The 72,089-nt window shown below is 36.9% G+C and overlaps 1 protein-coding gene, 1 long non-coding RNA gene and 1 pseudogene across 2 annotated transcripts in view; 1 reads left to right on the top strand and 2 right to left on the bottom strand.

Annotated features, from left to right (window-relative positions):
- Positions 1-368, top strand: part of LOC132612160 (probable inactive patatin-3-Kuras 1) — a 15,131-nt pseudogene extending 14,763 nt beyond the window's left edge.
- A 33,664-nt stretch (positions 369-34,032) lies between these two features.
- On the bottom strand, positions 34,033-38,305 carry LOC132609405 (patatin-17-like). Its single transcript, XM_060323380.1, has 7 exons — positions 38,058-38,305; positions 37,534-37,715; positions 37,154-37,316; positions 36,387-36,548; positions 35,570-35,875; positions 34,677-34,819; positions 34,033-34,315 (listed from the first exon to the last, which is right to left on the bottom strand). The coding sequence occupies exons 1-7, from the start codon at positions 38,217-38,219 to the stop codon at positions 34,258-34,260; spliced, it is 1,176 nt and encodes a 391-aa protein (XP_060179363.1). The 5' UTR covers positions 38,220-38,305; the 3' UTR covers positions 34,033-34,257.
- A 32,088-nt stretch (positions 38,306-70,393) lies between these two features.
- LOC132611439 (uncharacterized) overlaps positions 70,394-72,089 on the bottom strand; it is a 2,461-nt gene continuing 765 nt past the window's right edge. Inside the window, exons 1-2 of the long non-coding RNA XR_009571648.1 lie at positions 71,814-72,089; positions 70,394-70,680 (exon numbers count right to left, since the gene is read on the bottom strand). The exon at positions 71,814-72,089 is cut by the window's right edge and continues 765 nt beyond it. This is a non-coding gene — a long non-coding RNA (uncharacterized LOC132611439). The remainder of the gene's footprint in view (positions 70,681-71,813) is intronic.

Here is a 72,089-nt window from a genome sequence, read left to right as displayed (position 1 = left end):
ACATGTAGTTTAAAACGACAAGATTCAAAATACAGTAATTCTTTACATTATGAAACTTTGTAATTTTTCAAATTAAGACATATAATAAATTTGACTGTCAAAATCAAAGTGAATTGCTAAACATTGGGAAGATGTAGAATTTAGGTTTTTAAGTTTTTTCGTAAATCTATTTATTTCTAATTATAATAATTTATTCTTTGTAGGTTTGCAAAATTGCTCTCAGAAAGGAAGAAACACCGAGCAAACAAAGCCTCTCCATAATTCAAGTTCTCGGGTTTCATGTGTTGTGCTATTTTAGAATTATTTAAGTTTAATTTTTCAACCTCAAAAATAAAGAGGAGAGGCATAAATTTATAGAAATATTCTTCTATGTAATATGGTTGGACTATGTAACCCTTTGGTTGTGTTAAATAAATAAATTATCCTTCTAAACAAGAGAAGAAATATTCGTGATTTTGTGAGATGGAATTTGAATCTTCTTTTCTAAGCAAAAAAATGGTCATTAATAAAATCAAACCAAAACCCAATTGGATCGGTTTTGTCATTATTAAAACTAAAACCAAACTAAATAAAATAAATATTTGTCAGTTTGGTTATTATGTCTGGCTCGATTTGATTCGATTTTTAACCATACATAAATGGGTATCCTTTTCTACCATATCAGAAAAGTAGCATACCAAAATTAACGTGTTTCTAAGATGAAGCAAAAGAAATTTCAATAGCAGTTAGGTAAATATTTAAGTAATTGATCCAAGTTCCATCATTAGGTACATTCATCAAATACATAAAGGTGTTAACCGGTTTGAACCGGGCCGGACCGGTAACCGGTTAACAAACCGGCCGGTTTCCGGTTAAAAAATCGGTTCCGGCCACCGGTTAAAAACCCGAAATCAGAACCGGTCCGGTTCAAACACGTCCAAAACCTCTTTTTTGTTGTTTTTTGTATAGTGTGTGTGTGTATATATATATATATATATATATATATATATATATTATGGTATTTTTTAGTATATTGTAGGTATATTCACATATGTTATATAAGTTTATAAGTAAAGTTTATATATTTACTGACTAACAGGCTAACAGCAAGTCAGCAATACAGCATATACGTGTATATATAAATATGCTTAGGTTATATAACTTATACATATATATATGTTTAAGTTATATGTATACTTTATATATATATGTGTATATATATATATATATATACACTTATAACTTAAGTTATTTATAGCTTAATTTTTTTCTAAGTTTATAAATTCGTATATACGTATATATATATATATATACTAAGATATATACTTATATATATATTCTTACTATATATATATAAGTATATGCTTAGTATATTTTAGTTATTTTTCAAGTATATAACTTTCTAGTTTTTAATTTAAGTAGATGTATATTATAAGTATATTCTTAGTATATTTTAGGTATATTCTTAACTTAATATAAGTAAAAATATGAACACAAGTAAATAAAAGAAAGCTTAATGAGCCATATATTTTATTCATTCTTGGATAACATTTATTTGCAAGTTGTAGTTTTTTTTAACTTGCAAATAATACATGAGTTGCAAAGAAATAATAGAATAATAAAATCACCAATTCTCAATCATTTGGTTAATTTCCCCCATATCATATTCGGCCATAGAGCTATCTTCAAAGTCTTCCATTTGGTCCGGTCCACTTGCTATCAAATCTTCAATCTCTTCCTCTTCGCTTTCCTCCGCTTCTAAGTTTTGGTTGCTTTAGTATAAGACACTTTTAAACAAGGATTTAAAAGAGAACCCAATATAAATAAAGTTGGGATGGGAAAAAAATACTTCTTAAATTTTGTTGTCATATAAAAAAAAAAACCGCTTGATAACCGGGTTTATATTTATACTCTTGAAAAACTCTAGCTATTTCCGCTAAGTAAGCTAAAATTTCGGTTACCGTGAGATAGAATTGTTTAGAAAAAGCAAGAGTTGCATTATAAAAAATTTCTAAGAGTTCAACACATTCCTTAACATCTTCCCAATGCGTAAAATTTAACCAATCATCATTATTAATATTATATTTGTTGTGAACTTGTTGTATGAGAATCCTATACTCATATGCTTGTTGTAGCATAATGTAAGTGTAGTTCCACCTAGTCTCAATTTCTACTTGAATTTTTCTAGGTCTAAGGTTATTTTCCACACAACAATACTTAAAATCTCTAAGTCTTCCCCTATTAGCATTACAAAAAAGAAACGCAACCGTCTCTCTAACTTTTTGAATAAAATCGTCAAAACGCACAAGACCATCTTTAACAATTAAGTTTAAAATGTGACAACTACATCTTACATGAAAAATATTTTTTAGCGGAGGGTTTAATTCTCTTTTTAAAAGACCAATCACCTTTGTATTATTAGAAGCATTATCTAAAGTAATACAAAGTGTTTTTCTGTAAATGTTAAAAAATCTCATAATAGTAGACATTGAATCCGCTAAATATTTTCCATCGTGACGACCGTTTCCTTCATCATATAAAAAAGATATATTTCTTTTTTGCATAACCCAATTGTCATCAACCCAATGACATGTAATAGCAAAAAAATCTAACTTGTTAAGACTAAGATCCAAATCAGCGGTAAGAGAAACATTACAATTTAAAGAATTAAATACATGGCGCAAATAAAATCTATATGTTTTATACAAATCTATAACATTCGCTCTACAAGTACTTCTAGGAATACCCTCAAATAACGGATTATAACAACGTTGAATGTAAGTAACAAACCCCAAACCCGAAGGAAAGGAAAATGGTAAACAATCATAAGCTACTATTTTAGCTATTTCTACAAGCTCTTTTTTCTTGTCATACTTAAAATTTTTACCGGTTCGTGGGTCTATCGTCATTTGAATACCCCCCACATTTGAACCCATTTGCTCTCCCCAAACATCCATATGTTTCTTTCTCATATGAGCATTTAGTGTACTCGTTCCACCATCCTTACTAGTTTTTTGCCTAAAAGCAAATACTTGTCCACATAGGGTACATTTAGCTATTTGGCTTTCCCTATCCTTAGTCATAAATTTTTAAATTTTAGTGGTTGGCTTACGAGTTCTAGGCGGTTTGTCTTGTGTATATGATTGTGCAGGACATGTATCTCCTATGGGATTTTCGGAGGCTTGTGTTTCATTATCATCATCATGATCATCAATTTCATTAACAGTGTCGATATAATGTTGTTGCATTACGTCATGACCTAAAAGTGGATTATTTCCACCAACATCAATACCTAAAATAGGTGTTTCTTCCACAAATGTTTTCTCATTAGCCCACTCCTAACAATACCACTACTACCGGCACCACGTCTAAATCTCTTCGCCATTATTAAATAAAATTAATTTAAATCACACTCAAATAAATCACAAGAAAATAAATTGCAACAAAATAAATAGCTAGAATTAAATTGCGTAAATTAAATTGCGAAAAATAAAGATAGAGTTGGAACGAAGGTACCAAATTGTCGGACTAATTTTCAACAAAGTGAAGGCGGCTAGAATTGCAAATCCAATAAATCTACTTCGTATTGTTGCAAAATCACCAACTCCACCAACAATATTATAATTGCAAAATTAATAATTGAAACTATAATAAGACTTTATAATATTTATGTCACGACCCAACCCGAGGGCAGCGACGGGCACCCGGTGCTATCCCACCCGGGCACCTTTTATCATACTTTCACATTTACATCTAGGTGAGCCACATAGCTAAATCATACTTTCTATCCATCAATCATACTAATCCCATTGGATAACAATACATTTATATCATCATTTGCACCTATGCCCATATCATTGTACATAAGCCGACGAGGCTAACAAAATGACATCCAAAATATAGGCCGACAAGGCCAAATACATCTAACCATATACACATGTTTACGAGCCTCTAAGGAGAGTATGTCATATCATATAGGCGGGACAGGACCCCGCTATGCCCATAAATATGTACACAAAAGAATAAATACCAAAAGCTGTAGCTCCGAATGAAATGGAGCTCCGCTATGTAATCCCTGAGTAATAAGGCTATGGATCAAGTCTGTCTCCCTGGCCACCTGCGGGCATAACGCAGTGTCCACAAACAAAAGGACGTCAGTACGAAGAATGTACTGAGTATGTAAAGCATGATCAATATGATTATGAAAGATAATAGACAACATAAGAGATAGCATAGGATGGGAAATAGTAGTATCATCATCATAAGCACTTACTTGCTTCTCATAAGGACTTTCCATTTCTAATGCGTAATTGTGTACACACATCCATATCCGCATCCATATTCATATTCATACTCATTTACATATCGTATCCATAGTCATATTCATATACATATTCATATTTATATTCATACCCATATTCATATACATATGATTTACATAGCATACCCGACCACAAAGGTTCGGTGTTTCGCGTACCCAACCATGACTAGGCTCGGTGATCATACATACCTGGCCCGACCTAGGCTCAGGGTTACACATACCTAGCCCTACCAAGGCTCAGGGTTATTCGTACCCAAATGCAGCGGTGCACGCGCATTATATATATATATATATATATATATATATATATATATATATATTCTACCCGGCCATATAAGCTGGCGGATTCATAATAGACATACATAGGCATATATACATAAAAGCTCATAAGCATCTTTAGCATCATTACTATCATCGTTCATTACATCTATCCTTATAGGATTACTCATCATATGAGGAATTTAGTGCAATCGTAACATATCGAGAATCATGAGCTTAGTAGCTTTTGAAGATAACATCATTTGGAGGACATCATAGGCTTATAGAAGATTAGATATTTGGCCAAAGAACCATGCCTTATGAAAGAAGGGTTAGCCTTACATACCTTTCTGTTCAACTGTTCTATCACTTGCACGTTCTTCTTCAATGCTCACGTTTCTACCTTCATTAGAGTATATACTAACATTAGAACATCGATGGCTTTGCATACTAAACTAAATCTAAAGAAAATTGGACAGCATCTCCTTTGTTTATACGACTTCCTCCATATCATATATCAACTCCCAAACATCAATAACAACATTCACAATATCATAACAATACTCTTTATTCACATACATTATCCTCACTTCCAATTATCCATATCCATGGTCATAGCACACTATTGCCTTCGCTCATATACAATGTTTGTCCCATGTTCTCAATATCATTTATAACTTGAGTATATTCATAACATATCAAGAATCATTACTCAACCTAACTGTTACTTAAAAATGACAATATTACCACATTCATGATCCATTTTCTATCTCCTACAATCCAAGTGTTTCAACCTCTCAATACATTAAATAACATGAAAAGATCATAAAAATTACCTTAGATGTTGTAGGAATAAGCTTTGGGTGGAAATACTTCACTTGAACCAAACCCTAATTCATCTCCAATGGAATCTTTTGTAGTCCTCTAACCCTTGGAAGCTTTCTAACACATAAACATTTCCCGATCAAACACTTGATTCTAGTCTTTGATCTTTGTGTTCTCTTGAACTTGAGTGGAATATTCTTAGAGAAGGGTTTTGAGATCTCAACACTTGTAGAAGATGAAAAATGAAGTAAAAGAACCCAAGGCATCTATTTATACAAACACTAAAAATCAGCCCATCGAGACTTCCACGGACAATTATACGGTCCGTATAACATTGTACGGCCCGTATAAGTGGTCGTGGTTCACCAACCAGAAAACCATCTCCCTGCTGGGAGCTATACAGACCCCTTATACGGACCGTATAAAGTTATACGGACCGTATAAGTGGTCGTATAACTCCACTTCTCTGAAATGGTTTCCGTCATTTCATTCAATCTCCAATCCTTATGGAACATTCTTGACACTTGTTTAGCACTTCCTTAACAATCTAAGGGACGTTATAACTCTTCTCCAAAATATCATTAAGTCATCATTAACTTGGTACTCGTAAATCCTTTTCGATACGTAACATATACCTTGCCTTTCCTCCGCAGCTTTCTTCCCTTATTTCGAATGTCTTTGAAATCTTAATTAGGGCATCAAATGTCATTTCTCACTTATCGAAATACCGTATACTTCGTGCTCTTCATTAGTTTATTCACTGTGCATCAACGGAAATTTTTTCGAGGTGTAACATTCTTCCCCCCTTAAGTACATTCGAATGTTAAGTCGTTGGGGATTCTATAAAACTTTTGCCAGAGTTTCCCCTGTAATATGGCACTACCATCCTGTCACAACAGCCCATAATAACAATGTCTCACAGGGCGACAACATAATAGCAATAGAGTTTGGCCACACGCGACCTAAATGCATAAAAAGAAAACATACATACCTTATGATCTTGATGTCTCATCTTGGATTTCTTCTAGTGGCTGAAATAGGTGCGGTTACTTGAATTTCATATTTTCTTCCGCTTCCCATATCATTTCTTCTCGGTTATTGTTTCTCCATAAAACCTTAACTGGGGCCACTTCTTTGTGTCTAAGCCTCTGTACTTGCCTATCTAATATGGCAATGGGTACCTCTTCATAAGTCAACTTTTCTGTCACTTGAACATCATTTACTGGCACGATCCTAGTAGGATCTCCGATACATTTACGAAGAATCGAGACATGGAAAACTAGGTGAACTGACTCCAAATCAGGAGGTAGATCTAATTCATAGGCCACTTTGCCTACTTTGCGCACAATCTCATAAGGCCCAATGTACCGGGGACTAAGCTTCCCCTTTTTGCCAAATCTCATTACACCCTTCATTGGTGACACTTTTAAGAATACCCAATCTTTTACTTGGAACTCTAAGTCCCTTCGACGATTATCCGCATATGACTTTTGACGACTTTGGGCTGCTAATAACCGATCTTGTATGAGCTTAACTTTCTCTATGGCTTGCTGGACCAAGCCTGGACCTATCAATTTAGTCACTCCTAGCTCGAACCACCCAATTGGGGATCTACACTTTCGCCCATATAAAGGCTCATATGGTGCCATTTGAATGCTAGAATGATAATTATTATTATACGCAAATTCAATGAGGGGTAAGTGATCATCCCAATTACCTCTAAAATCCATCATACATGCCCGTAACATATCCTCAAGAGTCTGAATGGTACGTTCAGCTTGTCCATCAGTCTGCGGATGGAATGCCGTGCTAAGGCTCACTTGAGTCCCCAAACCCTCTTGGAAGGACTTTCAAAAATTAGCTGTAAACTGAGTTCCTCTATATGAGATAATAGATGCTGAGATACCATGGAGTTGCACTATCTCTTTAACATAAAACTTTGTATAATCTTCTGCCACATATGTCATTCTGACTGGTAAGAAATGAGCTGACTTCGTGAGTCTATCCACAATCACCCATATAGAATCATATTTACGTCAAGAACGGGGCAAGCCTGTAATGAAGTCCATGTTAATTACTTCCCACTTGCAAGTTGGAATTTCTATAGCTTGCAACAATCCACCCTGCTTTTGGTGCTCGATTCTCACCTGTTGACAGTTGGGACATTGAGCTACGAATCCCGCTACATCTTTCTTCATCCCATTCCACCAATATATATACTTAAGATCATGATACATTTTCGTTGCTCCGGGGTGGACAGAATAGCAGGAGCAATGAGCTTCTCTCAGTATTTGGTGGCGTAAACCTGCCACATCAGGAACACATAATCTACCTTGGCATCAGAGAACTTCGTTTCCTGCAATCTCAAATGATGACTTCTCCTTCTGAGGGAGTGTATCTCTGTAATGCATTAGCATGGGATCTTCGTATTGTCGCTCTTTCACTTTCACTACTAGTGACAAGACTGCTGAATTCTGAATGGTAGTTCCCCTGCTACCTAAGTCCACTACTCGAACTCCTAGCCTAGCTAACTGCTGGAGCTCACGAGCCATTTCTCTTTTCTCTAGTCGTACATCACACAAACTTCCCATGGGTCTACAGTTAAGAGCATCAGCCACAACATTTGCCTTTCCAAGGTGATATAGGATATTAACATCATAATCTTTTGGTAATTCCAACCATCGTCATTGCCACAAATTCAGCTCTTTTTGCTTGAAGATATACTGAAGGCTCTTACGATCTCTATAAATGTCCACATGGACACAATATAAATAATGTCTCCACATCTTTAATGCATGAATCACTGCAGCCAATTCTAGATCATGGGTTGGATAATTTTTCTCATGTTTTCATAATTGTCTTGAAGCATACGCAATCACCTTACCATACTGCATCAACACACGGCCTAGCCCAATGCCTGAAGCATCGCAATAAACAACATAACCTTCCAATCCCTCTGGAAGTGTCAAGACTGGGGCAGAAGTCAATCTATCTTTTAGCTCTTGGAAAATACGTTCACAAGCATCTGTCCATTGAAACTTTGCTGATTTCTGGGTCAGCTTTGTTAGTGGCGCAGAAATGGAAGAAAATCCTTCTAAAAATCTATTGTAATAACCTGCTAAGCCCAGAAAGCTACGAACCCCCGTAGGAGTTGTGGGCCTTGGCCAAGTCTTTACGGCCTCAATCTTTTGGCTATCTACCCGAATACCATCGAGTGCAACAATGTGCCCCAGAAATGTCATTGAGTTAAACCAAAACTCACACTTAGAAAATTTTGCAAACAACTCCCGAGTTTGAAGAACTCTAAGGATAGTACGCAAATGATCCGCATGTTCTACCTCGAATCTAGAATACACCAAGATGTCATCGATGAATACAATCACAAATAGATCTAGGAAGGGTCTGAACACATTGTTCATCAAATCCATAAATACTGTCGGTGCATTAGTTAGTCCAAATGACATCACCCGGAATTCAAAATGGCCATATCTTGTTCTGAAGGCTGTCTTAGGGATATCTTTCTCTCTAACTCTCACTTGATGATACCCGGACCTCAAATCTATCATTGAAAACTATTTGGCACCTTGTAATTGGTCAAATAAGTCATCAATCCTCGGAAGAGGATATTTATTCTTAATCATCACCTTATTCAGCTGCCAATAGTCAATTCACATTCTCAAGAAACCATCTTTCTTTCGGACAAAGAATGTGGGTGCTCCCCACGGGGATGAACTAGGCCTAATAAAGCCTTTCTCAAGCAAGTCTTTCAATTGTTCCTTCAACTCTTTCAATTCTGCTAGAGCCATTCTATAAGGAGGAATAGATATAGGCTTGGTGTCTGGCAACACATCAACAACAAAATCAATCTCCCGCTCAGGAAGGAGGCCTGGAAGCTCTTCCGGGAACACATCCGAAAACTCATTCACTACGAAAATTGACTGAAGAGTCGGAGGTTCAGCTTCTACATCTTGATCCCGCACTAGATGATAAATGCAACCTTTTGTGATCATTTTCCTTGCCTTTAGATAGGAAATAAACCTACCTTTTGGTGATGCAGTATTCTCTTTCCATTCTAAAACTGGTTCTCCCGAAAATTAGAAGCGAACCATTTTCATTCTACAATCAACATTGGCATAACAAGAAGCCAACCAATCCATGCTCATAATAACATCAAAATCCACCATTTTTAACTAATGTAAGTCAACCATAGTACGAAGGTCACAAATCACAACTATCCAGTTTATATATACTCGGCTAGCTATTACCGATTCACCAACGGGTGTAGACACCTCAAAAGGTTTGATCGACTCTGGTTTAACTCTAAACTGACCCGCAATATATGGAGTAACATATGACAATGTGGAGCCTAGATCTATCAAAGCATATACATCATGAGAAAATACCGATAATATACGTGTGACTACATCAGAAGAAGACTCAAGATCTTGGCGTCCAGCCAAAGCATAAATACGGTGTTGAGGACCATTAGAACTGGGGATTCTCCCTCTGCCTTTACCATGGCCGACTGGCGCATGTGAACCTGGCCCCATAGGGCGTATAGATGACGAAGATACGATGACTGACCCTGAAGGCTGGGTCCTACCTCTACCACCAACTCAGGGGCATCACGCATAATATGGCCTGGTCGACCACATGAATAGCAAACCTCTGAACCTAATCGGCACTGACCCCAATGTAACTTCCCACACTAGGAACATCGTGACATGGGTGGCCTCGCCTGACCCGAATCACCTCTGAACTGCGAATCGAAAAAACTCTGACTCGGCTCGAAATGAGTAGATCTATCAAATCTCTGGCCTGAAAACCATGGAGGCGCACTACTCATAGAATGGTCTGAATGCCTAGAAAACTGTTATCTGTGTCCGCCTCTAAACTCACTCATCGGACCCAAAGATCTAGCCCTTTTGCTATGTCCCCTATCATGCTCACGCTCACTTCTTTGTTGTTGTAGGCTTTTTTCTAAATTTTATGCATAGGCCTGAATGCGTGAAATATCCATATTGTCCTGAAGGGACACAATCAAGCACCTATCCATCAAATGTGGCCCTAGGACTTTCGTAAATCGATACACTCGGTCATCCATGTCCGCCACCATGGCCGAAGCATACCTGGCCAAAGAATTAAAGCGGAGACTATACTCTAAAACAGTCATGCTTCCTTTCCTCAAATTCAAGAACTTATCGGCTCTAGCTCGCCGAACCTCTGGACGCAAATAATGTCGGAGGAAGGAATCTACAAATTATCGCCATACCGCGGGAGGCGCATTGGCTCCTCGTGAAGCCATCCAAACCGTGTACCAATGGATCGTGACATCCCTCAAACTATAGGATGCTAACTCCACCAATTCAGTGTCCGAAGCATGTATCAACCGAAGCGTCCTCAACATTCCATTAATAAAATTCTGAAAGTCCTCATCCGGCTTTGATCTAAAGAATTCCGGAGGGTTCAAGGTAATGAAATCATGGGCTCTTGAACAAACAACCTTATCACCTTGCCCTGTACTTTGCGCTGAGTCTGGGCAACAACCAATTGAGTAAGCAAATGAATGGCCTCTTTCATATCTTGGTCTGAAGCATCCGGTGGAGAAGCTGGAGGTGCTGGAGCTGGGGTTGAGGCTCCCTCACGCTCCTTAGAAACAGGCACTGACTGGGAGGACTGAGATTGACCCACATTCTGGGACTCACTTTCCTCTACAACTGTTGGCGGTGCTCTTTTAGCCCGTTTTTCTGCCACCGTCTTGCCTTTTTGGGCTGTCATATTCTTTCTCTTTACAGGCATCTCTGAAATGCATAACACATGGTTAAGGAAAAAGAAGTTCTTATGTCATAGCTCTATCGCACGATCTTATGAAGAAAGAAGGTCATTCACTCCTAAAATTTCTGCAGCCTCTTGCTTATAAGTATGGCGTGCAACACACCCATAACCAAGACTCTACTGGACACAACTTGTAGACACACCCTAGGACAGAACCTGGCTCTGATACCACTTTTTTCACGACCCAACCGGAGGGCTGCGACGGGCACCCGGTGCTATCCCACCTGGGCACCTCTTATTATACTTTCACATTTACATTTAGGTGAGCCACATAGCTAAATCATACTTTCTATCAATCAATCATACTAACTCCATTGGACAACAATACATTTATATCATCATTTGCACCTATGCCCATATCGTTGTACATAAGCCGACGAGGCTAACAAAATGACATCAAAAATATAGGCCGATAGGGCCAAATACATCTAACCATATACACATGTCTACAAGCCTTTAAGGAGAGTATGTCATATCATATAGACGGGATAGGACCCCCTATGCCCATAAATATGTACACAAAAGAATAAATAACAAAAGCTGTAGCTTCGAATGAAATGGAGCTCCGCTATGTAATCCCTGAGTAATAAAGCTATGGATCAAGTCTGTCTCCCTGGCCACCTGCGGGCATAACGCAGCGTCCACAAATAAAAGAACATCAGTATGAAGAATGTACTGAGTATGTAAATCATGATCAATATCATTATGAAAGCATAATAGACAACATGAGAGATAGCATAGGATGGGAGATAGTAGTATCATCGTCATAAGCACTTACTTGTTTCTCATAGGGAATTTCCATTTCTAACGCGTGATTGTGTACATACATCCATATCCGTATCCGTATTCATATTCGTACTCATTTACATATCGTATCCATAGTCATATTCATATACATATTCATATTTATATTCATACCTATATTCATATACATATCATTTACATAGCATACCCGACCACGAAGGTTCGGTTTTTCGCGTACCCGACCATGACTAGGCTCGGTGATCATACATACCTGGCCCGACCAAGGATCAGGGTTACTCATACCTGGCCCTATCAAGGCTCAGGGTTATCCGTACCCAAATGCAGTGGTGTGCGCGCATTATATATATACATACATATATATATATATATATATATATATATATATATGTGTGTGTGTGTGTGTGTGTGTGTATGTATATATATATATATATATATATATATATATATTCTACTCGGCCATATAAGCTCGGGGTTTCATAATAGCCATACATAGGCACATATACATAAAAGCTCATAAGCATCTTTAGCATCATTACTATCGTCGTTCATTACATCTATCCTTATAGGATTACTCATGGTATGAGGAATTTAGTACAATCGTAACATATCGAGAATCATGAGCTTAGTAGCTTTTGAAGATAGCATCATTTGGAGGACATTATAGGCTTATAGAAGATTAGATATTTGGCCAAAGAACCTGTCACGACCCATAGGGGCCATGACGGGTACCCGGGGGCTAACCACCAAGCACCACTCGTTCTATTACTCGTCATACTCATTAAGCGTACATTCATTAATTCTATACCCAAATCATAGAAGAACCATTTTTCATTTCAAAACATAATTACCTTTATATACATAAGCCCTTCGGCTTTCAAAATAATAATAATATATATGCGATAGCAAACTCGTGAGACCATACTACCCACATCTACGTATCTACGAGCCTCTACTGGAATGCTAGACATATGAACGGGACAGGACCCCCGTCATTCCCAAAACATACATATACATATATACCCAAAAGAACAATCATAAGCATCTCCGGACAATGGACTGTTCTCACATTAGCTGCTAGCTCCTATGAGTCTGGATCAGGATAACCTCCCCGTCTACCTGTGGGCATAAACACAGCGTCTAAGGAAAACGGACGTCAGTACGAGTAATGTACCGAATATGTATGGCACGAACGATAATACAATAGGGGATACAAGTATGGATAATAATAGAATAGAAATATCGAGCATATCGTAGTGTAAAAGAGTAACCTGTACATATGAGTGCCTCTTAGGGCGGATGCCATGCATGCTTCGCTTTCCTTTGAAAAATAATTCTTTGTTATATATAGAAAATAGAGCAAATCATTTTGCCGAGGCGTCGACTCCGATCCATTTAACCACATATGTCCCGCGTCCAAGATGATATTAACCGATGTGGGATTCGCCTAAACCAATGTGGGATTCTCCTAAGGCAAGCCTTACACTCACCTCCCTTTGGGACTCAGCGTCCTTGCTGAGGTTTGCCCCACCACTGGGATTGCCCCACCACCGGCTTGATACCAACTGATCAGGTGGCTATGCGTCTATAGCGCCTCACCCTTCCCCATATCCCCTATATACATATACGTATCATATACATATATAATATATGTAGCATGAATGAGAGCCTAAATGAAAGTGCGCTTTATCGGATTGACGTAAGGCCGATAACCTCCGATTATATTATGGAATAATCATCGTCGTTTTGTCTCACCTTGAAGGAACAATTATTATAAGGTGAGACTATCAATGAAGAATAGCAGTAAGAGAAAGCATAGAATAAGATCATAAATCTCATATGGCATCAATTCATATACTTTTGGAATCTAAAAGAAATTAGTCATCATCCATGAATAAAATTGAGGCATCAAGAAATAGTTCAACATTCTTATATCGTCATTGAGGTCATAAACTTAGAACCTTTAAACATGAAATCATTCTCATCATAGAAATATTCTCACCTTTGACATCATTGTTGTTATTGTAAAACATATCCATCGTAGTCGTCATAAAAGCTTACGGAGTCATAAACCTCTAGTTTAGGAAATATGAACATTTTTGGAAAACATTCACGAATTATTAGGAAAGGGGTTATGCCTTGGAATCATGAACATCTAACTTTTGGGAATAAGGAGGCTATGGAAATATTTAGGGAATTACAATTATAGGAATCATGCCTTTGAAAGAAAGGGACGAGCCTTAACATACCTTCGTCGTTTAAGTCTTCTATCGCCTGCTCGTTCCTTTTTTTTTAATACACGCGTTTCTACCTTCAAGAGAGGATTCACATTAACGTTAGTTAATCGACTATAAGAACGCGCTACTATTTCTAGGGAAATTTGGGCAGCATTTCCTTGGTTTCCACTATTTTTCCCATGTTCTATTTCAACTCCCAAACACTCACAATATTGTAATCAACGATCATCATTTATATACATCGAGCAAAATCCACCATTTCTCTCTAATTCCTTCACAATTATAGTTACGACTCGTTATCGCGTTTTATCATATATAACACTTATTTTATGGTCTAAACATCATTTACAACATATTCATAATCATAACATATCAACATTCATGATTCCATTCAACTACCATTCAATTATGACATATTCACTCATTAATGACCCACTTTCTATGTCTTTCTACAATTCAAGCATCTTAGCTTTCCAATACCTTAAAAAATGTGGTATAGTCATGAAACTTACCTTAGATAATGGTTGAACAATCCTTGAATGAAATTACTCCTCTAGCACCAAAACCCTACTTCACTTCTTTTGGGTTTTCTTGAGAGAGATGAACTTTTGCTAGGGTTCATACACTTTGATTCATGGATTTGGTGATGTTAATAATTTATTTCCTTGATTTTCTTGTTGATGGATATTGGAGAATATTCTAGAGTGTTCTTGTCTTGTGGAGTGGAGGATGGAATGAAAATGAAATGAAAAGGGTCCCTTATATTAATCACAAAAAAATCTGATTTTTTTTATAAACAGTAGTCGACGTGCACAGTGGCCGTAAACCCAGTTTACGGGCCATATTCTGGTTTACGGTCCGTATTTCACGATCGTATTTAAGCTTAACAGAGCCAGAAAGGTATGTTGGAGTCATGGTGGTTTACAGTTGCAGTTTACGGGCCGTATTTCAATTTACGATCCGTATTCTGAGTCGTATTTAACCATTTAGACATTTGGCAGAAAGTTGAAGTTTTGGAAGTTTGGAGGACGATAGCAGTTTACGATCCGTAAACCACTTTACGAGCCGTATTCTATTTTATGACCAACTGGGCCAAAGTGCAAATCTGCAACTTTCGCATTTCCAAAACTCATAAATGGTCACTCCCTTCTTAGTAAAACATCGTGCACTCATATTCTCCATTAGTCTATTCATTGTACGTTCACGAGGAATTTTTCAAGGTGTAATTACTTGCGAGTTATATAATGGTTCTTGCATGATTCGTGCACATACACATCTATACATATATATGTATCTATACCTACATCTGTATTCATAATCGTACTCATTTACATATCGTATCCATGGTCATATTCCTATACATATCGTTTCCCATAATCTATAGCTACAATAATTCATGTGTGAAGTATTAGCATACTCACCTTGCAGTCTTGTAACCAAATAATACAACCGATATAGCAATCCGAACAAGAATGTATTTTACTTAGCTCATCTGGTAGTTATGAATCAATATCGAAATCTGCTCTAATTAACAACTTTTGTCCCATAGGGATGCTCACAATAGCGGTATGCCTAGCTATCTATACCATCCATGCAATGTCACTTGCCCTCTTCTTTGGTGCGTAAAATTCACTTTTAACGTCATCTTTGTTTTCCAGGGCCTAAGTCTCATATGCGACTAATACCCCTTATGTCTCATACTCTTTTACCCTTGTGTTGCACTCATCATTGATTTCAAAACCAATCGTAATCATATTGTATTTGTTGTTGATGATTGCTTTGCTCTATCGCTTTATCATCGCATGGTAAACTCATAACGCATGGCCACCTTTTTCTCTTCAACTCATTACTTCATATACTTTACTCGTTCTAACTTGGTATAGAATATTCGTAGGGGGTGCATATTCCTTTAATCATAGCACGACTACTTCTTAACTACGCGAACTTTGCGGCGTATTTCCTTCTCTTTCTATTCCCATTCTTACTCCCTTACATTCTTTCCTCCTCAATTTATCTTATTACCTCCCGTTCTACAATCAACCCTTTATTTCTCGCATAAGGAATCCTATTCTTAACTCAGCACTTCTTTGTTCTTTAGAATATATTACCTCTTTATAATCTGTTCTTCGCTCCCAAAACTCATTCTGTTCATTCTGACCATCCTCTCTCCTAACAATCGTTCCATTTCATTATTCATCTTTCTGTAGTCTGGGTCTTTTACCTCCGGCTAGAGATATCACTTACACTCTTGATTATACCAACCACAAACTACTACTACTTTGCATATCACAATTCTCTGATTTATTTTTTTCAAGTTTGCTTGCTATCATTTCTATCATTGAGGAACCCCTATGCTGGACTTTCCCCTAACAAAGTCTTATGAGCTCTCTCATCTACTTCCCCACGGCTCGCGTGTGAGTTTCGCACTTGCACTCACTCTTTATTCATATAGATCATGTCACATCCTTAATCGTTTCCGTACAATACTTTTACTTACAGTTCTTGTTACGTTCTCATTATATCCTGATCACAATCGACTCTATAGAGTGCCACTTCTTGATCTCATTCGCAAGCCTACTTATAAAATAGAATAAACCTCGTGAAGTAAGCATACTTATCCTATTACTCTTTCTGGTCAACCCTATTACACTTTACCATGTTGACACCCAATTTTTGCCCCTCCTTTTTTCCAATTAATAAATCAATATCTTATTTTCACCCTTACTTTATTATAATTTCTACTACTATATTAATATTGTTAAGAATTAATATGTCGTACATCGCTACTTACTTATTATGTATGAATCATAAGATATAACTTAGGTAATATTTTACTTTATTATTACTTTGCTTATATTTTATGTACTAATGATAAGATTATCATATTAACGCTAAATTATGAAATTTATTATTGTTATTGTTATTATTATTATTATTATTATTATTATTATTATTATTATTATTATTATTATTATTATTATTATTATTATTACTACTACTACTACATAATATATTTGATCTAATTTAGAAGCCAAAGAAAAATGTGAGAAGAATGGATTTTCAAAATTAAAACAAGTGTCAAGTCCTCACGTATATACACCTATATACACTAATACATACGGGTATACATGTATATCAGGTATATATACTTGTATATAGGCCCCATTATTTTCATCCAATCTGGACCGAGCCCAATCCATTTAAGGATTTGACCCGGCCCAGTTCAGCAAAGCACAAAAGGCTCTAAGCCTTCAGCCGAGCAGCCCAAAGGGCCATCTCCTTTACTCTCTCTTTACTAGGGTTGAAACCCTCACGCCGCCGCCCTCTCTCTCCCTTTACCTTCTCTCCTCTCCCTTCCATTTTTCGACCACTGCTACGCCCCCTTTCAACCATGGCAGAGTCAAACAATACCATTTTCGTGCAATACACAGTCCCTCTCTCTACTCTCTCTCACGCCTTTCTCCATTTTTAGCAAAAATCTCAGCCCCTTTAACCTTAAACAGACTTTGCCCCACCATTTTGGTGAAAGTTTCAGATGCTACACGAAGATATTTTGTTTTCTTCCACGGATCCTTTGAATCCAAATCAAATTCATGACCAGAGATTCATCACGGGTTATTATCTCTGTTGACTCGAATCAGTCCTTTTCTCTTCTCTCTTCCGTCATGATTTTGACCTCTCACAACGACTACATTTTAGAGTTGAAAACCCCGCTCGTTTGAACCCAGCGAACCCTAAAATCGCCCTATAAATACATCCTTGAATCATAGCCGAAAAGGGGGAAATTATCGATGAGACACGAATATTTTCTCTCACAACAGTCTTGAGTTTTCCTTTTTTTTAATCTGGTTTTGAACTTCAAAAATCATAAAAAACATTTTTTTTGTTGAAATACGAAAATTGTGACGAAAGATTAAATTCTTGACAATGATTAACTTTCGTCGCTGTTCGGCAAAAGCATTTCAATTACGACAGAAGCACTTTAATTTTGACTCGAGTGTCGAATATGTCAATATGAGAGTAGATTCAAGGCTTTGACGTCCCACTTCACTGCACCACGAACATGTACAATCTGATGCTATTTGGGTTTATCGTCTTGTGAAATTTTGTTAGTTGAAGTTCTGTTAGTTGAAATCCTATTCTTATTGGATATTTGTTGTTTCATTAGTTATTAGGTATGACTTATCATGAATCTTGTTTAGTTGTGGGTCTGTTAGGTTAACCTAGACTAATCAACACATTTCATGCTCTGATTATGCTATTTTGATTGCTGTTTGGCTAAGTGTAAGATAATTTGGTCTGAATCTCATTTGCGATACACTTGATGATTCATAAGTATGATTAAAGGATGTTATGTTTGATTATGTCTGCGCTTATGAGTGTGATAACATGAACAATGGGACTGTCAATTTGTTTTACAAATCAGTAGGTGTTTACTTGTGGATTTTGAGATAAATATGGGTCTGATTTAGGTTATAGCATCTGTTGCGCTATGTGTTTGAGGAACATGAGCCTGTCCAGACCGTTCGAGTTTATTAAAAGCTGGTTTTAGATGATTTCAACCAAGTATAGTCACAATGTGGTTATCTACACTTGTTCATTTCACATTTCACCCATACGATGCTTCCCACGCGTCTTTAGTATTTCCTGTGTTCTTTAAAAGATCTGGTTCAAACGAAAGGCTTGTATCATAGTCGGGATTAGTAAGTACCAGATTTGGGAATTTAAAAAGAGGCTAAATTCTGTTGTTATTTCATCATAAGGGCTGTTTCTTATTGAGTTTTGTTGTTCACTTATTTGATTACTCATTCCCTCCACCCTTCGTTAAAATTGTGCTATTGTTCCTCTGGTTCGATTGTTCTCTACATTTGGTCATGTCTAATTATGCAGTGGTAGATTTGTTTGATTTAGCTATGACTATCATGTGACTATCTTGAAAGATTGTTGTTGTGTGTGTATTAGTGATCTAGTCCAGCATACATTTTGTACATGTATATTTTCAAATCCCTTTTACTTGTAGTGTTCTTTATATTTGCCATAAGAATCAGATTTCCTCCATTCTCACTATCGCTTTCTTTGTTTTGCATGAACACCAGAGCCAGAGAGTTTTCACCTCGAAACTCAACGATACCGCTTACGGAGTGCACACCCTTCCATCGCCTATACTCTTATTTCGCTTGACTGAATTTGGCAGAATACCGCTGCCCTTTACGAAGGCCAAAATGGCTTCATTTTTTATCATTCTATGTTCCTTTGATTTGCCCATTAGCGTGTTTAAAACTCCTTATATGACTAACCTCGTTATTTCCATTTTTATGTCATTGATTGGTTAACGTGAGGCACTATATAGTTATAGCCAAATTTTACTTAAGGTCCACTTTAGTTAGTAATAGACAGTAGGCGTTTATTTAGAATAGAACATTTAGAATAGAGAGGGAATTGAGCAAGCCATTAGCTATCTTCATTCAACCCACTTTAGCTTCCGCCCAACATTTGAAATATATTTGTGGAAACATCCTTTACATAGTTTATATTGAAACTTTTTCTATAACATAGTTTATATTGAACTAATACTTTTTCTATAAAACCCTTTAAAAAGTTTATTAATATTAATCTTACAAACGACTGTTCTAATTTATTAATCGGCATAATTTATTTTCTCCAAATATATATAAACGTTACACATCCCGTTTCTTCAGTTTATTTATAACTGAACCTTTTTATGCAAATTATTATTTTCTACCCGTCTTATTTTAAATAGCATTTTTATACATCTATCCATAACTTTAGCAATACTTATAAAGATATTTTCTGAAATATGTAAAATATTACATCTATATTCTTAGCCTAATTAAATTTGAGTTCGGTCAATTAACCGTCTTTTAACGGATCTTAAAGGGTGCTTAATACCTTCCCTTTAGATTAATAGAACCCTTACCTAGAATTTTGGTTTCGTAGACTTTACAATAAAATAAACTTTAGATAACTACTTTAATAAACTTTAGGTGCCCTAATTCACTGTAAATAATTAGGTGGCGACTCCCTTACTTTATTTAATCCCGGAATTACCGGAATGTTATAAACTATTTTGATCCCGGTTAAAATAGGGTATAACATACCACATAAGTTATCTTCCCAATATATTCACATTCGTTATAACCCTTCATATTCGTACCTCTGTCTCTGTGATGCTGTTACTTTAGTTTGCTAATAGACCTATCGTATTTTTCTTGTACTTATCCATCTGATCAATACTTTAGTATCGCACTCTAGTGGAGTTACCCTTTCTCTTCTATGTCATGCTTTAGCACGACCAATCTTCCTAATTTACCCTAGTAGTTCTCTTTACCATATCCTTGTTGATCTTATAATTACCGTTACTCATCTCTTGTAGTTGTTAATGATACTCCTAACTTAATCTCGTCCTGCCATTACCTCGTTGCACATCATCATTTCTCGTCAGGACATATCACAAGCTTATACCTTATCTCCTTTTGATTCTAGGAAAATTTCGGCGGAGTTTCTTTTATAAGCATAACAATCCCAAACCTGCACATAGCCCAGAAACACGTCTGATGTCTCAATAGGACATATATAAGAACACACACAATTCGCAACTGCACAACACAAGATCACTTACCATTAAAGGATAAAAATAGTAGAGCTTGTCTCATAAGTTGTGCCTGCACACTCGGTATAGAATTCCAATATCTATATACATACACATATTATTTATATTCACTCACTATCGATCAACTTACTCGTAAGTCACGATTCTGGCTATCACTAGGTTACTAACTATTAGAATCATCTCAAATTGTAGGATTGGCTCATATTTTTCATCTCAACACAATCATCACAATAGGGTAGGACATGACAACATAGGATCTGAATCAATCAACGCGCACATGTCATAAGAGGATACTAACAATATACCTGGAACAATATCAGGGGAAGACTCAGGATCCGGTCGCTCAGCTAACGCATGGATATGACGCTGGAATCCACATAGACGGGGCGTTCCTTTTTGGTCTCCATCACCACTTATTAGCATCTGTGACCTTGGCCTTGGGGGGCGTACTGACGACGAAGAGCCAACTATCACTCCCGTAGCCCGAACCTTGCCTTTACCACGCCTCCATGGGCAGTCGCGCATAAGATGGCCTGGTCGAGCATAAGTATAACAAACATCCGAGCCCAAGCGGCAAGGTCCCCAATGTAACTTGCGACAATGAGTGCATCGTGGTACCGGGGATCTCGTCTGACTAGAACCACTCCGAATCCGAGAACTGGAAACTCTGAGACTCTGGGGTGACTTAGAATAAGTAGATCCATCAAATCTGGGTCTAGGAAACTGCGGAGGAACACCACTTATTGAACGAACTGAGTACCTAAAGAATTGTTGCATCAGAGCATCCCTAAACTCATGATCAAACCCTGAAGAATTTACTCCCTTGCTCCAACCCTTGTTATCGTAGCCCACATCCTGCCGTTGAGCTTGAGCGGCTACCAATTGGGTCAGTAGAAGAATGACTTGTCTTATCTCTTGGCCCGAGGCATCTGGTGGAGGAACGGGGGGTGCTGGAGCTAAAGTTGAGGCTCCCCTCTGATCCTCAAAAATGGGCGAAATGTCGGAAAATCGAGGTGGAGCCTTATTCTGGGGTTCGCCCTCCTCCACATCTATAGACGGCTCTCGTTCAAGCCTTCTTCAACCACCATCTTGCCCTTCTGGGCTTCCGTAGCCTTTCCTTTCATCAGCTTTGCTGAAATTATTACGCACAATTAGGGAGGGGATAATCTTATAATACAGCTCTATCGCACGATCTCTTAAGATGAAAAAAATGGCCATTTTTCCTAAATGCCCGGTAGCCTCTTGTTTATTAGCGTGGCGCGTAACACACCATAAACAAGACTCTACAAGACACGGCTCGTAGACACTTCCTACGACAAACTGCTCTGATACCACTTTTGTCACGACCCAACTAGGGGCCATGACGGGTACCCGGGGGCTAACCACCGAGCACCACTCGTTCTATTACTCGTCATACTCATTAAGCGGACATTCATTAATTCTATACCCAAATCATAGAAGAACCATTTTTCATTTCGAAACATAATTACCTTTATATACATAAGCCCTTCGGCTTTTAAAATAATAATAATATATATGCGATAGCAAACTCATGAGACCATACTACCCACATCTACGTATCTACGAGCCTCTACTGGAATGCTAGACATATGAACGGGACAGGACCCCTGTCATGCCCAAAACATACATATACATATATACCTAAAAGAACAATCATAAGCATCTCCGGACAATGGAGTGCTCTCACATCAGCTGCTAGATCCTATGAGTCTGGATCAGGATCACCTCCCAATCTACCTGTGGGTATGAACACAGCGTCCAAGGAAAACGGACGTCAGTACGAGTAATGTACCGAATATGTAAGGCACAAACGATAATACAATAGGGGATACAAGTATGGATAATAACAGAATGGAAATATCGAGCATATCGTAGGGTAAAAGAGTAACCTGTATATATGAGTGCCTCTTAGGGCGGATGCCATGCATGCTTCGCTTTCCTTTGAAAAACAATTCTTTGTCATATATAGAAAATAGAACAAATCATTTTGCCGAGGCGTCGACTCTGATCCATTTAACCACATATGTCCCGTGTCCGGGATGATATTAACCGATGTGGGCTTCGCCTAAACCAATGTGGGATTCGCCTAAGGCAAGCCTTACACTCACCTCCCTTTGGGACTCAGCGTCTTTGCTAAAGTTTGCCCCACCACCGGCTTGATACCAACTGATCAGGTGGCTATCCGTCTATAGCACCTCACCCTTCCCCATATCCCCTATATACATATACGTATCATATACATATTTAATATACGTGGCATGAATGAGAGCCTAAATGAAAGTGCGCTTTATCGGAGTGACGTAAGGTCGGTAACCTCCGATTATATTATTGAATAATCATCGTCACTTTGTCTCACCTTGAAGGAACAATTATTATAAGGTGAGACTATCAATGAAGAATAGCAGTAAGAGAAAGCATAGAATAAGATCATAAATCTCATAAATTCATATACTTTTGGAATCTAAAAGAAATTAGTCATCATCCATGAATAAAATTGAGGCATCAAGAAATAGTTCAACATTCTTATATCGTCATTGAGGTCATAAACTTGGAACCTTTAAACATGAAATCATTCTCATCATAGTCATCATAGAAATATTCTTACCTTTGACATCATCGTTGTTATTGTAAAACATATCCACCGTAGTCGTCATAAAAGCTTACGGAGTCATAAACCTCTGGTTTAGGAAATATGAATATTTTTGGAAAACATTGATGAATTATTAGGAAAGGGGTTATGCCTTGGAATCATGAACATCTAACTTTTGGGAATAAGGAGGCTATGGAAACATTTAGGGAATTACAATCATAGGAATCATGCCTTTGAAAGAAAGGGACGAGCCTTAACATACATTCGTCGTTTAAGTCTTCTATCGCCTGCTCATTCCTTTTTTTTAATACACGCGTTTCTACCTTCAAGAGAGGATTCACATTAACGTTAGTTAATCGACTATAAGAACGCGCTACTATTTCTAGGGAAATTTGGGCAGCATTTCCTTGGTTTCCACTATTTTTCCCATGTTCTATTTCAACTCCCAAACACTCACAACCACACTCACAATATTGTAATCAACGATCATCATTTATATACATTGAGCAAAATCCACCATTTCTCTCCAATTCCTTCACAATTATGGTTACGACTCGTTATCACGTTTTATCATATATAACACTTATTTCATGGTCTAAACATCATTTACAACATATTCATAATCATAACATATCAACATTCATGATTCCATTCAACTACCATTCAATTATGACATATTCACTCATTAATGACCCACATTATATGTCTTTCTACAATTCAAGCATCTTAGCTTTCCAATACCTTAAAAAACGTGGTATTGTCATGAAACTTACCTTAGATAATGGTTGAACAATCCTTGAATGAAATTACTCCTCTAGCACCAAAACCCTACTTCACTTCTTTTGGGTTTTCTTGAGAGAGATGAACTTTTGCTAGGGTTCATACACTTTGATTCATGGATTTGGTACTGTTACTAATTGATTTCCTTGATTTTCATTTGGATGGATATTGGAGAATATTCTAGAATGTTATTGTCTTGTGGAGTGGAGAATGGAATGAAAAGGGTCCCTTATATTAATCACAAAAAAATCTGATTTTTTTTATAAACAGTAGTCGACGTGCACAGTGGCCGTAAACCCAGTTTACGGGCCGTATTCTGGTTTACGGTCCATATTTCACGACCGTATTTAAGCTTAACAGAACCAGAAAGGTATGCTGGAGTCATGGTGGTTTACGGTTGCAGTTTACGGGCCGTATTTCGATTTACGATCTGTATTCTGAGTCGTATGTAACCATTTAGACATTTGGCAGAAAGTTGAAGTTTTGGAAGTTTGGAGGACGATAGCAGTTTACGGTTCGTAAACCACTTTACGGGCCGTATTCTATTTTACGACCAACTGGGCCGAAGTGCAAATCTGCAACTTTCGCATTTCCAAAACTCATAAATGGTCACTCCCTTCTTAGTAAAAAATCGTGCACTCATATTCTCCGTTAGTCTATTCATTGTACGTTCACGGGGAATTTTCCAAGGTGTAACAGAACCATGCCTTATGAAAGAAGGGTTAGCATTACATACCTTTCCGTTCAACTGTTCTATCACTTGCACGTTCTCCGTCCATGCTCACGTTTCTACCTTCATTAGAGTATATACTAACATTAGAACATCGATGGCTTTGCATACTAAACTAAAGCTAGTGAAAATTGGACAGCATCTCCTTTGTTTATACGACTTCCTCCATATCATATATCAACTCCCAAATATCAATAACAACATTCACAACATCATAACAATACTCTTTATTCACATATATTATCCTCACTTCTCAATTCACTTCCAATCATCCATATCCATGGTCATAGCACACTATTGCCTTTGCTCATGTACGATGTTTGTCCCATGTTCTCAATATCATTTATAACATGAGTATATTCATAACATATCAAGAGTCATTACTCAACACAACTGTTACTAAAACATGACACTATTACCACATTCATGATCCATTTTCTATCTCCTTCTACAATCCAAGTGTTTCAACCTCTCAATACCTTAAATAACATGAAAAGATCATAAAACTTACCTTAGATGTTGTAGGAATAAGCTTTGGGTGGAAATACTTCACTTGAACCAAACCCTAATTCATCTCCGATGGAATCTTTTGTAGTCCTCTAATCCTTGGAATCTTTCTAACACATAAACACTTGATTCTAGTCTTTGATCTTTGTTTTCTCTTGAGCTTGAGTGGAATATGCTTAGAGAAGGGTTTTGAGCTCTCAACACTTGTAGAAGATGAAAAATGAAGTAAAAGAACCCAAGGCATCTATTTATACAAACACTAAAAATCAGCCCGTCAGGACTTTCACGGACACTTATACGGTCTGTATAACATTGTATGGCCCTTATAAGTGGTCGTGGTTCACCAACCAAAAAACCATCTCCCTGCTGAGAGTTATACAGACCGTATAAGTGGTCGTATAACTCCACTTCTCTGAAATAGTTTCCGTCGTTTCGTTCGATCTCCAATCTTTATGGAACCTTCTGACACTTGTTTAGCACTTCCTTAACAATCTAAGGGATGTTATAACTCTTCTCTAAAACATCATTAAGTCATCATTAACTTGGTACTCGTAAATCCTTTTCGATACATAATATATACCTTGCCTTTCCACGGCAGCTTTCTTCCCTTATCTCGAATGTCTTTGAAATCTTAATTAGGGGCATCAAATGTCATTTGTCACTTATCGAAATACCATATACTTCGTGCTCTTTGTTAGTCTATTCACTATGTATCAACGAAAAAAAATTTGAGGTGTAACAATTTATTTGAGAGAAATTTAAAGTGACTAATTGTTGCAAAGTAACTATAATTGAGATTTGGGAGAAAGAGAAGAGTGAATTGGTGTGGATTAAAATAAAAATGGAGATGGGTTTATATAGGGGTGGAGGATGGGTTAAAGTGTTAAAAAAAAGTTTGGGGGTTGGGGGGGAATGGGTTTGGGACCATTTGGAAACAACCATTTTTGCAAATGGACCGTTGCCCAACGGTCCATTGGGCTGCTTCAACGGTTCTATTTAAAAAAAAAAAAAATTCCAAAAAACCGACGGACTGCATCGGTTTTCCGGAAAATTTCCTGCATGCAATTCATGCATTTTCTGCAGCCACACCTGCACAGAAACCAGTACCAAAAGTTGCTCAAAACTAGCATTAAAATGCTCCAAATCAATTCTAAAAGAGCTACAACACATAAAATCACCCTAAGTAACAATCAAACACATCAAACACTATCTAAACACATTAAATACGATCTAAATAGACCTTCAAAGTTCAAAAATATTTAAATTTCCAACCAAAAGTACCATTAACTAGTTCCATAAAGCATAAAACATAAGTCCATTATGAAATCCAAACTAAAACATAAGCCCCACGACTATATAAATGAACCCTAACTGCTTCCGGTTTCAAATACTTCTTACACCGGCAACGAGAACAAGCACACCTAATTACCCCTTCATTTTGAAAAAGGTGAAGTAACATTGCATGTGTGTAAACTTGTCAACAAATTCATCGTGTACACCCACACGATCACTATTATTTATATTATACATCCACATACGATCCATCTACAAAAATATACCCACAAATTATTGAGGTTATAGAAATATATTTTAACTTAAGAATTCTAACTTAAAATATAACTTAAGAAAACACAATCCCAACCAATTCTAACTTTGAAATCTCAATAACAATTCTAACTTTAATAACTTATGGATTCTAACTTTAATATAACTTTTAAAAACACAATCCCAACCAATTCTAACTTTGAATTCTCAATAACAAATATAACTTTAATAACTTATGGATTCTAACTTTAATATAACTTTTAAAAGCACAATCCCAACCAATTCTAACTTTCAATTCTCAATAACAATTCTAACTTTAATAACTTATGGATTCTAACTTTAACAACTTATGGATTATAACTTCAATATAGCTTTGAAAAGCACAATCCCAACCAATTCTAAAAATTGAAAAGTAAATCTAGCCAAATAAAGTCTACATTTTAGTTTTGAGGTTATAGAAATATCATAACTTAACATTCTAACTTTGAAAAGCACAGTCACAGCCAATTCTAACTTTGAATTCTCAATAACAATTCTAACTTTAATAACTTATGGATTCTAACTTTAATATAACTTGGAAAAGCACAATACCAACCAACTCTAACTAAGTTAACACAAATACATTGACAATGAACATAAAAATTAGCACAATCTCAAGCATATACATACGAAAAGTAAACTAGTCAAATAAAATTTATATTTTTTCACAAATTTAACAATAATTTAAGAAAGCACAACACCAACCAATTCTAACTTTCAATATACGAAAAGTAAACTAGTCAAATAAAGTTTACATTTTTTCACAAATTTAACAATAATTTAAGAAAGCACAACACCAACCAATTCTAACTTTCAATTCTCAATAACAATTCTAACTTTAATAACTTATGGATTCTAACTTTAACAAATTATGGATTATAACTTCAATATAACTTTGAAAAGCACAATCCCAACCAATTCTAAAAATTGAAAAGTAAATCTAGCCAAATAAAGTCTACATTTTAGTTTTGAGGTTATAGAAATATTATAACTTAACATTCCAACCTTGAAAAGCACAATCCTAACCAATTCTAACTTTAAATTCTCAATAACAATTCTAACTTTAATAACTTATGGATTCTAACTTTAATATAACTTTGAAAAGCACAATCCCAACCAATTCCAAAAATTGAAAAGTAAATCTAGTCAAATAATGTTTACACTTTAGTTTTGAGGTTATAGAAGTACTATAAGTTAATAATTCTACTATGAAAAGCACAATCTCAATCAATTCTAATTTTGAATGCTCAATAAAAATTCTACTAACTTATGGATTCTAAAAAAAAGCACAATCCCAAAAAAAAACTAGTCAAATAAAGTATACATTTTTGCACGAATTCAACATCAATAATATTACAAACAATGATAACTAAGCTAACACAAATACATTGACAATGAACATAAAATATAGCACAATCTCAAGCAAAAAAAAAAAAAAAAAAAAGAAAAAAAAAGAAAAATAAACTAGTCAAATAAAGTTTACATTTTTTCACAAATTCAACATTAATAACATTACAAATGATGTTTAACAAAGCTAAATTGACTAACATTAGGCCTAAAATATACAAATAAAACTAAAATTGAAAGAATTTTAAAAGCCCTAATTTAAAAGAAACTACCTCAAATTACAAGTTAAAAACGAGGTTGGGGTAGGTGGGATTGGGCTGCGCAGGTAGCGACGGGTGGGCAGCGGGTACCAGTAGGTGGCGGGTTAGGGTTTTTTATTTTAGAAAGAAGTGGGTTTTTTTTTGGGAAGATAGCAAATGATATGCCAAACCCGTTTCTATCATATTGTTAAAAAAATAAAACCGACGGAAAAACCGACACGGTCCGTCGGTTTTTTTAAAATGTTGACCAGTCTTTGACCAAAAAATAAATAAATTAAAAACTGACGTAGTCTGTTGGTTTCTTTAAAAAAATATTCGTTTATTAATATTTTACAAAACAAAATGAATTATAAATTATTTAATATATTTTTAAAAAAATTGGCGGAAACATAATTTCAAAATTTTGCAGAAAAAACCGACGTTGTCCGTCGGTTTTTTTAAATTAAAAAAATTAAAAAAAAAAAATAGAAATACACAAAACCGACGCACTGAGTCCGTTTTTCAAAGCGACGCAGTCCATCGATTTTTTGTCCGTCGAATTTTGTCAGTTTTTTAGTAGTGGTCAAAGCTTAGGTTAAAGGTATGGGGTGTTACACCCCACCTACTACCCCTCAACACCACCCAATCCCAACCCCACAACCACTCACCCCCACCCTACCACTAATTACCCCCACTCTCATCCCACAACCACCCACGTCACACCACCCCCACCCACTACCTACTTATTTTTTAAAATTCCTATTTTATTCTTTAAAATATATATATATATATTAATTTCTAATTAAGAGTTAAGAGTATTTTAGTAAACTTACAAGTTTATATAATATCATACAGCCAAACCAAAAAATACAAATGTTATTAAACCACAACAAACGATACAGTCTATCCAAACATTGTGTTCATTAATACTGTATAATACAATACAACACCATACTATACCATATCATACTATACATTAATGAACCACGGGAAATAACCATCCAAACAGAGGGTTATGAGAAAGGGAGCTCAAATATATCTACAAAAGAGGAAAAATGATAAGTAGTAGGAAAGGCATAAAATGGTGGTAATTTTATGATGGTAGAAAAGTTATAATGATAATTAATTATGTGTAATTAAACGTGAAGCCCCAATTAAAAAATGACACGTATAAGTGAATCAAATTTTAATATTTTTCACCTCTCACATGCCTCCAAGAGAGTGAGCACACTCTCTGTGCCACTTCAACACCTAAGGGCGTGTTTATTCCATTTTTAAAAGTTTCGAGGGGCAATATAGGACCCCCCCCCCCCCCCTTATTGATAAAGTGTATAGTTAGTAATCTGGTCATACGTTGGGGTATTTGTCCATTTTCTCTAATAAGAAATGGAGTGGGGCTCCATCCGAGATTGTTACCATTCAAAACCATGACATTTAAGGAGTTTCATAACCTCCTAACTCATAAGGCATAGAAGGAGTTCATGTTCCCATCACACAAACAATGAGGGACTCAACATTTCCCGCACGTTCAATACTGACATCTGAAGCGTGAACAATGTTATAAGATTGGGGGGAGGGGGTCACACAATCTACGTGGGATTCAACAGTATGGCATATTTTTTTCGGATTCTTTCCATTTGTTCATGCTTATTTCAGAACTTTATCTTAGGTTCATTACCTCATCAATAACGTTGTTATCATCCTTGTGGGGCCTGTATGGATTATGTTAATTAGGTTTCCATATTAGCAAGGATATCTCTTCTATATATAGTAGTGCCCATATATAAGGGTGTCAAATGAGCGAGTTGGGCTGAATTTGAGAAGGTTAAAATGGACTGAGTTAATAATTAGGTGGGTTCATAATCCGTTCAAACATTACCTGGGCTGAAATGGGCTAACAACTGGGTCATAACCTAACCCGCCCAACTCTTATTAAGTTTTAAGTCTTTGTTTATTTTCTTATAATTTGTTTAAGTACTTAATTAAACCTTATTTTCTTCATATTATGGCTATATATAACATATCAAATAAAATAAAAATTCTCATTGATCTATTGGGTTGCATATTAGCCTAGTTTTTAAATGGGCCGAATTAAACGGATCAAAACAGAATGAGCTAACAAAATAAGCGGGTCATGAACCCGCTCAAACCTAGGCGGGTTAGGTGGCCAGGTGGGTCATAATTTTATGGGTTGATTCCACCCCTCCTCATATATAGATGAAAGACATCTCTTAGGAATAGTTTGGCTGAGATCTGGTCCTATTCATTCATTTCTTTTAGTGAACTTTAGCTTGACTGTAATGTTTTATCATTAGTGAAATTTTCATATATATATATATATATATATATATATATATGCTGTTGGAAAATGTATACCAAGAACATGAAAAATATATGACGAAGAAAGATGAAGGCTTGAAAATATGATCAATGAATACAGGATTGGAGGCCTGAAACACGTGCGAAACACTTTCCTAAAAAAGATATTTCTATGTCACAAGCCTAAGAATTTCTGAACTAAGCAAATAATGAAGAAATTCTATTGGAAAGCAAGACCTTAGAACTTGATCTTTTTTAAATTGGAGAAGAAAGAGTACCTTAGTACAATGTCACAAGATGAATTCGAAATCTCATGTAGCATAATAGCTTTGAACAAGTTATTCCTTGTGATGACATCTGTGACATTATACACATAAACATTCCATTCCTGTTTTTCACTCAAACATGCTTAATCAGCACTTTTATGGCCATCTGCTATCCAAAATTCATGAATATTTATAAGAGCAACTCCATCTCTCAATCGAAACGGCGTCACTTCTATGTTCACATAGGTGAAGTTCTTTCAGTGTCATTGTCATATTTGAGACACTTGTTCCTTGAACTGAACCTCATAAAAAGTATAAGAACTCAACCTTCTAATATATGACAACCAACACTAGTATATCTCTTAGAGACATCCACGTATCAATAACCTTTTGTTACCCTTTGAACACAAAACTATTTATTTCATAATGTTGGGTAGGGTTGCCATTATTGGTGGAACTAATTAAGCAGTTTTAATTTAATTTACTCGAGGTTGATTTTCACCAACTTCCTTATAAGAGTTTTAGTAATTGGATCCTCTTGAATTAACTTCCTCACAATCATGTCTAAGATTTATGTATCTAACTTCTCATGATATATTTATATGCTTGAGTTTAAGTGGCTTGACTATCACAAAATTGAGCTCACACTTTGTAAAATCAATGAATTCTCTTAAAAATCCCTCGACACTGAACTCCTTTGCTTGCAAATTAATGCAAGTTTATTTCTTAGATTTTCAAGTAATTGCACCTCTTACCGAGGTAAACATTCAACCTTTTGTGAATTTGTTTCTCTCAAACAAGATAACAACTTGTGTTGGTATATCCTTATAAAATATCAGGAAATTTTTTGAGTAACAAATGCTCAAACCATTTAATTAGTTTTCTCAAAATACTAAAAATCTGGCCACTGGCCTTCCAGCAGCGCTTGAATACACAAGATAAGTCATAACTTTTTCATTCTTAGTTAACTCAATATTGAATCAGACGGGTATTGACCTTTTATGTTTAAGTGACTAAATTTATTTAGCACTTTTTTCTCAATGTAACTAGATTAACTCTATACATTATTTGTTTAATTTTGATACCCAACATAGATCAATTTGCCCAAGATCCTTTCTTTTGAATGTGAAAGATAGAAACCTCTTTGTCTCTATTATGTTATTGTTTACAATTAACATATCATCAACATATATACAAACTAGCACAAAATAATTACTCTAATATATGTCAATATCCACCAAATGATATCTACATTCTCCCAATTATATTAGGTTATTACTCATTCTAATATTGTCTTTTAATCACACGACAAACACCCCTACAGTTTGAACATATCAAGTGTCTTTTCATATCACATATAGAGAAAATTAAATTCACTAACTCCTATCCTATCTCAAATTCTTGTAATTCAAGTATCTATGAAAGGATACATTTTTTTTTTTAAATGCCACCTTTCATGAAAGAATTAGGAATAAAATTTTAATGTGTGTGATTTGTTATGCTTGCATAAATTCACATGGAGTCAATTACTTTCACATTAAAAGATGATATGAAGAATTTTATTGGGAATAATCATATCAACACTTGAAAGTTGATTTATCATTATGAGATCATGAGAATATATGGTACTCTTAACATTTATAAAATCAGATTTCACAAAAACACAAAGAATAGATATAAAGCTATTACTAAAAAGTAGGGTTAAAAAAATAGAATCCGATTTTCATCATTTCTTGGTTCATTGCTTTGATGTTGTCCCTTTGGTCATCGATGTCTTAAATTTGTTCATATAAACTTTCGAAAATCTGGCCTCACTTTCATAATTCTAATTCTTCCGGTAAAATGAAGTAAATCCTTCTGTCTTGTTAATCTTCCGCCAGCAATCTAATGCACTTCTGTACATTGGCTTTTCTAAGCCAGATTGCTTCAGAATTTTCAGCCATTCTGTCTTTAATTTTATGGTGTCACCCCCAAAGCACATCATATTTTAAGCCTAAGTCTGATGCCTTGAATAGGCACTTCAGTCCAAAAAATATGTATTTCTCTCTTTTCTTTAGTGATTCAATTTCTTCAATATTGTCTTCACTGATTCTGCGAATTGGGGTCCGGCTTAGGTAAAACGACCCTCAAAAGCGTAGTTAGGACTTCTCGTAGAGGTAATACATTTAATTTTTGATAATTGAACATCAGTATCTTCTTCACATTACAAATATCATTTTTAGACTGTTGGAAAAAATATACCAAGAACACAAAAAATATATGACGAAGAACACAAAGACGAAGGCTTGAAATTATGAACATTAATGATCACAGGGACTTGAAACACGTGCGAAACACTTCCCTAAAAATGATATTTGTTCTCTATCCTCGGCGAGATTGCTATGGGATTGTATGCAAATAGTTTTAGCGGATATGACAAATCTATGAATTTCTGTACTTAGCAAATAGTGAAGAAATTATATTGGAAAGCAAGAACTTAGAACTTGATCTTTTTGGAATTAGAAAAGAAAGAGTATTTTGCAGACAGGAAAATTCTAAAAGATTAAAAAGTTGCGTTGGAATATTAAGAAGTTGGTTTTAATTAAAATTGGTGGTGACCAAAACATGAAAGAAAGAACACACCCTTTAATTTAAAAGACGCCTTATTACTTAATACTTATTTGTATTTAAACAAAATTCCTAACATATGCTTGAGTTACGTACTCGTTGTATGTTTTATGAGTTATGAGGTTATGAAACTCTTTAAATCTATTACGCGAAGAAAAAGAACATCCAAATGCATACCACACAAATCACAAAACTTTTTACTTTTGCATGGAAGGATAATTTATTTGTCTATTTAACAAAACGAGAAGGACATAGAGGGACATTTCTATCGAAATTTATCCCTCTCCTTTTTGAGGTTGAAAAACTTAAATAATTCTAAAAAAACACAAGATCTGAGGGGCTAATGCATGCGCATAATACAAACTTTGCAAGCGCTTATTCTTAGCACAGTAAGTACTAATAAAACCTGAGACCTTGCATTATTGAGACGCTTTGCTTACTTGGTGTTTCTTCCTTTCTGAGAGCAACCTCGCAAACCTACAAAGAAAAACTATTATAATTAGCAATAAAATAGATTTATGAGAAAGTAAAAAACCTAAAGGAGCAACGCGATATATCAAGCACAAAATAAAAGTATGTTTATTTTATTATGTATCTTAATTTGACTAAGCACAAAATTTTAAAATATATATATTTTTTTTGGGGTGGGTGGGGGGGGGGGGGGAGGCGGAGTCTTATGATCTTAAAATAAATTTATCTATAACATATCAAAAGTTCCCTTTGAATCTATAGAATATATTCATTTTCTGAGGTTGATATCTAACTAATTGATTACAACTAAAAAAAATTGATAAGTCGAATAGAACAGACTCTAAATATGTGCGTGTGTGTGGTTTACCTCTTTAGAGCTTCTTCAACGGTTTCAGAATTCTCTTTGGAGACTGGTTTCTTCAACAAGTTTTCACCAACTTGTACCAGTAATTTCATATTAGCCTCTGACGCATCATCCATTACGGTAGTTGAGCCTGTTAGCGCTTTTTCCTGATATTACATATAAAGAAAGCGACGATTCATTATAATAACCAATTAATTATTTATGGTTAATTCTCGAACTAGGATAAGTAAGAGGAAGGAGCAAAACGATAAAAATGAGGGCAAATGGTAAAGGAAATTTTCATAGGAAACAAGAGAGGAAAAGATGTTCTCCATTTTTCTTTTGTTTTTCACAGGCTCAAGTTTAGTTGGGCAAAATTTATGCCATGCCAAAATTGTCAATTTCTGACGGAACCAAGAATAAGGAGTGACCGTTGTAATAAATCTACTACAAGAGTAATTGGTTATAATAATAACCGAAAAGTTGTGGTGAAATGGACGATATTTCTTCGCCCTAATTCAAAGATCTTGAGTTCAATTGAGAATATACTTGTAAATAAATAAAAATGTGCTCACATGAACAACTCAGCTTAAATATTTAGATAAGATAGCCACACAATTTAACATGATATCAGAGAAGGTACAAGTTCTCAGATTGAACAAATAAAAAAACTCCACGTGCTTGACCCATAAATAAAATTAGCTCCACACATGTTAGGGCATGGTGAGAATATAATTGCAAGTAAATAAAAGTGTGCTCTTTTTAACAGTTTAAACTTTTAGATACGATAATCACACAAATCAACTTGAGAGTATAATTGTAATTAGTAGTAAACAAAACTGTGCTGTCTCTAAAAATTTAACAAGTTCGAGCCTTAGGAATTAATCAACTTCAAATAATCATAAATTTAGGCTTACCTGAATCCTGAGGTAATTCTTTTGAGCACCAAGAGCGTGAAACATAGTAGCAATGTAATAATCATTCATGTACGAACTTGCTGCAGATGTACTTTGTAGTAAAGGGTTGGAATTATTATGAGTTAGCCAATCAACAGCACCCCATCTAGCTGCCTCTTGTGCAGTGAATGTCTTACGAAAATCATCAGTATTGCCAGTGCCTAATGAGAGCAACAAAATATGTTTGTAGTTCATTGCCTTGATAGAGGCGTATTTTGCATCCGCTTCTGTTGCACGTTTGGTTGCTGTGCTAAGGGCAATTAAGGCCTGTCAACCATATAATTACATTTTTGGACCACTCAAAAGAATAATAATCAGTAATTACATTAACTACCCACACTTCAATTTATTCAAATTAGAACTTTAAATAACCATTAAGAAGGATAATTTAGTAAAACACACCCTTAATCAAGAATTTGTTATGAGGTGTACCAAGTCAATTGAGACCTAGTAAAGGTTTATTGGCTAGCTAGAAACATTGATTACCGGAAATGTTAATTGAAAAAGTGACTTTTTAAATGATAAAATAATCAACAGGAACCTATATTTTTTGGATTATTATTTCAAATTCTTTATTACATAGGGGAAGGGGAAATGAGCGAGGGGATTACAACGTGAGAATTTGAACTCTCACCGACAAAGTGAATATTTAGGTAGCTAACCATTGATGAGCTACTAGATCCCTACTATTTTTTGGAATATATAACTAGTAAAAGAAGGTTTAAAAATTTAGATGATCATGATCATTTGATTTATATGAGGGAATTAGTGAATGTACCGGATTACCAGCAGCGATAGCACCATCAACAAGATTGAACTCATACTGATTTCCTTGACCATCATCAGTCACAAAGTAATGTGGAGGCAAATAAGTTGGAGCTGCTGCCGTGCCGTAGGCTATGTCAGACATCTTAGCATCCAAATAAGGAGAATTTGCCAACTGTATTTGTTTCAAAATAAGGAATAGTTACACGTGTAAAAAGACACTTATTATTACAAAAAAAAAGATAATGGTAAAAATCACACTCAAGTATCATATTTTTGTGAGTTTCTTATCTGAACTATTAGGTGTTTGTGTTTCCTACATGAACTATCACCAACTACTTATCAAAATACACCTGAATTATTGAGTGTTTATGTTTTCTATATGAACTATTTCCAAATATTTATCAAAACACACTTCACTAGTGTTGTAAGCTCACAAACTGTGATATTTTTTACCATTATTTATTATTTTATTTTTTAAAAAATTCAATTAATTCCTTTAATTATCCGCATGGAGTGCCATTTGGCACCATTTTTGAACCAAAAAAAAAAAAAAAAAAAAGAATGTACACCACGCACCATCACATTAATGTCAAGATGTGTTTTGATAAATAACTGGTGATAATTTAGGTAGAAACTGCAAACACCTGATAGTTCAGGTAGACAAATTAAAAAAGTGATACTTGAGATGTGTTTTTTCACCGTTATCTCGAAAAGAAAAAAAATAGTCAATAACTTAAATGGCATTATTTGCACTTATATAATGTATGGAAGACTTACCTTTGACTTTGAGAATATTATTGGCTGAAACTTCTTGATGTCAAAAGTTGGAATGACAACATCTGTTAAAGCCTGATGCAAACGAGTCTCTCCCAACTTATCTTGCAGAACTTTGTGGAAATATTTTCCATCATATTTGGGGCCAAGAATTGGAGGATAGGCACTGCAATGAAAACATAAATATAATATTTAGACTATCAATGTAATTTTGTATATTATCATCGATACAATATTTTGCTTGTCATAGTAGGTTACTTTACTTATCTTTCTAAATATAAATTATATTTACCTAGTGTTTAAATAACAATTTTATTTTAAGTGATCTTAGTATAAAAGTCAAACTTAGAATAAAATTATTAAAAATATAAACCTATATTTACCCAGGTGGGAAAATCTTTGGGCCATGCTCCAAGTAAAAGGATACAATATCTTTGGCAGCAGAGAAGGGCCGATGATTTTCATTTGGTGCAGTTATCATAGTGGCCAATATGCCACCGGTACTTGTTCCCGCAACCATATCAAAGTAATCTGCAAGTCTTGCATTTTTATCGTTGTCCAATTCCTGACTCAAAATAGTCCTTCATTGATCAGATACGTTTATACATTGAACAATAAGCATTGAAATAATACAAATTCAATTGTAAAAGAAAATAGTGATGCCTCATGTGCGTTATATATATATATATATACACACACACATATATATACACACAGTTAGACCTCTATATATTAGTCATCCTGTATAACAAGATTTTATTATAACAGTCAAATTTTTCGTGGAACCAATTTTTCATGTTAAGTTATGTTACATGCATATTCTCTATAACAGTATTTTGCTATAGAAGCAAAAAATTGTTGAGACAAACAATACTATCATAGAGAGGTTTGATTGTATTTACGATACCTGGAGCTGGCCTTCAAGAAAAGCAAGAACAGTAGCAGGAATGATTCCTCTAATGCCACCTCCATCAATGCTAAGAACTGTCACCATTTGTCCCACCTCAGGGGATGCTGTAGTTGTTAATACCAAAAAAAGTAAAACGAAAAAAGATCTGGCAGTTGCCATTTTTACAGTATCTTTTTTGGATTACAAAAGTAGCAACTAATAGCTCAAGTGTAAAGATTTTCTTGGTGCCTTGAGCATCATGTAACAAGGAGGTTTATATAACCACGTAAACAGTGTAAGTTATATGAATCACGTTTATTTTGTGCTTCACGCTATCAACAAAAGTTGTGTGAGGCACTCTTCTCCTTGGACAAGTGGCTCTTCGTAGGTCCACCTCATAATTCAAAGCTGCAAGTGGCTCTCACTCTCCTTTTCACTGCAATAACTATTCCTAATTTAATTTCCTATCACTTCAGAAAACATACTTCTCATGGAAAAACCGGGTGGTGTAAAGTTAGGAATTACTGCCTTGCTTTAGATTGCTAATAAGGAAGTTACTTTCAAGATGAGTGTTTGGGAAAGATAGAGAGGGAGAGAGAACAAAATTGTGCGAACATCAAATGAGGAAGATTAGAGTCTAACCGCTTATTCTGTGTACAATTTTGTGAATATAGTTATGTTAGGTAATTAAATGGGAACCTCCCTAATAGCGGTAATTAGATTTATAATTTTACATATATAGGTTAAATTTCCTAAAAGGATATATATACTCGATACTTATTAGCCAGGAATATGTTTTAGTAACTTAGGGGTAGTTTGGTAGTTGGTTAAGATTATGCAGGTATTAATTATGCAAGTATTAGTAATGCAGGTATTAATAATACAAGTATTAGTTATGCATAAATTAGTTCTTTTGATGTTGGTTTGTTATATTAAATTAATAATATTATATACTTCTTAAAATTAGAATATTTATTTACAATTAAAATTAAAATATTATTTATTTCAAAAACATTAAGATATTACAGTAAAATATTATATTAAAAAATTAATTTAAAATTATTGTTTAGAAAAGGACAGTATGTAAATGGGAAATGATAAGGTTAATATTGTCATTTCAACTTTTTATTCACGTATTAGTTATCCATGTATTAACTATTCCATCTTCTATCCCGCATAAAATAATACATAGATTCCCTCGTAACTTACACATGTATTAGTTATGTGGGTTTCTAAATTGCAAACCAAACATCGTACTAATTTTATACATGAATAACTGACTTCCTAACTGGCTACCAAACGTGGTATAAGTATGCAAAAATTAATACATGAATAAGATGTCTCTTTACTAGCTACCAAATATGGTATAACTTAATGCAAAATTTAATGCATGAATAACATGTCTCTTATCTAACTACCAAACGACCCCTTAGTACGTTGTACGGTAGGTTAGGCTATTAAAGCCCAACATATCCCCAATTGTGAGTATTAAGAGTTACTAACGCAAAGTTGGATATGCAGTCATACAAGATTATTAGATAAGATAAAAAATGACCACATTCCCCAAAAAGTGCAAGTAGATCGCGTTGAGAATAAAATACGAGAAGGTTGGGTGAGACAATTTGAGCATGCATGTCTTGCGTCAACCTACAAATGCACCGGTCCATATGTGTGAAACTATGGTTAATGAAGGTATTAAAAGGGGACAGGGTAGACCTAAAATTATATGAAATATATATATATATATATATATATATATATATATATATATATATATATATATATATATATATATATATATATATATATATATATATAATTCGAATTCTATTACAAACTTGCTCTCATTTCGAGTCAAGAACAAAAAGGCTCGAATGATACGATCCCTCTGTCACCCCAGAATGAAAGAGGTGATCTTGTAGTTCTTGATTTGTCACTACAAAAAAATGGGTGAGTTGCAGAGGTTGAAAGTTGCAATTCGCGGAGGTTTTAGCCCCCACTAGTTGCTAGAAGAGGCTAAAACCTCCGTGAATTGCAACTTTCAACCTCCACAAATTACCCCTTTTTTTGTATTGGTGTGAAGATGCATTGTTAGGTGCTGCACTTTATTTTCTATTGAGACTGAACCTAAACATGTGCCTAGGGATAGCTTTCCATACACTACTGATAAGGAATGTATAAATTCTCGATAAGAGAGGAGTCGTGGTGGTCTCCCCCTCCCCCCACCCCCCCACCCCCCACCCCTCCCCTCACACACACAGAGATTGCCGAATATATACATAAACTTTTATTTTATCTAGTCTTTTGATGATATGAAATGAGTTTAGATGGAAAAGTGGAATCCATACAACGAGTAGTGTTTTAAAAGGCGTGGGGCGTGAGGCGGGGCGTTTTACTTACCATGGGGTGTGGGGAAAGGTAGATGAATCTTTAAAATTTTAATTTATAATTTACTAAAGTAAATATAATAATAACACAAAAATTATTTTAAAAAATACATTAATAGTTTTTAAAAATTAAAAACATAAGAAACTCATAGAAAACAAAACTTCTAGCATGATTTTACAAGTATAAATAATGCACTGACATAAAATCTATTATAAGATGCAAATCAACTCTAACATCTTAACTTTCAAACAATAAAATAATCAAAATTTCTGAAAATATATTACTGTTAGGACAATCAATAAACTAAAAGAAAATAATCAATAAACTTTATAAGTGTTATAATTAAATTAAAACATCACTCCTTCATGAATAAAAAAAAAATTCTTTCATAGCGAAATAATAAATTATGATATTTTTGAGACATAGGACAAAAACATGAAGACCAATGACGATTGAAGATGTAAGATTCGGTTATGTATTTTTAAATGATGTGTTAAGTGATATTCACTCTGACAATGTTCTCAAATGGTAAACCTCGATATGTTATATGAGTTACTCTCAATCTGGATTGAAAAAACTATTAAGCATCATTCAGTTTTTAAAGGATATAATTGTGAGGGTCAATAGTGTTAACTAAGGAATTCGACACATAATGTCACGACCCCAGCCGGTGGGTCGTGTGGGCACCTACCATATTACTAACTAGTAGGCAAACCCTGACCAACCACCTAAATACTCATCCATTTTATAATAAACAGTTTCTTAAAATTCACAAATTAAAGTAAAAGCTCACAGAGACTTTGTTTTTAATACAATAAGACTGAAAAGAATTTCTCGGGATCTAGTCTAGACAGATACAAGAGCTCCTACTATACAAGGAAAATGAAATAAATGACTCAGCCTCTGCCTGGAATGATATGAGCGAGGTTATAGGAGAATGTCTGGTAATCCACACGGAGAAACTTCAACTTAAACCTGCAACATACCTACACCTAAAAAGGATGTAGCAAGAGTAGCATTAGTACACCACACGTACTAGTAAGCATCATAGGTCGACTAAGATTAGTTCACGCAACACAATATAAAGTAAATAAGATAAGTAGATAAGTCAAAGGCTCTCAGGACTCTCAATATAGTTTCCCTCACTGTCACTATCTTACCTCTCTACTCCAGCTATTCACTTCTTTTATTCCCAACGAATTACCTGGTTTCTATTTAATCATTACATGTCCCCTTTCCTTAATCCAACTAATTGACTCTCGTCTCCACATTCACCATATCCTCTAATTCCTACTTTTTAGCCATAGTGTTTGTCTACTCAATTCACTTATTACAATGTGATGCACCCAGGGAACAAGTTACCATCTAGAATCCGCTCTTACACTTATCCTCGTAATAACCACCAACCTACACAATCTCAATGAAATCATAGAGATGTACAATGCAATATAACAGGCAGGCAGTACACACATGCAGAATGTAGAAATATTGCATTGTACATCTCTATGATTTCATTGAGATTGTGTAGGTTGGTGGTTATTACGAGGATAAGTGTAAATATGAGATGTAATGCAATGCAGATGCGATGCAAGGGTCCAACCGTGTTCTACATACATGCTAACTGATGTCATTGCTTAGTAGTCATGACCTGCAGGGGACCCATGGTGTCCATGTACCACTCTTTTTGGATACTCATCGGACCCGTGCCATAAATCCTCCACTCCGAAAAGAACCTCGGACGCGGATCCACATCACATAGATTATTCACTGTTACATTGCTGCCAATAATTGGTTGACAGATAGTGAGATAGTACCTCATATTCAACCCAACTCGGCCATATGACCAGATAACACAACTAACACATACTCAGAATTTCTGCTCCGTGTATTTCCTCATAACCACATGCAATGTATGCAATGATGCAAATGAATAAAACAAGTCATGAATCCTACCCTTGATGGACGTATCACTATCACGATTTCCTTCAGTCCTCCCAATACAAACCTCTTGTAATGACAATCATATGGATATTTTAATATACTTGGAAATAAAGACGAAAATTAATTACTCCTAGGAATACATATTCTAAACAATGAAATACCCCTTTCTAATCATGATGAATAATCAATTACCATTCCGTAATACATACCTCTCAACGATGGTAGCACTCAATACTCCAATAATATTCATTGTTATCCTAGCTACCATTTACACATAGTTTTCTTTAAGTTTTCAAATAGGTCCATCTAAACTCTATGTCCAAAGACCTAATCATCCAATCTCCCTTCAACTCTAAAAGTATATACGATTCACTAATCAAAGTCTAACTCAAGTAAATCATAACCTACCTTGTTGACAAACATCCAATTGAATTCCCATGAATTGCTCGCCTTCCTAACTTTCATCCGAATCCATGAGAGATGATAGTCATGGGGAAAAATGTGGAGGAAGTAGAAAGAGTCTCTTTTCTTGGTGTCAACGGTTTTTCCTTCTTATGGAAACCTAATAGCAGCCTTGGAGAGTCTTTTATTAAAAAGGAGGGTAAGTATTAACTAAGTGACCGAAACGCGGCCACTGCCCCGCTTCGACCACTGCAGCGGTCGATGTTCCGCTATATATAGCAGGGCCGCTGTGGCGGTCCCTTGACCGCTATAGAGATGCACTTCCTTCCCTGGGCCCACGACTTCTAATTCTATCCGAAATTGATTTTGCCCACTATTAATCTTTAAAACACCCCATAGGGCTCATTCTTTACTATTGTAGAACTAAATTGGGCACAGATTCACGAAATATTAAATAACAACTAGACGGATTGTTACACCAAATACCAATTAAACCATCGTTCGTCTCCAAACAGCTTAGGGTGAGGTAATGGTCACACTCCTGGGCCTTAAACCATAGGAGGTAGGATTTCGGGGTGATGTTATGAGGACGGAAAAATTTCAACAAAATTGAGATTCAACATGGCCCACTACAGCGGTGCCGCTACAGCGGTAAATCCATCGCTGCAACGATTGTCGGCCAGTTTCAAAAATAAATGAGTTCACCCCTCCCACTTTCTACTTATCCCCATAACTGAAAACTCCCCCTCTCCTATGAAAATTATTCCCCCTATTCAAGACTCAATCCCCTCAGTTCCCTTCCCACTCCCTTTTAACCACTCTACTCTCCTCCATTTCCTAAAACACTCCACAAAACCTAAGGAAAAAAAATATTCCGCACCCAAGGTTCATTTTTCCTTTGCAAATCTTGCAGATCTCTATCTCAAGGTATGTGCTCTCTTTCACTGTCCTATAACTTGTTTATGGCTTCCTATTTCAAAATTTTCATGCTTGACTTACTAGATTAGAGAAAATTTTGGTTGTTTTGAATATGGGTTTTGATTTCTTGGATCATGGAGGATTATTTCGTCGTTCATATTGTTCTAGCAACAATTTATACTAAAGATCTACTTCGAAAAGGGGTAGTTTTTGTTGGGGTGGGGTTGTTTGTAGTGGTGCAAGTTTTGATGTTTCTACTCAAAATGTTGATATCCATGGTAGTGGGAATAGGGTGTTATAGGTTGTAAAAGACATGTATGTTATCATACTACTTGATCCTTGACAAAAATGGGGAAACCATGGTGAAATTTGGGTTTCCTAAAAATTGGGTTTGGGAGTTTTTTTTTTTTTTTTTTTGGGAATGGGGAGCATAGATCTACTGAGGCAGACCTTCCATCGCTATAGAGGTCGTGCTGTGGCGATGGCTTGGTCACTGGCAGCGGTCCCTGCTATGGGGAGATACCTGCTGTAGCGGGACTCTACTCGCTATAGCGAGCCCGCTACAGCGATTAGGAAACTCTATGGCGACGCCTGATCCGCTGTGGCGGCCCTTTTGTAGCTATAGCGGCTTCGCTGCAGCAGTCATTCCACCGTCGCAGCGAAGCTGCTAGTGGCAGAGATGAAAATTTGGGATTTTTACTACTTCATGCATGGTCTATCACTGCTAAAACTTGGTGCCACGAAATTCTAACTCGGTTTTTGCCCTTTTTTAGGCTAACTCTCTCACTCTACTATGGCGGGTTCACAACAACAACAATCGGGACAATAACAATAACAACAAGGGCAACAATCACCAGCTCCCCCCTCGCATACGTTAAGTTCACCTCTCATGCTCGTAAGAGGGGTTACATAGAATAGCAGACTAAGGGCCTGCTCCACGAGTAGGCCTTCATTATGGATCGGGTGGAGGAGCTGGTCCCGGAGTTCTATCAGCTTCTACATCACATAGTTTAGAATCTGCTAGTCTAGGAGCCTGGGAATTTTAACTGTAACTGGGTCAGGGAATTCTATGCTATGCTCCCTACTATTGACTGGACTGCCCCAGAGCTGCAGATTACTATTAGAGGGGTCAACATAAAGGTGGGCACTAAGGCCCTTAATGTTGTTCATGGGCTGCCCAACCCTTCACAGGCCGAGCTTCGGACTAAGGACCACTAGGGGAACGGGCCATGGTTGGTGAGGATGCTAGTAAAAGAGTTAAAGAGGAGGAAGGCTACCTGGGGGAGGGGGAAGGGGTCACATGTTCTGCCATTAAGAGCCGACACTTCACTCTTGAGGCTCGGAGGTGGCTGAACCTTGTTGCCTAGCAATATTACTGATGTCACTTAACCCCATGCCTTTGTGGTGGCTTGCATCCTAGATGGCGTGCCCGTGAATGTGGGGATGTAGGTGATCAAGGAGTGGCGGAATTTTATCGCTAAGGCTGGCCCGAGTTTGTTGTTTTCCTCCCTGATTACTCATCTTTGCCGTAATGTCGGGGTATCTATGGAGCCTGGGGACCGCTATGTGGAGTGTGATATCTCTTTTGACCTACTGAAGGTCAAGGGAGCACCGGGCAGGGGCAAGAGAAAGAGGATTGGCTCGGATGATAGTGATGGCCCACGAGGCAAGAGTGGTCAGTCACAGAGCTCGCGTACCTTGAAGCGCATGGGGTTAGATATGTAAGCGGTAAAGGCAGCCGTGACGGGGTTTGTACGGCCTTCCATGGAGGCCGAGTCGTCTAGCAATGCTGCTGGTACTGGCTGTTTTACTACTGAGCAGATGAAGGGCTATATGGAGGCCCAGACCAAGATGGCGGAGGCTATGGATGACTTGCAGGGCGCCTATAGATCCTTGGCTCAGGCCCATGTGGATCTTTGTGATGACTTGAACAAGAAGAAGAAGGAAACCGGGATAGGGACAAGCTGTTTGTGAGGATGTGGAAAGGTGTCAAAAGCCTTTTGAAAGCCCTAGTGCCGAAGGCGAAACACCCCAAGGTGACCATCAGGGATTCCCCTCAGTTCTCCTTCCTCTGCGCGTCCGGACTTGGCGGCGAGGACTCTAGTGACTCGGAGGATGGTGGTGACGAGGTGACTATCCATGGAGTGGCTTAAAGACCCCCCCCCCCCCCCCCCCTCTCCCCCTTTATATTAGCTTAGGTTATTACTTGCCCTTGCAGGGCTTTATGTTCAGACAATTTCTCGTTTTTGGTTGTTTTTAGGATGTTTGGATAATCTTACGTTTGTTGTTTTTGGTGTGAGTACCCCGGTTTAAAAGTGCTCATAAGATAATTGCCTTAGTCGGGTAGATGTTTTTATTTATATGAGAGACCAGATATACTGATTCAGAAGGACCAGATGGGATCAAGTCTCCATCCTGCTCAGCCAACAATACAGCTGTAAAGTTACTCATAGGGTATCCAATACTTACAACTTGTTCGAATAGCAGATGAAGAATTAGGTTCCACCAGATAAAAATCCTGGTCACTGAAGCTGAAGGTCCAAATCCACAGCTATAAAGCGTGTTGTTGAAAAGTACAATGCAGTTGTACAGTAGTACCTCAGCAAGGACAATTGATTAACGGTCCAGATTTCATGAGTGGTCATCTCTACTCTGTGTGTGTGTGTGTGTGTGTGTGTGTGTGCGTGTATATGTGTGTGTGTGTGTGCGTGTGCGTGTGCGCATATAAAGACATCATCTTCCAAGAGAAAACTTATTCTTGCACAATCCGAAAATTGCTCCATACAAAGTGCAATTCTCCATCTTTCAAGGTGTTCCTCAAGAACAAAGCCTCAACAACTCGAAGGATCAGGTCCAGAACTGAAGGTATTTTAGGTCCTTAGGTTGTTGAGTCTTTGTTATTTTGTGTTTAAACTGTAAGCCTACTCTTCCATAAAAAAAAAGTTATTTTTAGCTATTCTAAATTCTCAAGGTTGCTTCCACAAGCTCTTGAGTGGTACACTAGGCTAGGGTTAGCTTAGCTATATTAGTGTGTGGCTAGAGTTAGTCACTGTGGTGAATTTTCAAAGGGTGTCTTTTAGTGGTACACTAGGCTAGGGTGAGTCTAGGTGTATTAATGTGCTTGGCTAGGGGTAGTTAAGCTGTGGGACATCATATTTTTTTTTCATGTTTACTTTTTTTTTAACCCCCCCCCCCCCCCCTATAGGAGCTTTCCTTTTGCTCCCTTGGTGACCCGAACTCACAACCTTTAGATTGAAAGTGGAGAGCGCTTACCATCAAAGCAACCCCCTCGTGTTTGTGGGACATCATATGTTATGGATGTTATGTTTTGTGACAACCCGTTTGATCGTTATTGTGTTTTTACCATTTTTACCCCTGTTGACTCATCCTCGAGCCTTGTTGGTACTATTTTAACCCGCGGGGACAGGTGGCACAGTTCCTTAGGCACCATTTTGGGTTTTGGAATGACTTAGAAAATTTAGTCTTAAAGCAAAAACCGTTTAGCTCGAAGTTGACTTTTGTGTAAACGTGCCCGTAAGCAAATTTTGACAGTTCCATTAGGTCTAGGGCTGGGCATAAATACCGAAAATAAAAAAATAGGACCAAACCGAACCGAACTTTAAGAAATCGAAACCGAAAGAACCGAACCGAACTAGTTTGGTTCGGTGTTTGGTGTTCACCTTCAAAAAACCGAAACCGAAATAGCCGAACAGAACTTTGATGAAACCAAACCGAAGAACCGAAATTTTTACATTACCCAAGAAAATTAAAATAGTCCAAACCCATTAAGTTTAAGCCCCAAAAAAAACTCAATTGTAATAAGCTCTCCTTTGCTTTTGTATCTCTAATTTTCCACTTCAATTGAGAAAACCAAATATCATTATCAAAGAAAGGTGACTAGGATGTGTCTTTAGGATTAATGTATGTCGTTATGTGTTTTCTTAATTATTCTTACTGTATGTATATAACACCTAGTAATCCTATATTATGGTTATGGTTTTTTGTTCTTGTGTATCTTGTTTGTTTGATTTTGATTTTAATTTGTTAGTTTTATGTTTTGTTGCTTTTGAGAATATGAATTAGTGTAAATGGAATGACTTCTAATATCATATCAAAAAAATCGAATTGAAAAAATCGAAACCGAACCGAACCAAACTTCAAAATACCGAAACCGAAAGAACCGAACCGAACTAGTTTGATTCGGTGTTCGGTGTCCACCTTCAAAAAACCAAAATCGAAATAGCCAAACTGAAGTTTGATAAAATCAAACCGAAGAACCGAACGCCCACCCCTAATTAGGTCCGGAGGGTGATTTATGACTTAGTGGTGTCATTGTTTTGGTTCCCAAAGGGTTCGAGTGTGATTTGGGTCATTGATTGAGAACCTAGTTAAGTTAGAATTGGAGTTGACCACGGTCAATATCGGGTCAAGATGATCCCGTGTTGATGTTTTGAAAATTCCAATAGGTTTATATGATGATTTTGGACATGTCCATAAAGTTTGGTTAGATTCCAATGAGTTTTGGATAAGTTTGTATTGCACAGTGATTGTTTTCGATTTCGAGTCGATTTGAGCATAAAGGGTACCATATTGAGAAAACGGCCTTTAATTCGTGTTTCGACTGAGCCATTATATCCGTATCGTAATTTTTGAACCATAGCAACTGAAATCATCAAATTTCAACATCGTATGAGGAGATTATGATCATTTTACTAAGAATTGGGTTGCCAGGTTTTTCAGATTAATTACGAACTTGCCATTGAATTCGTATTTAAAAATCTGCATTTTTTCCAAATATTAAAACCAACATATCGCCTTCATTATAAGGTCAAATTGAGTGATTCAAAAGCCTAAGTTGACTGGAATTTCACAAGGAATTCATTAGAGGCATCAAAAGCAAGTTTTGGGATCATTTGGCACCAGAAACGAGGCAGAACAGCTGGGCGTTTTTGCTATTTAATGTTGTTTGGGTTTCTCTCATCTTGAAAGCTTGGGTTTGGGAGAATTCAAGGATGTTCTTCAAATTTCTTCCATGGGGTAAGTTCTAAACCATAATCTAAGTATTTTCCTTTGATTCATTCCCTTGGTTTAAGCTTTAGTTCGTGATTTCTAAAGTAGAAAATTGAGGGTTTTCATGAAGAAGGGTTTAATGGGTCTTTTTTGAGAAGTTCATAAAATTGGTTAGACTTCCTAAGTTGCTTTAAATGATGGAATTGATTGGGTTTATACTAGAATATGATGTATCTAAGGTTGTTAATCATATGTCTTCCATTATTAGTGATGAATTCTTGAATTTAAGAGTTAGGATTTATACCCAAAATTGGGGGGTTTTGCTTGGATTTCGAAATTGGATGAATCCTTGAGTTAATTTAGCAATTATTTGATGGGTTTTGATCACCTAGTGTTTAATTGGATAATTTAACCCTGAATTTCTCATTTTGTCCTTGTGGGCCTTGTTTCCCCAAATTCTAGGGTTGGTTTTGACCCAATTTGAATGATAGCAATAAAGGTATCGATCTTCATGATTTCTAATTTAGATTTTGAATATGAATAAACTTTCTTGATCTCGATGCTCAAGGAGAGGAAAGGTTAAGGTGTGATTGTTGCTGATATCGCTGTTGGACCTTCCAGGTATGTTACGTCTTACCCTATGGTGAGACTTCGTTTAGTGAAGCATATATTTAGATGATATTGTTGGAGAAAGCATGTAAACCTTCAAGTATGAAGTTAGGTTGGATATTGTTTGGTTAGGCCCTGTTGTGTTTTGACTTGATTTGTTCTATTATTGTTAGCTTGATACCACGTGGTGATAGTAGATACTGGAGCCTAGTGACATATCTTGTTCATGATATTGTAGTATCTTAATTTTTGATATTTGATACGAGGATAGTGTTCTATATGGCTTGTGTAGCCTTTTCATGATATTATAGTATCTCACTTGTTGATTTTGATACGAGGATAGTGTTCTACTACGGCTTACTGTGTAGCTTTTTCATGATATTACTTGTGTGCCCTGTGTGGTACTGTTGGGATTGAATTGGTGTTGATATTGCATTGCATAGTATTCATACTAATTTCCATGATACATTGATATTGCATGCTTATGGTACTGATGATTATAAATAAGAGAGTGTAGCCTCCGACATCTTTGCCGGAGAGCGTGAAAGAGAGATGAGAGACTGTGATCCGAGGTCATGTATTGGAGCAGAATGAGCGTTGATAAGAGATGTGGCCTATGTTGTTTTTGAAATACTAGAAAGGTTCTATACTAATTGCACGACTATTCTATGATGGGTGATACGGGATGGTCGACAGGCATGATAGGTGGAAAGGTCATCTCTAGACTGTGTGTTACCGAGCGACATAGTACATGGACTTCGCGGGTCCCCCAGGAGTTGTGCTACCAAGACTTCGATACTTTCGTCCGGAGTACATGTGTACATAGCACTGCATTGCATATAAATTTCATACATTGTTGCATTGCATTGCACTTGGCTTCTGTTGTTATATTCTTGTGATCTACTCGTGATATATGGATTCAGACTGAGTATTTGAGACTTGGCACAATTGAGTTTAGATGTTATGACCGAGATTATGATGTGTACTTGATTTCTGGCTTGTGTTTGACTTATACCTTGATTGATTACATGTTTATCTTACTGTATTGAATTGATATGTGTTAGCTAAACTTAGTCGATCTATGATACCTACTAGTACTTGTTGTTTGTACTGACCTGCACTTGCTGCATTCTTTTATGAATGCTGCATTCTTTTATGAATGTAGAGTATCAAGAGAGATCGACTTCTACTCCTCGTGGTTGATTGTTTTGAGGATTTGCCGATTCGAGTCTTATAGGGTGAGCATGTGGACATTCGATGCCCGAAGACTCCTCTATCTACTATGTCTTTGTTTCCATTCTAAGACATATTTTTGAGACTATTGATGTATACTTACAATTCAAACTTGTAGTATTTAGTTAGAAGCTCTTGTATGACCAGACCGGATACTGAGACGAGTTTAATTTACTTCCACATTTTCTTATTTATATTATATTTGTGAGGTTTTCGCTATTGTACTTCTTCCGCTATTTTTTATTATTGTGAATATTAAGTTAAGGGTTTGCCTACCGAGATGGGAAAGGTAGGTGCCCGCACGACTTAGTGAAATTGGGTCGTGACATGTTCCTATGAAAAGTTACGAGGCTGAATCTGGGACTGGCCAAAAGATTGAGAAGAAGCCAAGAGTTGAACAACCTAGTTTTCCGAAAAAGGAAGAAGGCTGGAGTGAGAAGAGGCAGACAATTCTTTTAAATGTTTACTACGATAATGACTGCTCAAGGCATATAACTGAAAGGGTGGGTGATTTCCTCTCACTCAAGGCCTACCAAGGAAGGAGTGTGTCTTTTGGAAATGGCAAGAAAGGTCACATTCTTGGCCGTGCATTTTTTTTTTTTGGTAAGACATCCTCCCATGAACTGAAAATGTGGCATAGAGGAACCTGGTCCCTCTACCACTCTACTATCTAAAAGCTGATTCTGCAAGACAGAGGAGCAGGTAGCAGACATCTTCACCAAGGCACTAAGCAGAGAGCAATCTATAGGAGATGGGTTTGATCGAGCTCAACTTGTTGCCTTTCCTTAAACTTCTTTAGACTTAGCTATGTTAAGAGGAAAGGTAAAATGTTAAAAGGTGTTTTTCCATAGCATCTAACTTACTCTTGAAGAGGCCATGAAGGTAAAAAAAGAAGTGAAGGAACTTAGAAGGATCTGATGACCAAACAGATAACGGGGAAGGAACCTATCAGGGAAGAAATGGATGCAATCCACAAGGCATGCAATCCATTGGAAGAAAAGTATTTGTCACGAGTAATCCCTGTGGTAGTGCAGAAGAGACGTCATACATATCTGCTCCCTCCGAATCACAATGACCCTAACATGACAGACAAGGATGGAAACACCTTGCCAGGTACTGTGATAGATACCAAGATGTGCCAACCCATGGAGCCTAATTTTTACTGCTATAGCCACGCTAAAATATGAGGTACTACCCGTCGAGTTCATTACCATCTATTGGTTAACGAGAACAGATTCGGTGCAGCTACAAACTGGATATGATACATATGCAAGATGCACACATTCGGTCTCCATGAATCCACCAGCCTATTATGTTACATTGAGGATGATGTGGTAATCATGGAGAAATGAAAATGCTCAAGAAGGCAAAGGGACCAGGTCTCAGTGGTGCTGCAAAAGAAGCTGACTCTTGGCTAGAGACTGAAAATCCTTGTCTAGACCTGTCACGACCTAATTTGGGACCGTACGGCCACCTACCTTTTCCACCTCGGTAGGCGAACCCCCTTATTCATTATCCACACCAATAAATCAAAAATCCATTTATTAGGCAAATATTCAGGCTTAGCAGCGGAACTTCGTAATATATATATATATATATATTCATTAACTCAAATGTTTACATAATTACAACAATACATATTTACTGACTCGATACAAACTTTCCGCTGATCTGATCTAGACTATTACAAGAAAGACTAAGTAAATTTCGGAATGACATTATGTTCTAAGACTCAACCTCCAATCCCGTAATAAAATGGGAGGAGACCTTCCAAATAGGCACCGTGAGTTCCTCTTCACATCAAACAAATACCTGAAATAATCTACACCCCCAAAATGGGTGTAACAAGTACAATATCAGTACAAACACGCGTATTGAGTAAGTATCATATGCCGACAATCGTTAGTAATACATATTGGTAAAGAATTCACGAAAAATGATGATACTCACTAAATCAAATCACATATTCATATACAGCACATCACAACGCTAATATACCTCAAGCCTCAACTACTCTCTAATGAATTATAAGTTGACCGATCACCTACACAGATTCCCAACATATATGTAATTCCCAAGTCATTCATTTGTATTTAGGGGCGAGCTCCGTTACAATGCCCTTTTATCCTACCTCACTTAGAAACAATTACGACAAATTTTAGGTTAACAAAACAGGCACAAGCCACCAATATGTTTTACATGTAATCAAGTACAAATGTTTTTCATTACCTATGTAAAGCATCTATACCCAAATTCGACAAGCCCGAGTATATACGATTCAATTCAATCATCACAGTCCAATTATCACAATCCAATCATCACAATTCAATCACCAACATCTAAGTCAATTCATGATGCAATGCAGTACAATAATGGTATGAATGTGCTGCCATGCCATGCAAATAAGGTGTACACATGTACTCCGGACGAAAATATCGGCGTCTCGGTAGCACAACCCAGCATGACTCGCGAAGTCTAAGTGCCACCCGTCCCGGATCTTTTCCCAACAGACAGACGGGACCCTGGCTAATTGCTCACAGGGAGAGTCTCACCGACACCACCCTAGGGGACCCGCGGAGTCCATGCACTAACAATGATTTCGATAACATCGAAATAGGCCATGCAACAACGATGCCCGAATATAACAATCGGACATTGGCCTCCTCACAATTACTCAAAAAAGTCTGTCAAATATCAGTTTCACAAATCAACGATTCCGGAATGGATCTTCGGATATTAGACTTTTCATAATCACCCAATAAAAGAGTTTATCAAAACATCAGTTTCACTCAATCAACGATACTGGATCATCACCGGGTACCGGCCATGCATGATAAATATGAGAATTGCGTGCAATGCGTATGTCAATCATCAATAATCAAGTTCAATATCACAAGTACCTCAACGGGTTCGCCAACAACGTATCACATCACAATACCAACAGTGGGTATGCCAACATATATCAAGACAAGTACCACAGTGGGTACGCCAACATATATCTATAACTCAAGTACCAATAGTGGGTACGCCAACATATATTGAGCACAAATACCAGCAACGGTATGTTAATTCTATCCAAATCAGGACGACAAAATAGAACTCGATATCTACCAACAACATATGGCATCAAGCCAACACATTTAAACAATCAGACACACATAACAGGGTGGCTAGTCCCAACACACATCAAGTCAATCATTTAACATACGGTACTACCATTTCCCTAAATCAGCATATTTGCTTAGGATAAGAAGCTCACCCTACACTCGAGTCATTCATCACCATTTAACTAGGACATCATTCACTACCATAGTACATTTTATATTCCTAACTAGCTTTTAGAGTCACTACAATTAATTTCATCGATAGGCATAATTAGATTCTGTCCGCTACTCCCAAGTCACATAAAATCCACCGATAATCAACAAGGCCACATCAATACATAAGGAGTCTACAGGCCACAAGGCTGAATAAACAAGTCACACATAACAATACCATCCTAAAGTTCCATCCCAGATCTCTGATTCCCTATACATGCATTCTCCGTTTCTTCTACTCAACAATACAGAAAACTAATCGGTGTCTACCGAAAGGAAAGCCATAACCTACCTATTGGCCGAGCGGGTGCCACGAACATACAGTGATTCCTTCAAATTGATCCCTACATCGTAACCCGCGTAATATATTGCGGAGACAGCCATGTAACCCAAGATTAAAGCTTTCCACTTGAATCCTTCATAAGAGATTTGGATTAATAGGGAGGTTTGAGGGGTCTTAACCCACCTCTAGCTTTCTTCTATATCAAATGTTAAGAGGTTTTTCCATTTTCAAGTTTATATTTGGGAAGAACCCATTTTCAAGATCCATACAAGAATCTATTTTTAATGGAAAAAGGGAGATAGAGATCCAAGTTATTAGCTCATTTAGGTGGAAGGATCATGGGAGATGGCTTAGAGAGAAGTTAGGGAAAAATATTGCTACTTCATCTCTCTTCCAATTCTAGGTTACTTGAAACCCACTTGATGATTCTCTAGGGAAATATGTTTAGGAGTAATTTCTTAGGTAAAAAGAGGGTTGGAGAGTGTTAGAAGGACTTATTTAGACTAAAAATCTCATTTTTGAGCTTTCCCACCGAGCTGGGCAGCTGGAACTTAGGGTTATAAAAAATGGGACAATTCCCAAAATGATCTCTTAAATAGGGAAATTCATTATGCGAAACCGCCCCAGCGGTAAGTGTACCACTACAGCAGTATCGCCAGGGCGGCCAACTCGCCGCTATGGCGGCTGCGTAGTCATAGACGGTTACCGCTACAGCGGTTAGTATACCACCACGGAGTCACCGTTGTGGCGTCAAGGAGGCGGTCTGGCTCTATCTGTTTGCCCACGTTTCTATTGTTTACGCGATGCGCACGACGATATTGGTTTGGCTTTGAAGGTTTTCAGGACGTGATTACGTGGAGACACTGTTAAGGGTCATAGTTGTCGTCTTCCCGCGAATTTCGCATTAACGACGAAACGGGTCGTTACATCATATACCAATTGAACAACCGTTCGTTCTCGAACGGTAGGGGAACGAACTAACACTGATGTCTAACGCGTCCAGTAGCCAAGACTTGCTAGTACCATCTAACTTTGTATTTTGTGTCAAACAGGAAGGGACAGGGGGAATAACGTAGTGGGAACCCCTTGTGACTTAATGCTTATTTGACGTAACTCAATAGAGTCGCTAGGTTATCTTGGCATTTCGATTTCGCGCACTCCGTATTAAAAGATCCAGGAAGGTTTGGGTTAGTTGAATCCCAAAGGTTCCCCAGGGTATCAAGGCATGAAGGATTCGAACTCAAAGGAGATAGTGAGAGGTCTGCTACAAGAAGTAAGGCTTAGGTATACCCCAATGTTTCAAAATTTTCATGGGCGGAAGTTGTAACCGCTATGGCAGCTACAGCACCACCAGGACGGTATCGCTATAGTGCCAGACTGGTCGCCGCAGCGGTTCCTCGAGATACCCAGGGCACCGCTGTAGCGGTCCCTAGACCGCCTAGCGGCTTCCTTACTGCAACAGCGGTTCTGCTACGGAATACTATAGGACTACAGTCCCTTTTTCTTTTCGTTATTCCTCCATCCCACTTCGGAAACCCTTCCATATTCCTTAAAACTCCTACTCTCATTTCACTCTTAATCACGCTACAACTCTACCAACTATCCCTTCTCCCTACTTAGCACAATTTGGCCTCCCCAATCACCCACTTTCTCTTAACCACAAGAAAGGAATGAGGAGGAGGAGAAGGAGGAGAAGGAGAAGAAGAAGAACAAGAAGAAGAAGAAGAAGAAGAAGAAGAACCAACACAAGGAATCTATCTCCATCCACTATTTTACTACAAGATCAGGTAAAATTTCGTCCCCCCCTGCTCCATAGTTAATCAATCAAATTGTATTCTAAACAACAAGTTAAGGGTTGGATTTTTGGTAATACAAGTTGGGTTCCTGAACTTTAGGTAATCACACAATTTGGATGAATTTTTGGAGTAATTTGAACTAGTTAATCGTTAGGATAGTATTCCCTTCGCACTTAGCGTGATTATAACATAGATTTGAAACGCAAAACTTGAGCATAGTAAAGAAAAATTCTTAAAATATATTCTGGGTTTTATTAAGTAATTTGGGCTAGTTTGTTGTTAGAATGGAACCCAAATAGGTTTTAAACTTCATGCATACTGGTTTTATCCCCGATTCGTGCGTCAAAACAAGTTTTTGATCCAAAAAGTGGGACTTAAAATCTAGAAATTTTGGTTTACTGCTCGGGTAAGGTGATACCGCTACAGCGGTACACTGACTGCTATGATGGCGCCGCTGTGGCGGTCTTCTTTCCGCCATAGCAGTACCGACATGGCGGTCTGCAGGCTACTGTAGCAGTTATCACAGATTCTACAATTGTGCAGTCTACGACCAAACACTCCTTTACTCAATTTTTCGCTTTGATTCTTGCCAGAATTGACACGTAACTTATAAGGCTTGAAATTTGACATGCTTTTAATTCCTTTGCAGGCACAATGGCTGAACAAGGGGAACAAGTATTTCAAATCCAAGGGGAGGTGCCCCAAAACATAGAAGCACCCACTTACGAGAAACTCCCTACTCGCCCGAGTAAACGGCTACATCTAGAACAGAGCTCTATTTCTTTACTATTAGAGCTGGGATTTGACATGACAAACGTAGAGAGGCAGACTCCTGATTTTTTGGAACAAGTTGGTGGCGACCAATTGGACTCGCTTGGTCCGAAACCCAGGAGATTGCTATGAGTCTTGGGTCAGGGGGTTCTATGCTATGCTATCTTCGGTTGACTAGGATGTACCTAGCCCGGTGATAATAATAAGGGGTACTCCCGTGAAAGTGGGGGCAAGGGCTATCAACCGGATTTATAGGCTAGATGATCATCCGGTGGAGCCTTATAAGGAGAAGGCGACGGAGAAGGATTTGATGTGGTTGGCCACCTAGTTGGTGCAGGCCAGTGATATACCAAAGGTTCCCTGGGCTCGTGGTAGGGGAGCGACATACAGTGACCGTTTTACTGCTGAGGCTAGGAGATAACTACAGATTGTTAGCCACCAGGTCCGCCCTTCCTCAAACGTCCATGATGTTTCCTATGCCCGTGCCCTATTTATTGCTTGCGTCCTTGCCGACATTCCTGTAAATGTGGGGGCGCAAGTCATTGCATAGTGGAAGGAGTTAGCGGATATTGGTGGAAGAAGCTTGATGTTCCCTTCTTTGATCACCTTTTTGTGCCAGAAGGCTAAGGTTCCAGAGGAGGAAGATGACGATTGGGTCCAGCCTGAGGCCCCTTACCATCGGCTAAAGGCTAAGGGTTACAGAATCGCGATTGTCAGCCGAAAAAGAAGAAAGGAGGATGAGGCGGGCGATGGGGAAAGCGGAGCTGGGGCTGATGCTGGTAAGGGGGATGGTGCTGAGACTGGGCCCCTTCTTGTCCAGGGTCCCTTAGAGCGCATAGATACGCGCTTTGATGTGATAGAGGCCTTGTTCCGGGCGATGCCCATGCCTTTTGGTGGTTCCAGTTCATCGGGTCCTGCTGTTAGTTACCCCACCCATCAGGAGAAGAAGGGGTATTTTGATACTCAGAAGCAGATGGGTGAGTCTCTCACCAGCCTCCGGACTGCCTACACCACCCTAGCTAAGAGCTATGGTGAGCTTCGCGCCGATTTTGACAAGGAAAAAATTAAGAACAGGTCGCGCGACAAGCTTCGCATCAGGTCTTGGAGGGTGTCTTAGGGGATGTGGGGTAAAATGTACCCCAACTTGCTGTTGCCGGTGGAAGATGATGATGACTCCGAGCAGTACTCCTTCGAGAGTGGTCCCCGAGATGATGGCGGTCAGGGCGATTTAAATGGTGTTGGTGGCGGCGATTCCAATTATGATGGTGCGACCAGCATGCGGATGGCCTAGAGATCTCCTGCCCCCCCCCCCCCCCCCTTTAATGCATAATTACCCTTGTAGGGCCTTTATTTATGGACAATCTTTTGTTGGTTTGTCTCTTTCCTTTCAAATAATTTGGTTTTTGGTTTTTGGTTAGCCTGGTTCACGGTTAATGTCTAGATAATTTGTTTTTGGATATTGAACTTATTTAGCTTCCTTATTGTTGGTAATGGTAGTGGGTTTCGTAGTAGTGACTTGGGTGTTTCTTGCTCTTGTCGGGCTTTTTTTTTTTTTTTTATACAACTTGTTGGTTGGTCATGCTGCTATTTTTATCTGATCTGTTGGTTCGCAGGCCTCACATGATTTGATTCAGATTGTCAAGATTAATCTTTGAAAATACTCAAAATGAGAAGCTTTTTCTCGCTTTAGCCGATTTTCTTGTGTAGGAAAATCTGACTTTTTTTTAAAAAAAGGTTTGTTGGCCTCTTATGTTGACTATATAAGCTGGCTTTGTTTGGAAGAAGAAAGAGGTGAGAGAGAAAGAAGTGACGCATGCTTTTCCCATTTTTTTCTTTATTCTTTTTTATGGAATAGGGAAAATAGGTACATAGAATCATCAAGAATTTGCCCCGTGTAAAATAATATTTTGACGAAATAAAAATTATAACACGTCGTTCTAAGATACGAGCTTCAAAATGAGTCCAATATTGATATACTTCCGAGCAATATTTAAAATAAAAAAAAATGCGATCAAAATGAGCCATAATTCGTGCGTCATTTTTAATTAATAATTTTTCCGAGTTAGACGGGGCGGGCCTTGAAGAACGAAAATGATCGTTTGAATGGAGAATCAAATCTCTGAAAACGCGGATTTCTTCCAAAAGTTTTTTTTTTCGTTTGACCAAATCGTGTGAAAGAGATGAAGATTTTTAAAGACTTTCACCAAAATAGGCCTACAAATTCTGGTTTAGAAGTGAGAGAGATTGACTTTTGTTCATAAAAGGGAAAAGAGGTGGGCGGCTCTTGCTGGAAAAGACGAAAAGTTTTGCACCTTAATTTTGTTTCTAGGTTTTGTTTGGCTGAAGAGGGCTTTCATTTGGGCTGGTTTGGGATTCATTTGGGTTTAAGGGAATTGGGCTAGAGGCTAATTGTTGGTTGAAAATGGTGTTGGATTGAATTGGTAGTGGCCTTTTCCTACAACAACATTTCTTTTAACTTCCTTATCTTAATAATTTTAAATATGCTATAATTATAACACAGACTATTTACTATATATATATATATATATACATACATAGCTAAATATAATATGAACATTATAACTAGAAAATATACATATAAACATATTACCTAAATAATAATACTAAGGATACGAATTATAATTTTAGTAATTAGCGTAGTGACTATTATTATTATTATTAATAATACGTAAGGATGATAGCAACATATGATTATAATAGTACTAATGTTAATAATAAGAGTAATAATAATAGTATTACCAATATAATAGTTGTATTAGAAATGGAAATAATTACGCTAATAAGTAAAAATTGATTATTAATGACTAGGAAGCGTAAAGAAATTATTTAGAGGAAAAGTGGGACAAAATTGGGTGTCAAACTTCGTTTTGAAGTCGCCTACATTTTCGGGGTATAAAGGGAAGCCGAAAAAGTTACGGTCAAACTTCGTTTTCAAGTCGCCTACATTTTCGGGTTCTACAAGAATCAGACAGATAAGGCGATATCGATTTCAAAAATTGTCCCAGTGTCGAATTATGGAGAGACTGGGTTAGACAATGAAGATTTCAGAGAAAAGGACGTGACCGAACTTGAAAGAATTTGAAATACCTACATATCCACGGATTTGTAGAAATGTAGTGAGGGAGTAGATCTTTGACCTCTTGCTGACGAGCTTAACTCAAATTTCAGCAATTGCCCCAGTTCACTGCTTGAGATTATGATCCACGAGTTGATGTGTGATGCCAACTTTAATCTTGACATTTTCAGAAATCCACAAGCTAAAAACAATTGTTTAGGGATAAAGAAATATATGTAAATAAGACAGGGTTGAAGAAGTTTACACTTGTAACCCGCGTTTCAGAAGTTGAATCCACACCATACTTCAGAGATGAATCGGATTTATGGTTTCCACTAGAAGAAGAAATTAAGTCGATATCCACCTTTACTTTAACGAAAGCTAAATCCACATCCACGCCTGTTTTTAAGGAAAGCTAAAACCATGATGATGTCCACTTTTAAGGAAGTCTAATTTATGACCACATTCAAGTCCATATGTACAAAATCCATAGTGCGTAAATAGTAATCCACGTCCTTATCCACGAATCCATGCCCTCATCATAAAACTCATGATGTAGAAAAATGAATTCATGTTCACATCCACAAAAATCCACTATGCACAAATATAAATCCACATCCACGTCCACATTCCACGATACAAAAATATAAATCCACATACACTTCCACAGACTTTAAGTGCAAAGAGATAAATCTACTTCCACATCCACAAGATCTATAATGTAAAAAAATAAATTCACGTCCACGAAATTCACTGTGCTGAAATTTAAATCCACGTCTATGCCCAAAATCCACAATGCAAAACATAAATCCACGTCCACATCCGCATTCCACGGTACAAAAATATAAGTCCACATCCACTTCCACAAACTTTAAGAGCGAAGAGATAAATCTACATCCACGTCCACAATATCTATAATGTAGAAAAAATAAATTCATGTCCACGTCCACAAGATTCATAGCATGGAAATTTAAATCCACATCCACTTTCAAGAAAGATGAATCCACGTCCACGTCCACAGTGTCCATAATGCAAAAAAGATAAATCTATTTCCACGTCCACATGATCTACAATGTAAAAATAAATAAATCCACTTCCACGTCCACATCCACAAAATCTAGAGTGTAAAAATATAAATCCACGTCCACTTTAAAAAATTGTATAATACAAGAAAGATAAATCCACTTCCACGTCCACAATGTTCATAATGCAAAAAGATAAATCCACTTCCACGTCCACATCCACAAAGTCCACAGTGTGAAAATATAAATCCACGTCTATGCCAAAAATTCATCGTGCAAAACATAAATCCACGTCCACTTCTACCAATTTTTATAATGTAGAAATATAAATCCACTTCCACATCCACATCCATGAAGTCATTCGTGCGAAAAATGTAAATCCACGTCCACTTTCACAAAAATTATAATGCGAGAAAGATAAATGCGCGCCCACGTCCACAATGCTCATAGTGCAGAAAGATATATCTACGTCCACATCCACAATATCCACAATGTAGAAAATAAATCCACATCCACACAATCCATGACATTGAAATATAAATCCACGTCCGCTCTCACAATTTGTAATGTAGAAATGTATATCCACGTTTATGTCCACATCCACAAAACCATTCGTGAAGAGATATAATTCCACATACTAATCCATGTCCCGTTGTGACGGAAGCTAAATCTACAATTGTTCCCACGATTTGACATATGATGCAAGATTTCGATATTGTCATCTCATTAAATACCACATTCTAAAAAGAACTTGTTAGCGACTTGAAATAAATAAATAAATATGTACAAAGTGATGACAAAATTCAGGACAGGTGACCATTTCAGTATCCACTTTGAAGAAGGTTAACTCCACGATCATGTGCTCTTGATCCATCGAGAAATGCCATGAGATAAAACAACTGTTAGTGGTAAGAATATGTAAATATATAGGTTTGAAAGAATTTACGCTCACAGCCCTTGGTTTAGAAGATAAATTCATGTCCACTGTTGTGATCAAAATTTCACGAAGAGTGGAACAACGTCCACCGTTTAGCGCAAGCTAAATTTACATCCACATTGAAGAATATTTGCCTTTTGAAGAAAGATAACTCTTTGTTCACGTCCATAATTAAAATTTGAAGAAGAGTCAAATATGCGCTACATTCATATTAATTGAACCTGTCTCATCAAAGAAAAATTGTGAGTTTTAAAAGAAAATTTGTTGACTTGTGCATATCGGGGAACTTGGTCCTTGAATTGATTCTCGTCTCAGTCGCGTCCACGTTCTTCAAGGCCCCACCAGATATTTTGCTTTGCCAAGGAGTTTCAGTAATAAGTAATAAAGAACGTCCTTTGAAATTAAGAGTAATGAGATTTGGATGACTTCGAAAGGGGATACTTAGTGGCTCTAATAGACAAAAATGATTATGAAGACTCGAATTCAAACTTATCAACATTTTAGAAAGACATGGACGAACTTTATTTAAAGTTGTTGAACATTTAAGACCACTTTTGTGCTAATTCTAAAAAACATTGCCCCAGTTTCTAGTTCTGGAGGCGCTTGGTTCTAAATAGTTGCAAAGTGAGAAGTTATAATGAAAAATTTTGGAAGCGATTTTATCGATTTCAAAAATTTGTCCCAGTTTCAAGATACTAGGACACATGAATTGAAACAATGGGAAGACCAAAACTTTACACAAAATCCTTATGTATCTTATAGGGACTGAAATGGTTAGAAAAACCAAAGACGCTTAAATATTTTTAAATAGAAGGGCCGAACCCGCCTTGGGTTGCCTACGTATCCCAAAGGAATCAGGCCAGACGTAGTTCGTGATTAAAAATAAGAAATTTTGAGGCTTTTTTTTTATTTAAAAGGAGGGCCGAACCCGATGTGGGTTGCCTACGTATCCAAAAGGAAATCAGGCCACACGTAGTTCAAACCCACAAAACAAAGACACTGAAAATGTTTTGGAAAGAGTGGCCGAACCCGATATGGGCTGCCTACGTATCCAAAAGGAAGTCAGGCCAAATGTAGTTCATTACAACAAATGACAAAGTCCTAATTTAGAAAGGTCGTAACAAACATAGAGGCGACATGACAAAAAAACAAAACAAAAGGTTCTCGCTTATGTCTCCGGCCTATTACAAAAGGAAATTTAAACTTAAATTACTGAAACTCCCGGCGAACTGGGGCTGAGATGCAAATCCAATTCTCCAACTCAGGTCCTGGCTCGGCAACCCATAAGGTTGGTGTTTCAGTAATGTCTTCAATTACCACAGCATGATCATCTTCATCTTCATCTTCATCTTCCACGAACATGTTCTTGATCCCTTCCACAATATCATCATAGGCAACTTCAACAGTCAAATATGAAGTTTTGGAGATGGCAGGTTTTAAGAAAGTTTGATCAATGGTAGGAATGAGTTTTGGCAAGAAAATCTCCTTTCATTTATTCTTTCATGCTTCCTTCACTTCTTCTTCAGTTGGTTCATATCCCAAACCAAATGTAAACTGTTGTGCAGGGAGGACTACAGGCTCAACTCGCCCATTTAATGTCTTCCCTAACCTAAATCCAGGTTGGTACCCATTTTTAAGCATTTCCTTTGCAACCATGATTACGGCGCATGACATTTTAGATTCTTGAGTTTGACTCCCTTCAACCACTCTAGTAACATTCACAACCTCCCAAGCATAGTAAGTTGTTCCATCAAACCCTCATGTTGCCTCAATGAACGGGATAGATTGCTCTCGATAGATGGACATGTCACATTCTCCTTGTACGCATATTTGTTGTTGATCCCACTCAAATTTGACAGTCTGATGCAAAGTAGATGGCACAGCTCCAGCCATATGGATCCACGGTCTTCCTAACAACATGTTGTATGTCGTGGAGATATCAAGTACTTGAAAATCCATAATGAACTCAACAGGTCCAATCAGCACATTTAACTCTATTTCTCCAATAGGACGCCTTTGAGCCCCATCAAATGCTCAAATATTCATATCACTTGTCTTAAGCTCGCTAATATTATATCTGATCTTCTTCAGACTTGCTAGTGGAAAAACGTTAAGTCCAGAGCCTCCATCAATCAACACTTTAGACACAAACATGTTACGACACTTGACGGTTATATGGAGTGCTTTGTTGTGACTACATCCCTCTGGTGGTAGTTCTTCATTATCGAAGCTGATTCGATGACTGTCAAGCACGCGCTCAATCATTCCAGCTAATGTCTCACTAGTTGTTTCGATTGGTACACATGCTTCACTCAAAATTTTCAAGAGTGCATTTCTGTGTACATCTGAACTTAAAAGCATAGAAAGGATCGAAATCTGGGCATTGGTCTTTTTCAACTGATCCACAACTGAGTACTCACTGGCCTTAATCTTCCTAAAAAAATTCTTCTGCCTCGGCTTCCGTCACAGCCCTTTTTGGAGGCACATCGCTTTCTTTAGTTTACCTCAATCTAGCTAGCTCTTCCGGAGTATAGCACCTTCTTGACCTTGTCATTCCTGACGTCTTAGTCTTGTCAGTGATCGTTTCCTTTCCTCGACATTCCAACACAGCTGGTTGATAATTCCACGGTACGGCTTTAGTATCGAGCACTGGTAACTGGTTTGGTGCTTGAACTACCACCACAGGTGTTGATGAAGCTCCTAATATCTTGACAGGCACAAAACCTCTTACCACTATAGCCGGAGAAGCAACGACTATAAAACCATGATCTTCCACGCTATTCACAGGCACTATAAATTTGGTCGGATCGTCATCGTTTTCATCTATTCCAATCATATTTATCGTGGCCCCATCATGGGTCGGGAATGGATTGTTATCCACGTTTGGTGCCGGTTGTTTGACCATGATCTGTTTTGCTTCAATAAGATCTTTAACCTTGTGTTTTAATGCGTAACAACGATCCGTGGAATGGCCTTTTACCCCCGAATGATATGCACACGTTTTAGTGGGATCAAAACTTCTAGGTAGTGGATCTAGAATTCTACCTTCCACAGGATATAATAAGCCTGAAGCTTGCAGTCTTTCAAAAACAACGCCCAATGGCTCTCCTAACGGTGTAAAATTGCGGAAAGGTCTATTTGGGCGAGGTGCGGATGCATTTTATGGATGGTGAGATTGTGATGGTGGAGCTGGGTATGTTGGTGGCCGTGGAGCTCAGTATGTTGGTTGTGTGTTGTAGACGGGGTAATAAATTTGTGGTGATTGAGGCTGGTAAGATGACAAAGCTTGGTTGTATGGATGTGGCGAATATTGGAAATATTGTGAGTGAAGAGCGTTAGACTGGTACCGTGGAGGTTGTTGATGGTGGTATGAGGTGTTTCCCAGAGCCATTACCGTTGCCGCATCCTTTTCTTATTTCTTGCCATTTCCGAGAGCACCAGTTTGTATGGCCTTACTAGTAGACTGCAATGCCGCTAGACTCGTTATTCTCCCTGTCTTAATGCCATCTTCGATCATGTCCCCAGCTTTGATCACTTCTGCAAATGTTTTTCTGCCCATTGTCACCAAACGTTCATAGTACTCCGGTTCTAGTGCCAGAATGAAGAAAGTAACCATTTATGCTTCCTCCATGGGCGGGTGTACCCTAGATGTTTCTTCCCTCCACCGTATAGCATATTCTCGGAATGATTCGATTGACTTCTTCTTTAATTTCGTAATTGAGATTCTGTCAGGAGCGATCTCAACATGAAACTTATAATGATCCACAAAAGCATTTTCCAAGTCATCCCAAGTACGCCATTTGGTTGTATCTTGCTTGGAATACCATTCCAAAGCTTTCCCACTCAAACTCTGATTAAATAGTTTGACTCTTGTCCCTTCATTCTTCCCCACACCAATCAACTTTTCACAATAGACCTTCAAATGGAAGAAAGGGTTTCCTGACCCATCAAACTTCTCAAATTTTGGAATCTTGTAACCTGGTGGCAATTCTACCTCAGGAAATGCACATAATTTTTCATATCTCACGCTTTGGTTACTACCGAGTCCACGCAAACTTCTCATAGCATCTTCCAAACTATTGAGCTTTCTATTTACCATTTCATCATTAACTGCCCTTGCCTCCTTTTTTACTTCGACATAATGATCAACATCTGTGTGACATAGTCCTTGGGTTTGTGTCATGGGTGGAGCTGTGGTATAAGTATATACCGGCAGAACTTGATGCGCATTGGTAACATCATGTGCCAGCGGTATGTACTGAGCCTTTGAAGAAGCGGCTGTAAACAAAAGAGGAGCATTTTAAGTAACTAGGTGGGCGAAGGGTTCGGAATGAACTGGTTGAGAAGTGGTAAACTAGTTTGCTTGGTTAAGCTCATCCAAATTTGAGAATTAAGGTGGCATAGGCAAAGTCTGACGTACTCCATGAGGTGGAGTCATATGTGGCGGAGTTTGGGAAAATGATTGATTTTGAAGTACCATGCGACTTAGTTCAGCAATTCGTTGCTCTAGACGAGCAATGATCTCCAAATGTGTTTCTGGTTCATTAGAGGGCGTGGGATCCCTCGTGATCGGTAAACTAAGAGATGGCTTGTTGACACTCAATTTTGTCCCTCCTTTATTTCAATTTATTTACTTGGGCTTCTAATTTATTGGCAAGCTAAACACTTTATTTTCACTATTATTAATTTTCACTATTTTACTATCAACATTACTAGCATTACTTTATCACAAATTTTAAAGGGTTTGTCATCATTTTTTATATTTCGGATTTGGTATTCGTTAAGTAATTATACTTTATTTTTACATATTATCACTAAATTAGTATACATGGTACTAGTTATTAAATTAGAAACCCAAAAAATAATTAAATAAAGGAGGAAGGATCAACAATTTTCAGCCAAATTAATGGCCCAAAACACAAATACAATATTAGTCCCCTACCCAAATAAACAACCCACATTTTAATACTCAGCCCACATTTTTCAGCCCACTATTCATTCAACATCAGGAGCCCATTACCTATTCCTACCCGGTCCAGCCCAAAATTACCCGACCCGGCCCATTTATTTTCTTGAAAAAAAAACCTACCCTAAATCCCTAATCTCTTTCTCTTTCTCCTCTCACCAGCCACCGTCTCTCACCTCTCTCTCTCTACCCTCTCTCCCTCACGCTCTCCTCCACTAACCACTGTCCCCCACGCCTCTGTCTCCTCTGTCCCCCGCTCTTCTCTCTCATACGCTCCACTCTCTCTTTTCTTAAACCAAACGAAACCCTATAAATCTGGGGCGAATTGAATTGCAAAGGGGAGATCGAAAAAAGAGTGGAAGATTTGGAAATAAAATCTCCCTACAAAACACAAGTTTTAACCACCTCAAATTTCCGAGAAACGGACAGTTTTCATCAACCGTTTTTAAAAAACATTTTCTTGAAATTCAGCCGAAAGGAGGGATTTTCAGATTTTTGGGGATTATTCAGTTTTGAGGGACACAACTATCCTCCACACTTAATTTTTCCTTTTCCGGTGAACTTTAGCCACGACCAACAATTACTCTACTTTCATTTTTTTCGTTTTGAAACTTTAGCTACTTTAATCGGATTTGGGTTCGTTCGATTTCGAGCATAAATCCGAGGCCTCGACGCCCCATTTCACTGTACCAACAAAAGGTCAGTACGTTTCTCTTTTATTTCGAATTTGAAGTTTCTGATGTGTGCATGTTCTATTATGTGTTTGGGGCTGTTGGGTTTTCTTCGAATCCTTATGTGTTAAGTATCATGAAATTCTGAATGTCCGTTTCGGATTATCGATGGTGTTTGAATATAAGTTATAAACTTGTACGTAATAGCTTGATTTATGCAGTCTATGTTATTTAGATTATGATACCAATCTAGTGTCTTTGACTAAAATATGATTAGGCTAAATGTTAAAAGGAAAGACATTGTTTAACCCACTTTTTAATTATATGATCAAACGATACTTTGTTTGTTAGTATAAGTGGTGTTGGAACAGACTCATATTGTCAAAACTGTTAAGATAAAGAATGTGTGTTCCATGAATTGCTGTTACCACCAGAAATGTGTGACTTCTGTGTTTAGGTAATTTTGGATCCTGTCCCTTTATTCGAACATGAGTGATCTTACGCCTAATTTGAAAATGAAGGACTGTTTGATCCGATCTGTTTAGCATACCTCTGTTTGGAACTATAAATGCCCACTAAATTGAACATGAATGATGTTTTACTCTTTTAAGTTGAACCCATAAGTTTGTGTTTGTTGAATGGGAAATTTGTGTCAAAATTCATTATTCTGTTGGGCTGGAATAAATAAAGAAATGGCTTTAACCCATTGTGTCTTTCCTTGCTTTCATCATCTGTCTACAAACTCTGGTTTCTCTGTGGATTAGTTAGGCCAAAATTTAGCTTGTGAAGGTCCTGTACGATTTAAATATATTTAGATATATGTCTGCGATCGTCTAAGTGTGATTTTGATGTCTGCAGTGTCTGACCATGTTATTCAAGGCTTATGAATAACTTTCTTGCATTATATGCCTACTAGCATTACTGGTGTATCGAATTTGGAGGACTTAAACCTATCATTGCATATGATCTTTGTCTCATCTTCATCAGTGTTAAATATGCATGCATCTTGTTCCGTTAACCAGTTTCTTGGCTTCTTAACTTATAAATCATCTTGCGGAAAATGCTATGCAAACATGCTACATGTGTCTTGCCTAGAATGAAATCAAGAATCCTAGCATACCATGTTTGATCCCTTTCCCTTGTACCTATATATGTTCCTTCTTCAGAAAATCCTTGTTTGTTGTCTAAACATTATATAGAACCGCTATGTCCCTCTACAATTGGTATTTGCTTTCTTGCATCCTGTAAGTGCTTCCACAAATGTCTACAATTACCCTAAGTGTTTGCTTTTTCTTGTTATATGCTTAATCAGCCTCGTAATACTCTACTTGATCCATGTTGCTGTTCGTTGACTATGTCCGCTGAACATTAAGTGCTTTCCCTAAAATTGGTCAAGGCAGTTTGGGAATATGACTGAATGTGTATTCATGTGCTTTCCTTAATCTTTTCTTTATGAATGTGTATACATGAGATATACTCGAATATACACAGTGTATACATAATCTATTGATTTGTTTTGAGTTATATTTTACATGTTTAACCTTGTTTATTGATTGTATACTAATCGTTTTCTTTCGTGTTTATGCATGACTATCGCATATGAGTCCCTCGGACTCGTCTTCCTCCGTGTTTGGCGTTGGGCTAAAAGCCCAACATGATCTCTTCGTGTCCAGCCCGTCTGCAGCTAAAATAGAAAACAAATTTCTGGGCCAAAGCCCAATAGGCAGGAACAGCGTTCAGCAGCAATATATAAAAGATTCTGGGTCGAAGCCCAACTGCAACAGTAGCGGACAGCAACACTCCTAAATGGGCTAAGCCCATTTAAATCATCTTACTCCTCCATTTTATTTCTTTTGTACATTTAACTTGTACTGTGTGACTGACTCTATGTTTGTTAATTTAGATGCCTTAGCGAAATTAGTGGGGTTTAGTTTTAGTAATGGGTAGTTAATACAAAGAGAAACTAACAATTAGCTCCATGGGTTTCATTTCCCTTTTATGTTAAAATTATTTATAGTATCTATAATATTTATTTTTTAGAATAATTGATTTTCAAAATAGCATGACTACATATTTTGGCTAAAGGAATCATACTTTATGCTTACTATCTTAGAAGTTTAAAACGTCACAAATTTTACACTAACGTTAGCTTATTCTAAGAAATAAAAGGCAAACCAGTTTCAACGGATAACTTTTCCACTTTAGTTCCTTTCCAACACTTGAAATACGTATTTGTTTAAAAAAAACAACCTTCGCACAATATACATTAAACTAATAGTCTTTCTATGAAACTTTTTTAATATTAACCTTACAATAACTCTTTTTAATCTGTGAGTCGGCATAACTCACCTTTCTCCAAATACATATAAACGTTACATGTCCCGCTTCTTTTAGTTTATTTTTAACCAAACTCTTTTATGCAACTATTATTTTCTACAAGTCTTACTTTAAATAACTTTAACAATACTTACAAGATATTTTCTTAAATATTTAAATATTACATCTACATTTTTAGCCTTAATTAAATAACATAAGTCCGGTCGGTTAACCATTGTTAATGGATTTTAAAGGATGTCTAATACCTTCCCTTTAGACTAATTGAACCCTTACCTAGAATCTTAAGTTTCGCAGACTTTTAAAACAAACTTTAAAATAACTTTAATAAACTGTAGGTGTCCTAATTCACCATAAATAATTAGGTGGCGACTCCTTAAAATAAACAAAAAATAGGAATCACCAATATGTCGTACTTCTAATTTAACCCGGTTAAAAAGGGGTATGACATGGCTCAGATGAAGTGGTTGCATTGATCAAACTTTGCTCCATTTTAGAACGAGTCTTTTTAGTTAACCAGGTGATTAGTGATGAGTCAGAGTCTGATGTCTTGGCTTTCGACAGTGTGAAATATGGATGCTCCGCCAGTTCCCCTTTAGCACAAGTCAACCTTTTGTTTTGAAAATAAGTTTAAAAGAAAAGAGATAAAATAAGAAAAGAAAAAAGAAAACGAGTCAGTATACGGTAAGGACATATCATTGCACATAAACATATTATTTGCACATAATACATCGCGTTCTATAATGCAAGGGACCTCTTTATGCCAGAAGTAGGCCTAACGAACATTTGAAGGACAAACATGTCTTTTATGTATCATTCCACAACTCTTCCTAAAATTAATTACAATAATAAAAATTTATTACATGCCAGTTAATAATACAATTCTAAGATATCTAATACTTCATCTCCACTGATTTCTTTTGGTTGTCTTCAAACCTCCGGCAATAATTGGATGCTCCATGACAACCTGCAACAAAATGTCAGCTTTCCTGAAATATTTATCTATAGATTACTAGGTCCACATATTCCTCACATTTGTCATACCCCATTTTAAACGGGTTAAATTAGAGTACAACATATTGGTGATTCCTATTGGTTTGTTTTAAGGAGTCGCCACCTAATTAATTCAACGGTGAATTAGGACACCTAAATGTTAACTAAGGTAAAATTAAAACTAAACCTCCGTTAATAGTCTGCTTAATCAGTGTGATTCTAGGTAAGGGTTCTATATTATCCTAAAGGGAAGGGATTAGGCATCCTTTAGAATCCGTTAACTACGGTTATCCGGCCAAACTTAGGTTAATTAATTAGGGTTAAAGACGCAAATATAATATCTAAAATTGAAGAAAATGGCTTGTAAATATTTCTAAGATTTTAAAGGAAAATGAAATAATGTTGTTTAAAATTAGACTTACAAAACTAATAATTTTCATAAAAGAAGATTTTAAATGCTAAATAGAACTTAAAGATATTGCTAAGGCCTTAAAAATATAGTAATGCTATTCAAAATAAAATTTGTAGAAAATAGAATAATTTGCCTATGAACAATAACTTTTAAGAGAATACTTAACAAATGTCATCTTTAGATAAAAAATTATATTATATGAGTATTGAGATGTAGAAAAGCCTAGACTTATTTTTGAATGTGATGAAGAGGACATGAGTTTTCTTTCTTTTATTAACTTTATTTAACTATATTTGGCTAAATATATGCATAATCGGATCAATCTAAAATATCTATAAAATATACTTGGATTAATATTTACATATTAGGGACGTTTTGAAATTTTAACATGGTAAAATAAAACGTAATTTCTTTGATTCAAAATATGTAATCATGCTATTTTAAAAATCAATTATTCTGAAAGTAAATATTAAAATACTATAAGTCACTTTAATATAAAAGAAGAAAATGAAACTTATGGAATTAAATGTTGGTTCTTCCTACCCATTTACTAAAACTAAACCCCACTAATTTCGCTAAGGTTCATCTAAATTAACAAACAAAGTGTTAGTCATACAGTACAAATTAAATGCACAAAATAAAATAAAATAAAATAAAATAAAATAGAGGAGTAAAAGGATTTAAATGGGCTCAACCCATTTTAGGACTGCTACTGTCCATTGCTGTTGAGCTTCGGCCCAACGAAATTTTTAATAGATTGCTGCAGATGGGCTGATGGGGCTGACTCGAGAGAAGTTACGTTGGGCTTTAGCCCAACATCGAATGCGGAAGAAGACGAGTCCCTTTGACCCGTATGCGATAGTCATGCATAAAAACGAAAGAAAAGAATTAGTATGGCAAGTCCTTTTCAGGCATTGAAGCAAATATCATCTCTGTTCCATTTTAAACATATATTCAGCACATGCTAGCAG

Source organism: Lycium barbarum, chromosome 9, assembly GCF_019175385.1.
Source record: "Lycium barbarum isolate Lr01 chromosome 9, ASM1917538v2, whole genome shotgun sequence".
NCBI classification, from domain to species: Eukaryota; Viridiplantae; Streptophyta; class Magnoliopsida; order Solanales; family Solanaceae; genus Lycium; species Lycium barbarum.
This window is presented reverse-complemented; position numbering and strand designations above follow the sequence as displayed.

What these genes read in the sequence shown, in the direction of transcription:
- LOC132609405 (XM_060323380.1), bottom strand. Translation starts at nt 38,219, where the DNA reads ATGGCAACTGCCAGATCTTTTTTCGTTTTACTTTTTTTGGTATTAACA. An exon ending in CCAAAGATTTTCCCACCTGG is followed by an intron (nt 37,317 to 37,533) that starts GTAAATATAGGT and finishes TTTTCATTGCAG; the next exon opens with TGCCTATCCTCCAATTCTTG. An exon ending in TAATATTCTCAAAGTCAAAG is followed by an intron (nt 36,549 to 37,153) that starts GTAAGTCTTCCA and finishes AAACAAATACAG; the next exon opens with TTGGCAAATTCTCCTTATTT.